The following is a 72,089-nucleotide window of genomic DNA, read 5'->3' as shown; positions in this document are numbered from 1 at the left end:
AAAGAATAGAAGGGAAAGTTGAGCATTCAGGGAGAGAAATGAAAGCCATTCTGGGGAATGGAGGCTGCAGAATGGAAGACTCATAGCAGCGGGGAAGAGATTTGTCTAAAGGGACAGGCAATAAAACCACATCAGAAAAGTGTGGGGAGTGGGGCAGAAGAAGAAATGGACAAAAGCAACTGTAAATTGATTCCTTGGCTTCCTGGAGATGTGCAATCCAAATGATTAACTGCAAAATCTGTGATTTGATAGATCTGGTACGATAGAAGATCACGTCCTACTAATGAAGCAATGCATAGTTTGATTAATCCTTTTTTTTCCCTTTTAAGTTTTGATTTTTGTCTAAATACGTCACTGCCAAACTCAGTGTTTGCAGGACTAGGTCATTCTAGGTGTGAAATCCTTGCCATTGTATGGTGCTGGAAGGCACAGTGTCTTTCTAGTAATAATGTTCCCTTTTGTCAGTATGTTTCTGAATGGCTAATGTGATTGCATCAACTGTGCAAGAACGGTTGAACTTGATTTTTAAATATATCAAGAAGGAGTATTTGTTTAGAATTAGATGATGTGATCAAAATACTGCAGGAATAGCAAGGATGAACTGTTTATGTTCTAGGCCTTTATAACAAGCATATGCTCCATCATATTGTAGAAGTGGAGCACACTAGGGTATTTTCGAACCTTGCAACAGCAGCCAGGATTTCTGCCTTCCCTGGGAGGTGAAGTAGAAAATGTATTTCTGTTCTCCCTGGTGAGAAATGGGTGGCTATTCAGTTGGAGAAGTGCTATTACCTTCCTCCTGTTTTTCCCAAGGAAACTGAGTATTTAATAATTGTCTTCATACAAACACTGACTCTGGTAGGAGGAAACATGGTTACTACTTCACGTGAGCCCTGCCTCAGCATGCTGCTTAAACTCAAGACAATTTCTGGGTTGGGTTTCACATGAGTTTCCATTTGATGCTCATCACCAGCATAATTGAGCACCTCCCAGCAATGTACTAAGCCACATGTTCAGCATTTCTTCCTGAGGGAGAGAACAGATGATATGAAAAATAGTCACAGAGTCACAATAGTGTGGTTCACTTCTGGTTTGGGTTTTTCTTTATTTGTTTGTTTGCGGAAATCAGCGAAATTTGCTCTCACTTTTTAAGGGCGCTTATTCCCTGAGGAGCACCAGGGAATGAGAGCCTTGTATTTATCATGGAAGGTCTTGCTTGCACCAGATAAGATCTTAACTGAAGAAGTCATCCTTGATATTTTGTCCTACGTAAATATTTTGTCCTGTCCTATGTCTTTGGTGCCCTGTGCTCAGGGCAGCACGTGCGTTGGTGATAAGCACCGTGACCCGTAAAACCCAGTGGTCCATGAGAGTAGCAAGAAACAAGGCTGCTTGGGTGGACTCTCCAAATCAGCATTTCTGACTTGGTATTGTGGTTTATTTCACTAACTGGCCTTTCCAGAATGTTTAAGGCACCTTGTCTTTGTGTTACTGTGAAATCAGTGTCTCAACTATTTATAAATTCACCCTAATTCCTCCTACCTCTGTCCTGCTCAAAGGATATAAGGAAGCTTTACATTTTCTGTTTTGCAGAAGAGAACTTCATGGGGATAAACTTACCTGAATTGCTGGAGTGACACAGTAGCTTGTATCCATAATGGAAATACAAAACAATTTTTGGCAGTCTGATGCTTAACTTCCTGACCTTCGGCTTCAAATTAATTTGTACTCAGCTTGTCATACAGTTGTGGTTTTCAGTTCAAACTATGATTTGAGTGACTCCCCTCCCCCAGCCTTTACTGAAGATGTTTACCTGAGTTACATCTGTGTGGTGTGACTTGCAGTCTTGGCTTAGTGGAGGAAGGCCCAAGGCTGGACTGCCAGAGGTGGGATAAATTGGGACTGAAATCCCCCAGGAGAGCCTGAGGTGTGAAAGCTGTTTTGCTGTGACTAGCTCTCATCAGTAATGATAACCCCTCAATTTTGTGCCACCTAAATTCACCCAAAATTATATGCTAAATATAAATATTCATTTTATAAATATGCATGTTAATTAAATATACATTTATTTTAAATGCATGTGTTAATTATACATGTTACATCAGATCACAATTAAGTCAATAGAAATTGGAGATTTGCATATAATCATGCTTGTATACTAATCAGTTGTCAGTCTAGAAAGCCATTTTCTGCATCTAGACAGAATATAGACCTTGGTCCAGTGATCAGTTCAAAGATTGAGTAGCAGCATCAGTTCTTTTGTTTTTGTGGATTTTCTTCCTAGAAAAGAAAAGGAAGAAATGCGATGACTCCTTTTCAATGCATAGAGGATGCCAAATAGTTCTTTCATGTTTTATTCTACTTCTTCCAGGAGCCCTGTAAAATCCAGATTTTGGCCAAATGAGGTTATTCCTCTATGTCAAAACTGTGGTAAACCTGCCTTAGCAATTTCGTCTGATGTGGGATTCAAATTCTCTTTGAGCGATGCATGTTGCTCTTCTGGTGTGCTGCTTAAATGTAGCTTTGCCAGACCCCAGATCTGCTGGGAAAAATATGAGCAATTCCATGTGATGTACTGGATAGTTATGGTCATATTGCCTTGTCTGTCTGTTGATTTCTGTAAGTTGTGAGAGTTTGGGGTGCTTATTGTAGTTTTGTTCTGGGTTCAATTTAAATACAGGGTTGGAGCCTGTATTTACTGTATTAAAAGCCATTTGAAATGACCATGACTTTGGTTCTGTATCAGTGTAGGTGAAATTGTGGTTTTGCTCTGTTCTGATACAAATATACAAGCGTCCCTGAGAAAATACTTGAGGGCTGCCCTGTTCAGAAAGCAGTGTTACTTGGAGAGTTCTGTTTATCTGAAGTGTTTCTCTAATGGAAGCAGGTGACCTTTAGGGCTTGGTTTTGCTCAGATGTATGCACTGGTGCTGAGACTTAACCACAGCAGTTAGTGTGTAACCAAGGCCATCCTTGTTTGGCAGTGCACTTCAGCACGCTGTAAAGTGCCATCCAAGCCCAAGGAATCGAGTGCACATGTAAGTGCTCTGGTGAAGGAGATTCCTTCCTGAACTGGGATCCAGGGATCAAAGAGGAGATGAGCATTTGGCTCCTGTTGCCTTTGGCAGTGGGATGCTATGTTATTTGGGAGCAAGGACCACTCCAGAGAAGCAGTTAAAGACTTGTTATGAGCACTGCCAAGGAATTTGATTCATGGAAAGGAGAGTATCCTTAAGTTAAGGCTGCTTTTGTGTCAGAACAGTCTTGTAATTCCTTTTGGGGGGGAATATGAGAAATTGTTGGGGTACTTGTTCCCCCAACATTCTTCCTACATGCTCAAAACCTTGGTTCAGTGTCACAAACAGCACTGTAGTCAGTGCAGTGTCTCTCAGCGCGCTTTTGCTATTTCTTGTTGACTTTTCCTCTGCAGCTTTAAAATAACTTTTCCTCAGAATCATTATCATTATAGAGTGCTATTCACCCTGAATAGTTTGCAGGTTAAAACTCATAAGGTATTAAAACAAACCCTGTGAAAAGTACCTATTTCATCAGTCATTTTAATCTTTAAAATATTTGCTTCAGGTATCCAGGACACTGTTGATTGCTTGCTGTATTATGTAAATCTACAGAAGAAAACAGGTCACTCTTCAAATTGTCTTCTTGTAAAGATGTGATTAAGCTGCATTAAGACAATTACTGTATTTTAAGTATCTACTGATTTTTAAAAAACAATGTAGTTTTAGGTTTTGACAGGGATATATTTTCCTATTTATTATGTTTTAATTAAAAACACCAGTAAATAGAATTAAAGCCAATTGTATGGTAATTTGACATAACTGTTGCAACTCTGAAGTGATATAGTTAGTCTACAGTACATTAGTAATAGAGGGGGGATGGGGAAAGAAAAACCCTGCTGATTATTCAAATCAAGAGTTCTGGTAAATAGGAACCCTGAACCAGACCTCTGGATTCTGTTCATGTTTGGGGCTGCGTCTCTTACCCATTAAAGCAATGGTGTGTTTGGTCTTAACTTTAAGGATCCCAGAGGTTTTGTAGATGTTGGGAAGATTGACTGTAGTTTTGGTGCCAGTGTTGTGATTTTGGCTCAGTGTGTCCTAAAAGTCTGTATTTTTGATTTTTGCAAATGTAAGAAGTGAGGTGAACTGAAAAGCTCAAGGACTAGGAGATGAAATGGATTTCAAGAAGATTCCAAAACGTTCAAAAAGCATCTGGAACTTATACCCATCTCTCAAAAAGGGAAAGAGCTTGTAGAAAGCATCTGCCTTGCCATGTCCAAAAGGTTAGCAAGAATAAGAGGAAAATCAAGAAAGCATGCATGTGTGTGGGAAACATTGTTCAGCATAGACATCAGCACTGTGGCAATAGAAAGTTTAGGAACAAATAGAAAATTTGCAAAAAATCAAATCAATTTTGGCCTTTCAAGAGTCTGTCAAAGCTATGGTCTTCTGCTGTGTGATGACAGGAAAATGAAGTTCCCAGTCAGTCTGATCCACTCTCAAATTCTCAATACCATTATAAGGTTTTTTAATGTCTAATTTAAGACCACTGTTTCTCTGTCCCAAGACCAGCAGCTGTGGAGAGGTAGTCCTCAGGGATGGAATTTTGGAGTTGGTCATGTTTAATGTTTTCTTCAGAAATTATGGGGCACAAACTGCAGAAACTCACTTTTGAAATTCACAAATGATGCAAAGATAGAAGATGTACACCTTATCATAAAGAGCTGGACAACCTTGTCATTGAGGAGGGAGAGAAATGGGATAATATTGTTGCACTAAATTTTAAGTCACAAGTGTAAGAAATAAAAAGAATTTCTGCCACAAGCACGAAATTATGCAATTGGACATAATGGTGGAATCAGAGCTACATCTGTTAAGTGATCAGAAATGTATGGTCATTGTTAATGACCGGGGTTAACACAAGCCTGGGACATGTCATGTGAAATTTTTGCAGTGGGAGAAACATGGGTGAAAACTGTTCAAAATTTTGGTCATCCATGTTCCAAGAAGGAAGAATTCACACAGGAACATATGCAGAAAGGTGAAGGAATAGAAACTTTGTTTTATAAAGGGAAGGCTACAACAGTCCAGGTAAAATCAAGGACATCTGGCCTTTTCATAACAAATAAGAAAAAGATTTGGGATAGGGAAAGAACTGTTTATGATAAAGGATAATAAGTATTAAAAATAAATAGCTGTTAATAGGCCAGGAGTATGGTTTTTGCCTCCATAATCCTCCATGAATTCTTCATGACACATTTGCTTTCCATGGGGCTCCAATAGGTGAAATGTCTTCTGAAATTTCCCAGCTCCTCAGGGCTGCTCTGAGGAGTCAGCACAGTCCTCTGCATCCACTTCTAGGGACTAGGCTTGTGGATTGGGGAGGGTCCACTTGGAGTCCATTACCCTCTATAGAAACACCTGCAAAGGGATTAATTCACACATATAACTGAAAGCAGCACCTGGAATGGAGTCTGGCATTACAACAGGGAAGGCCCCCCCACCCCCCTCACCCATTCTGCCACCTAGCATGAGGACAGGCATAGTCTAACCTAACCAGGTCACTGTAATGACCACTAGAACAGCACCTGAATTCCTCTTCTGAGAAAGGCACCTCCTAAAGCATTTGCAGGATGAGCAGTCAAGATGGAATTTAAGGGAAGCAAAAGGAGTGTTTCAAATTACAGGTTTGTAGCTGACTACTGCTAGTCAGTCAATTTTACCCAATTTGCACTCATGAATACAGATTTTTTCCCCCTTTTCTTCTTGATGCACAGGTGCACCCCTGCTGCACCAGGCATATTATTTCAGGCTGCTGTGAAGATGTGGCTGCCAGGATAAGTTGTTACAGTTAAATTGTATATCTATATTATACAAGTTACATAATACTTATATCTGCAAATATTCACTTATAATAATTGTATGCATAATTACCCATATGTATGTACATTAAAAAAAAATAATCATGCTAACCAACTGCCCACTACATGTTTTGCCATTTCTATCCTCTCCTCTCCCCCATTCCAAACATCCTCAGGAGTCCAAGATAACATTTTTACATAAACACTTGGGCATTTAAGTAAAACTCTTCTCTGTGCAAGAATATTGTGACTCTTACAGCCTTGACAGTAATCACTCATTGGTCCTTCCTGGAACAGAAACTAAATTTGTTTATTAATCTCAAACAAACAGCTGTAACATCTCTGGCACCATTGAAAAAAGATAAACACTGCACACTTTATTTTAAATGTAGCTAGTGGAAATGTTACTGTTGATGCTTACCTAAACCCAAATCAGGTGAATAATTAAGGGATGAAGATGTGTTAGTTGGTGGGGGTTTTTCCCCATCTTGATTTTACTTAATGGATATGGCTCATAATTTTTATCCAGATATGGAGTGAGCTACATTTTGTTTAAACTTGTATTCCGGGTATGTCCTTGGAGGTACTGAACACCTCAAAATCATCTGACATCTGTGGGACCTGCAAGAGTTCAGCGCTGAGCAGAAAATCAGGCCCTTTATGTTTTGAGAATGCTAATCCATTGTTATGGTTTCCTTTTAAACTGAAAATAAACACAATGTGTGTGCTGTTAACTTAGACAGGTGTTAGAGCTGACAGCTCGAGGTTTAAGGGCAGGGGTCAAGCAATCAAAAGTGGTCTTCTCTTGCATAGATCATCAAACAGGGAGTGCATCAGTGGGCTCAGTGGTGAAGGCTGGAAATTAATCAGCTCAGCCGTCGGTGTTTAGCCATGCTCATTATATACTGGTAAAGTGAGCATGAGATGACAGGCCAGAGGAGCTAACGTAATAGGAGTTCATTCCTAACAAAGGCAAGGAAGAAAGATCAATTTGCAATATTCTTTTCTGTACCCATGCAACAAAGCAGAAACATGAAAGCAGAACATTAAGGGATGCTCCCTATGAACTGGACAAATCAATAAACATCAGTGGTGAGGGGAAAAAAAAAAGTTTCTCATTCTGTTGTGTACCCTGAGGCCTTTTCTGTCTTTGTGAAGTGCTGAGTAGCAGTGGCCTCTGTCATGTTTCCTTTCACCTACATGGTGTCATCTGCTTCAGTCTCAAGGTGAATGCTGGTTTGCACCATCTGAGCAAGTGTTTAAGGAAATTATTCCATGTCTTTAGGAAGAGAAGGTAGGAAATGACAGGCTCTATAGAAGCTGCAGTGGCAGCTCAATGCATAGCTCCATTTCTGCATCAGAGTTGGGGCTAGAAACTGGGATTTGGCATTTGCACCAGCTGAAAGGTTTCAATGATTTCAAAGATTTTAGCGCAGAACTCTTGAATAAGTGCCAGTTGCTTTCATAGGGAACACCAGATACAAAACCTGATTTGATGTATAGGAGTTTAACTTTTCTTGGAAAATTAATTCCCACAAGCAGTAGTTGGGATAACGTTAGAAATCCAGTGAAGAAATAGAGATGGATCCAGTTTGGGGAGACTAATATTGAGTTCTAGCAGCATTTGGCAAAGGGGACTACAGCTGAAAAGAGAAATGTTTTGTGCAGCCACTGCCAAATCTACTTGGTCTCAGGCCAGTTATGTTATCATCTTAAATATTTAGCTGTGAGAGCCAGGCCTGTAAATGAAAGTATTTCCAGCAGTGTTACAGCTTTGCACTGACCATTTTCACCTGTATGTGAAATACCTTCTAGATGCATATCCAGTGTGTTCTGTCGGTGAAAGAATAGTTTTCTTTTGGCTTTCTAGTAGCTTTGGTGGAGGAGTCCTCTCTGTCTTGGCATTTTTTTAGAAATCAAATTGTGTAGAGTGCTAAAGCACGCATTCAAGCATGTGGTTACTCTCTGCGACAAAGCGTGTGCTTTACAAGGCACATTGTATGAATAGGCTGTTACCTGCTGGCAGGGAACTGGTGATGACTGTGGGCAGATGGGGACCTTGTCAACCTGGGCACAGTCTCCCTGTACCCAAGCAGGGTGGCAGAGCTGGTCTGAGGATAGCACCCATCATGGGATGCAGTCTGGGCCTCGGTGCTGGTGATGGCAGTGGTAGTTGCAAAGTACTTTTCTGGTGAATGAAAATAAACTATGAGACACTTTGGACTTGAAAAGATATTTGTGTTTGTCAGCAATTTTATGAAGTTATTCTGTTATTTAGGAACTGTTTTCCCCAGTTGCCAAATAGGGTAAGTTGGCCTGGCACATCCAGCCAGGAGGAATGCAGAACATGCTAAAAAGAAACAAAACTTAGCAGATGCTAAAATGGAACATTGACACCTCCTGCAAACAGGCTGTTTACCTGCAGAGCCAAAACAGGTCATCACGAAGTTATATGTGAAATATGTGATGTTACATATCATGGCTAAGGCATGGGTGGGAAGGAGATGGTTTTTGGCTGACTACTTTCTGGCAGATTCACGGGGTGAATAAATTCAGAAAAGGTTATGAGAAATGAGTAATTTCTTTCTCTTACTCATGATCAAGAAGCCCAGCAAAGGGGATGAGGGAGGAGTGAGAACAGTTGCAGAAGCCAAACTTGTGCCTTGGATTAGTGTCTGGTGAAGTACTAGAGAGTCAAGGGGAGATGCCTGTTACTTGGGAAAAGTAAATTGATGCAAGTCTTGTAGAATAGATCATTGTCATGTAAGCAATGCAGCCATGTACCAAACTCAAATCTCTGATATCCTGGTAAACAAGACAAAAGTTGTCTGCTTGCTGTGTTAGCAGAGAGCTAAACTGCTCCCTCAGGGGACCCCTAGGCCACGTGGCCTTCCTGGATGTTATTGGGGAAGACTGAGAAGAAACCATGAACTAGGAAATGTAGTGAGTCTGGAAAATGATAAGTAAATCAATAAATGTTGGGGAAGGGGTTACTGAGAGAGGTGCAGGAGTTGGTGGTGTCCCTTTGTCATGCTGCTTATCTGTTTATCATCAACAATGCTTAATCACAATGCTCTAGGGCTTGTTAGTCTTTTAAAAGATTTGAGCTAAACAAGTTACTTTTGCACTATTCACCGACTACACTGGGGTTCACATGGACTTCATACACAGAAAAATCCTTGTTTGTAACCTTTTCTGTTTCTCTGTGATAAGACTGCATGAACCTGAGGGTTCTGAAGCAATCAGAGGACTAGTGACCACTTAAAATATTTAAATCTTTCTAACTGCAAAATTTGTTTTAAAAATATTGTATTATATTAGGATGTAAGAAATCACACAAAATATGCATTTCCCAGGAAAAAAATCTGTCTCGGGAACTAATTCTGGTTAGAGAATTGAAGACTGGAATTTGTTATTTATTTCACTTTAGCATTCCATTTTGTGGCACCTCACTTAGTGCGTGTGCTGATTATTTTTGTCTGGATAGCATGCAGCTATAGTTTTTTGGCAATTGTTAAGGGAGCATGTGAAGTGTTTAACCTAGGTTAGATGGGACAGCTGATATCCCACCTATGTGAGCAAGAAGCTTGCTTGAGGCTTATGGTAGAAGGATATTCCTGCTAAAATAACCAGCAATGGAATAGTTAAAATTGAGATTTTTAAATATATTGTCATCTTCAAGGTTTTAAGTTTTAAGTGAGGGAAAAGGGACCAAAAATCAGGTCTCTTCTACCTGAGGTCATCGTGCCCAATCCTTCCTTCCTTTCCCAGATTAGCATCCTTCCTGCTTAATTTCTCCTAAATTAAGATATGGAAAATAAATAATTGCAGGAGGAAATGCCTCAAAGGGCATGGAGGGCCATCTGCCTCCTCCAAAGGTCAGAGCTGGTGCTGGGGATTCTGCCACCCCCTGTACACAGATGCTGCTCCTCACTTTTTTTGGGTGGTCACACTGACAAGCTGTAGAATACCTGGTCTGAAATTTCTGCTGGGTTTTTTCTACTTTTTGTTCTCTAGTGTAGACTTAAAATGTGCCATGTGTTTTGAAAATCCTATGGAACATCAGAAACTTCCTGGTGAACACCCCTGATTTTTTTTAAGTTGTGTTTGGGGTTTGTTGTTGTTGTGGGTGTGGTGTATTGGGGTTTTTTGGTTGAGTTTTTTAGCCTCTTGGAGTTAAAGTTGGATATATCTTGGTCTTTGAGTTCTGAAGAACACTGCAAGGTTGGCATTTGGTCATCAGGGAATGCTTTGTTCCTGTTTTGTTAAGTCTTTGTTCCAGGTCTTCTGAATTAAACCAATGCTAAATGCTGAAATACCAAAAAAGGTTGGAAAGCAAACCTGGTCTAGCTGATGTTAAATGACAGGCTCTTTGTTCTCCAAATTGTCTTAATTGCTTGTAGTTGATCTTATAGGTATCCTGTCTTTTATGACTCTTAGTTTTGAGGATTGTTGCAACTGCCTTTCAGCATTGCATCCCACTGTTAGGACTATCTAATTTTCACACTGTTCCAGTCAGTACTTCGTCTCTGAAATGCCTGGAACAGACTTTGTCTTCACGTGAGCATTCCCCAAAAGTTGTTCTAGTTTTCGGAATCCCTTGTTGTCTAATGTTGCAGGAGGTACTTTGTGGTATATCTGAGATCTGCTTGCGTTCTGCTCCTCTCTGCTATTATATCTGGTTAGGATTTTTAAGGAAAGTTGCGGCTAGTTTGTGGTATGATAGGCACAGTTTACATATGATTATAATGGCTTTTCTAACCTCAGGAATGTGAGGACTCTGGACAGTCAGGTCTGACGATTTTTCTGTTTAGTTTGTAGTAAGCAAAACTGTGACTCAGAGCTCATTAAAAAAAAATAATCAAATTCTTAGAAATTATCATTTTTGTTCTGCATGTGAATGAAAATACATTTGGAAAGAGAAAGGAGATTTATTGGAAAAACTTGAATTATTTCTTAAAATGGAAAGTTGAATCAAAACATTTTTAGATTAGTGAAATCCAGCATTTTGACATCACAGAAAAATTGTAAAAGAATTAGATTCCCCCCCCCCCCCCCGCCACCGAAAACATAATCAAAGTCAACAGCTTTGCATGGTAGTGTTTAAAAGCTGACAAAATTGCATTTTGTCAGTGGGTGCTGGACTTTGGGATTTGGTTTTCTTGGGGGTGCTCTGTGGTATGGCTCCTTCTGCCCTTGTTATTCTGATCTCTGCCCTTGGAAATTGCTCAGAGGTAGTAGTTACTTGCCCTGTCACTATTGCCAGACCTTATCAGTCCTGTTAGCTAGCAGCTTATCACTGAAATAAGCAGAAGTTTGTTTTGTCGTCTACTAGCTGCCAAGTATCATTCACAAGCATTTTTCCTATTGGAAGATGGACATGAAACACCTGCTAATGTCAGACTGGGTAGTAAATCCTTTTGGACCCTTTACAGGAGGCTACACACAGGCTGTTCCTTCAGTCCCCAGTAAAAACGTGTGAGTGTTTTCAAAAGTAGATGTTGATTTCTCTATGACCTGCATCCAGACTTAGTTGCCCAACTTAGGGGACTGCAAAGGGAACCTCACTTTCAGGGATCTCTTTGGATCCCTCTCTGAAACTCATCTCTGTTATCGTGTCATGTCCTACACTGTGTTTAAAAATAATTATATATTAAGCAATGAATATCCTAGGTTGGCACACTTTTAAAAATGAAAGCAGACTGTTTTTTAAGTAGCATGGCAATTATTGTGCAGTTGTTGCTGATGGTTCAAAATATCTCCCTCCAAGTTTGAGGAGTCTTGTCTGTTGTTAATGCTCCTGATGAGGCTACAGTGCCTATCTGCTCTGATTCACTGGTACAACCAATATCTGTGAACTCTCTGAGGACATTCTTGGCAGCTGCAGGACATAATTACCACATTTGAGAATATCTTTTAGGCATTTGGATCTATGGCTGGCTTTTTAGATTGCTCCCCTGCTAACTAATACGTTACTGGTTTGACACAATTGACAGCTGGCAGTGCTGGTGGCTAAAGAACTGCCTCTGGGGCTGTCTCAGAATGAGGTTAATGATGGTCTAGATGAGTTCCCTTCTTTCCTATACATCATTTACCTGGAATTGTGCTCTCTGCTAGGCTCTTCCATGATGACAAGGGATCTGACCAAATGGCTTTATGTACTAAATGGTGCATCTACTCCACTGGGCCAAATTTGGGCTTATTTAGTGTTTTCCTTGAAGTAGTGACAACAGGAGCAAAAAATGTCTGCTCTGAAAATGCACCATTTTAATAAAGGGAAGGTCTGTTGAACATCCATTTGGGGCTGGATTCGTCCTTGTTAACTGTCTGAGAGTCCCTTATCTCGCTCACATTGTTATGATCCGAAAATGAGTGTTTGTACTTAGCTGTGCTGTTGGTTTTCTTGCTTCCTCCCTACAGGACTTCTGGAGACCATGACTAATGATGAATTTGTGAAGCTTCTATGTAGATCCCATGTCTATAAGTGCCTCGCACATAGCTATTTTTGTTGTGAAACTTCATTTGTGGTCAGCTGTGCAAGGTGAAGAGCAATCATAATGTTGATAGGCAGTGCTGATGTTTCAAATAGAGCCACAGGAAAATAATTATCGGGGGGGGGGAGGCGGCACTAAAGGGATTTTTTTTTCCCTTAAAGCTTTTCCTTCTTTCTGAGATGGATGAAACAGTTAAGTCATTTTAAAAACAAATTCCCATTGTCCCTGATTTAAGATCTATTCCTGCAGTATGTATGGCACAGGGGAGATACTGTAGCATTTTTATGAGGAGATAAAATATTGGCTTAATGATAATTTGGCAAAGTTTCAAGATATCTGAGAAGACTTCCTGGAAATTAAAAACAACTCAGATGTAAGAGAAAATTAAGCTATTGACCCCAAGTACAAAAGGGGAAGAGCTCAGACATCCATTCTTCCCTGCTCCTTGCTTTATTGTGTCTGTCTGTCTCTCTCTTTTTTTTTAATCCCCTCTTGTTAATCATCTCTCCTTGGCCCTGGCTGCTCTCATTACAAGGTGGAAGAACAGTTTGGTGTAAATTTGCTATTGCTATAGGTGTACATGTATAATTTACCAGGGATTTTATTTTTTGAGGATGGCAAAACTTAATGTGAAACTTTCCAAATCAAGTACATGTATCTGATTGGGCTCACTGAGGCCAAAACGCCTTTCTGCTTGCAGTCTGAGGGCTGAGGAGAGACACTTGGTTCTTTGGAGAAATTAAATTCTTCCCTGTGCTTGAGCCATTTACACCATTTTTCTACAGGAAAATGTGTAAATATCTGGAGGCATGTGCAGGATGTCCTAGAGGCTGTTTTGGTCTTCCTATTGCTACTGCCTGTATGACTGCGTCTGAGCAGACTTTCTCGTGCTACTCCCTCTTAGAGACCTGGGCTGGTCCTTCTGGCCATCCTCAGATGAAGACCTTGTTTTTGTGATCTGTATGAGCTTTTACTCAGATGGAAAATACAGAATCAGGCCCACTAGACCTCTTGTAGCATGAGGAGTAATTCCTTCTTATCTATTGAGCTTTTGACCTGATTGCTGGGAAGAGTGGAAGGTGTGTTAATTAGAGACAAGTTTCTTGGTTTGTTTTTTTCAGGAGGTTGGAAAGAGGTTTTGACATTTGCACATGCAGAGCCAGACACACCGTCAACATGTTTCATTTAATCACTTCACATCAGTCAGATAGTGATAACATTTGCTACCTGAACAGCAGACATACCATGAGAACTGGTTGTGCAGAGGCTGCATATCTTATTTTAATCCCTTGTGTTATTTAGCCTTTCAAAAAATTGCCACTTTTTAAACTTCTGTTAACACCTCCTTTCTGTTCTCTTCCCCATATTTCTGGGAAAGGCTGGATTGGGATGGAGCATATGAAACAGAAGTTTGTAAAAGCTGAGAAAGCAAGGGAAGGGATATCAAGAAGTGGGAATCAGAGTAGTGTTTGGTGGTGATGTTGCAATGTGTGTATGGGAAAAGCTTCCAGCCTTTATAGCTACAGGACACTGGATGTCACCTAAATGTAATGGATGCCTGAGTCTGCAGGCAACCTGAAACATAGCTGTTAGGGGTCTGACCCACTGCTTTTGTTTTAACTCTGAAACCCACTGTTGCTCATTGAAGTGATTTGCTGAGGTATGGAGCATGGAGAGGGTTCATGGACCATGCTTGGAGCCTAGAATGGTTCTAATTTTGTTTTGGGAAAGGCCAACTGGTCCTAAGAAAAGCTCTGGAAATGCTAGTGCCTGCAGATCAGAGCTGTGTTGCTGTAATATATTAGCCTGGGGTCTACTGCCATCATTTCTCAGTCCCACAGATGTCAGCGGTTCAAGTACTGATGGAGTCCAGCCTTTTAGAGCTGTCATTCACAGCCTTGACCCTGGTCCCTGATAAAAGTCAGCACTGGCTTTCAGGTTTCTTTAATTAATTTATTTATTTCTTTTACACTCTAACCCCTTAAAAGCAGGGGTCCAAGCCTTGCACTCTGACCTGTTGTTACTTGCTGTCCCCATTCCTAGCCTCTTAGCTCATATTCTGCCTGTCATCTGGTGTGCTCCAGAACCTCTTTTGGAAACTGCTGTAATTACCTCACAGAGCCTGTGGAGTTGGTTTCTTGTCAAAGCTCAAGTAGTGAAACTCTTCCTTTTTTTAGACACAAATTAAAGAAACTTATATTTGAAACTACTCTTAGTCCTCCTCCCTTCTTCATTCCTCTTTCTTTGCCTTGGACACTTCCTCTTATGGCGCGCCTTTTAAAACAATTACATGTTCAACTGTCTGGTCAGGGTATGTCTACTACTCTGGCTTAAAGAACCAGAGTCACTGAGAAGAAGCTTAGGGAAGATCTTGCCAGTTGCTTTGACCCTATGCCAAAATGTTTCTGAGTAGGCCACCTGTGTATGCTCCAAGACTCTTTGAGTTGTTTCTGGAGGGCAATGGTAGGATAATGTTACTGGAAATCTTTAGGAATAAATAGGCTTTGGTCCAAGCTAGTTGAAATGTAAAGGAAGGTCAAGAAAATCTAGACTAGAGTTGGGCAAGAAAGATAAGATTTCATGGTGCATCTCCATAGATATCTGGGCATTAGTTTTGTCTAATGTTAGGAGAGAAGTCAAGAATTGGATGTGTCTGGACTCTCCCACTCAGTTGTTGGCATCAGCAAGATCCATGCAGAGGCTGTTTGAGAACTTTCCCCAGTAACTACTGTACTTGTTTTAGGGACAAACTGAGCTGATGGTTCAGGTGCCAAGATAAGCCACCTAACTTCGATTTTGTGCCTGATTTCTTACCACAAGTCCAACTCTGGGATCTTAAGATCTCTGTAAAGCTTTTTTGCTCCCTTTAAAGTAAGGATACCAGCATGCCCAGCCTCAAAAAGAGAATTTACATTCTGCCTTTGCATTCTCACGTTTAGAATTAATTAAAAATGGGGTGAACCGAGGAAGAGGAAGAAACTACAAAGACATGAGTGCAATTTCAAAGTCTGGTTGGCTGCCTGCTTTTTTTTTTCTCTTGCTCGAGGAAATTGTTCAGGGAACCAACTATATGTCTGTGAATTGGCAAGGTCTGTGAAATTTTGGATAAACTCTAAAAATATGTCAGCTACATAAAAAGATCTTGCTTGTGGGAGTCAAGTAATTAGGATATAAGTAATTAGTAATTAAGGAATTAAATAATATTGTGAGATTTCAGAAACTCTTTTGGGAGGCTGAATGAATGTTTCTCTGTGTATTTTGTTTGCTGCTACTCCTGTTTTACAGCATGTAGGTCAAACATTACTTGTGCCTGTTCAGGCGTGAACTTGGGGTGGGGGACAGAGGGCTTCTCCTAGGTGTGCTGAACATGTTCCCCATCAGCACTGGCTGGTGGATCTGTGTGCTTGTTTCACATGATGTATTTCCCTCTTGCAACACACAATCTTTTTAAGGCCGTTCTCTCCTTTAGGGGCAAGGGTAAAGCATTCATACATTCATTTCCTGCCCTTCACCTCATATTGCAAAAGGGCAATTTCTTTAAAAATCAAAAAGACTCAACTTCCTTGACCTAAGGAATCCCGTGGAGGTGTCAGGGAACCTCAAATGCCTAGCAACTTCTGAAAATTTGACTTTGTGTTTGCGTTGTTCTCTCTGAGTTGTGGGTCTTCAGGGAGCTGCTGTGCTGGTCCTGCTATGGATGTGAGCAGGCTGCCCCTGAAAGGTGACCAGAACTTCTTCTTGAAAAGTAGCAGGGAGGTGTGGGCATATACAGCCTTACAGACCTGAGCATCACCTGCTGACACTATTTAATTAAAAGGGAAAGGCATATGACTGGGTGTTGGTTTTTGGTTTTGGTTTTTTTTTTTTTTTTTTTTTTTTAATTGCAGCACTGTAGAAATTCAAGATATCTGTCAGGGATTTCATCAAAGGGCCAATGACTGGAGGAACAAAAAAAAGCTAGAAGAAGGAGGTAGTCTTTTTTTTGCTAGACTCCCTGTCAATTATTTTCTTGAGAGGAGTGTGTATTACAGATACATGCAGTATAGTTTTGCATCTAGAAAATGACACCAGGGTCTTCAAATAAACGTCCAAAGTGTTTGAAATCTTTTGTAAATGTAATTGTATCTAGAAGTAAATAAGACTCTGCAATTTATAGGCACTTTAATCTTGCACTATTTATGGACATAGAATTGCTTAGAATAATGCTGCCTTATTTTATACTGATGGCATTGTATTTTTACCACTGTCGTAAGGGTTATTTCAGCTGTGAACCTTTATCAGAGTCTGCTTGTTTCTAGAGGGTTATAAACTGGCTCATGTTGTCTCTGAAGCAACATGAACTCTTGAGCTTGGAGGAACATAGTTAAAAAACTAAGATCCATCAGTGTACCAAATGTTTATGCTTATGGATAAAAATAGAGGACTCATCCCAAACGCGGATGGGGTGTGCTTGTGTGAATGTTCTGAAGAGAGAGTTAAAATTAACAGCAGTTTATCTGATTATGCTTTTTGTTATGTAAGGAGAGAGAGTGTGCAGACAACCAAACAGAAATACTTCTACATTCAGAGAAAGTTACCTTAAACAGACAAAATCCTCTTCCTTCTTCTGGGAACTGGTCCATACTTAGTGCTATTCTCTCTCACCAGGGCAAGGTGGATGTGTTATTGCCCAGCTGGACAAATTTCTGAATTTCTGGCGTGCTGTGGGACTGCAGGAGAGCACCTGCAGGTGTAATATTTTAGTAAAAAGGAAGATTTAAATTTCTAGCACAGAACTGGGCTGGTGGAAGCTATGTTAACACAAGACAGAGTGTACCTCCTTTCTAATTCTAATTTGCTTGCTTTTAATCAGCAGTGCTTTGACGTCTCCTGATGAATAACACTGAAAGAAGAGAGTTGCAGAATCAGGGCCTGAGTTTCTTAGCTATTGTATCCTGGGACAAAAGAGACACATCAGGTCACTTTAGAGTAAACAGGGGGGGTGGAAAGTGAGGTGAAATAGAGAAAATGTTTTGGATCGTCATCAGCCCACAGAAATATCTGAGCTGTTGAGTCAGCAGTAGAGATGTTTGTACCTAACTTTAGCCCTTTTATTACCCTTCCTGCTGTGCTGGCACAACTGCATTTGGATGTACTATGGAGGCTTTTCTCAAATGCATGGTTTGTGCAAGTCTCTCAGATGTTTTTTTTTACCTACTTTCTTCTATTGCTGCCTCTGATTCCCTTAAACAATAACCTTCCCAAACTAACCACATATATATTACACAAACCAGCCCCCTATTTGCAAAGACAACACTCTGGTGTGCTGGTGTCTAGGCAGGTCAATTTATAATTGTCTCTAAGTGCTTACTTCTGCAAACAGGAACACTGTTTATCTGCTGCTTGGTGACAGTCGGAGATTCTTTCGAAGCATCATAGAAAATCAAATAAATTACTTCAAATTTTATCCTTACTGGAAGAATGTACATTGATCAGTGTAAGTGAGGAGCCAACACATCCCTATCAGCAAGTAATAGCCTCTGGGAAGTAATTTTTTGAACCAAATAGGTGAACAAACCCTATAAAGGGTGATCAGTAAACAACCAAATTCCACTGTACCTGAATGTCAACAAGGATACCATCAATTCTCCTGCTGTTCATTTTTACCATCTCTATTATTCTGTGTTATGCTGTCCTTGCCTGAGATGGTGGTAGTTCATTGTGTCAGATATTCTTGCTTTTCAGTAAAAGTAAATAGATTTTTGATTTAGGATGATTTTTGTTTAGCGATAGAAGGGAGTGTTTTATTTTCTCCTTCCCATTAGTTACAGTTTGTTAAGATATTTGCATTTGAACAAGAACTTTTTCCTCTCTTTTCACCTCCTCCTGCCTGTTCAGGCAATGAAGTTGCATCCTTCTCATTTGAAATAGCTTTTTTTTTTTTTTAAAAAAAAAAGGCTTAAAGGCTAATAATCTCCCAAATTACAATTATCAGTATTTATCAAAGTAAAACACGGTGTCATGCTGCATTTGATACAAAAGCATCCAGCTGAATATTCTATTAGACAGGTCCTGTGAAGTTAAAAAGAGGACTGGGTTGAGTTATCTCACCATGGGAGGAAAAAAGCATGCACAATCAGATATTTAACACTCCTTTGCAATTATGGGAATTTTTATTCTCTCCCTAGTAGGGAACATAGCATTTTACTGCAGTGTTTCAAGTTTGCCTCCAATGGTATCTGATAGAAGTGCTTTTATCCCCTGAAGATACAGTACAAAATACAAATCATCATTGGTTTTATCTCAGCTGGAGCTGCCTATTTTCTAAATGAGTTTACTCTGTGCTACTGCCCATCAGGCACATTTTTCATCCTTCATCCCCACTCTTTTACTATAGCTGGGTTTAAGTCCTTTCTTCTGTCCTTTGTTCCTTCAGCTCAGCGAAGTAAACAGCAGGATTGATCTTACACTGCATTTTGGTATTGTTCCAACTGCTCATCAATAGACATGGGCTGGGAATGCACTGACTGGAAAAGAAGGGCAAGATTGAAATTCACTTTTTGTTCTTTGTGCCTTTTAGTGTGCAGCGGAATGTCCCTAATCTGAAAGCTGCTACACTGACTGCCTATCAACATGCAAATTAATCATCAAGTGACGAGTCCCATATTTGCTCTAAGTAAAAGTCTTTAAAGGTATCTGTGCAAAAAAAAAAAAGGAGGGGGAGGGGGCGGAGGGAGGCAAAAAGCTTTTTTTTTTTTTTTTTTTTTTTTTTTTTTAAGTGCAGTTGCTGATAACTGGTATAGGGACCAAATACCACTGGGTTTGCATCTATTCCCTTGTTTAGTGATCAGCCTAATTCTTTGGAAGCACTGAGGTAGAGAGGGAATCTTTTGGTAACCTTGTAAGCAGAACAACTTAAACTGAAGATCAACTGCAGTTACCAGCAAAGCAAAGGAGGCATTGCAAACAAAAGCAACATCATGACTGCAAATTACTTGTACCTGCTTTCCTGAGAAAAGGCATTAGAAATAACTTTGCAGATGCCAAATGCGATCATTTCTCATTTTTTTTGAGCACACAATGTTTCCACTTGTAACTTTTCCCTGGGGTCTTGAAGGATTATAATTGAATTTGGGGCTATGGCAAGAATATACAGTACTACTCTTGTTTTAATACCCATTGACTTTTATATGGCAGTTTGATAAAATGTTTGAATGCAGCAAAAATGTATGCATTCTTTATGGAAGACCAAACAAGTGGCAGAGAGTAACTGAGGGCTGGAGAAGAGCTGGCTTTACACGTATGAGAGCTTTTATGGCACGCTCGTCTGGCTGTTGAAGAGCATTATTTCAGACCAGGTTCCACTTTGCATCACTGTTGAACTGTTACGCCTGTAAATACATTCCACAAGAAATGGCACCAACCTGTGTACCTAACTGAAGTAGTTTAATTTGTTATCATAGCACTGAATTAATTTAGTTTTCCTGTTCTTACTAGCTCTGCAGGACTTATTCTTCATCATTGCCTGTGTGATGAGACTCCCCACCAAAGGGCTTGTATGTATTCTGAAATCTTGAAAGCTTTATTTATTTATCTGCCTTGCCTGCTATATGATCTGAATATCTATCTGCATCTTAGAAATAGAAAGGAGGAAGAAATAAGAAAGGATTGCATCCCGGTCTCACACCAGAGACCTACCCACATCCAAAGTTGCTCATAATTTTTGTGTTAGCTTACATTTCTTTCAGCTTTCTTGTTATACACCCAGGGGTAAAGTATCCTTTGCTATGTAGATAGGGTTGTAATTTTCATTCTTTCTTGGAGGCAAAAATGCTTCCTCCTTGTCTATCTCTGGAGGAATCTTTCAGAAAAGGGGGGGAAAAAAACCCAAACCAGAGAGAGAGAAAAGCAGAGTGTTTTATGCTGAGCTGGGCCTGAGCTGTGGAGTACATGTACGGACTCAAACCTCCCTCAATTTGAGGGGTGAATGCTCTGCTTTGCACTGGGGTGCCTGGTGTCTGGCCTCAAGGGGAGCCCCAGGGGAGGGAGGAAGGAGCAGTGTGGTGTGTGAGATGGAGGTATGAGCAGGGAGGCCTCACCCAGCAAGGGGAATTGAGGTCCCAGCCTGGACATGGGTGTGAATGAAGGTGTGCATACGTCCCTATAAATAATCTGTTAATAGCTGGAGCTGTGCCTGCAGGCTCTCAACTCGTCATTGGCTTCCCATGGTTGCCTGGGCTTGCTGTAACCTTGCTGCATCGAGGCAGCTAGTGATGCAGTTGTGGAAGGGGTGGTGTCAGTGTAGAAGTGCATTTACACTTGGGCAGCAGGAAGAGCCATACAGTCAGCATTCCCATAACTAACCTACTCTTGGCACCTAATGAGAGTGACTTCAAAGCCAGCTGAGAGGCTGGCTGCAGGTGCTGGTGCTCTGCCTCTTAGCCCACTGCAGAGGCATCCTTGGCTTGGGGAGTGGATATCTGAGCATACCAAGTAGGGTCTTTGTGAGTCTTTTGGGCCAAAAGGATTAGTGCTTTTTAAAAATAAAAAAAGAGATTTCTTCTTACTCAGGAAAAGAATAAGAGCTCCATAAGTTTTTTCCACGGGAACAAATTCTAGTGATTGTAGTTTGGAAAGCAGTGGCATGTTATTCCTTTGTTCAATTTTAGGGCTCTTTTGGGGTTGGTTTTTTTTCTTAAGCAAAGGGGATTGGCTAGCTTTCTCTGACCAACCACTGGCTAAAGCCAGCAAAGTTTGCACAGTGTCCATTTTAAGCTGGAAGTGGCTATCTTCATCCTCTATATACCAGTGTTGTCCTTTGGCTGGGCTGCAGCTAAGCTGGGATCCCAGCCTCCTTACCAGCTGTTAGCAGGTGCTACAGGATCCATGATCCAATTACGAGAGCTCCTGTCCATACGTTGGCTGCACGTGTGACACATGGGCAGACCATCGCAGTGGAGTTGCAGTCCTGGCCCACCATGATTCACAGCCAGCATGCCGCTGCGAAAGGGCAGCCGGTTGCTGCCCAGGGAAACTGAAACCAAGCTAAGTTTTTCTCACCTGAAAGTCACCTTGTAGGCAAGACACTAGGGTCTTGACTCTCAGTATGAAAGGGCACGGGGTTTGTTTGCAAGCAGCCACCCCAGTTAATATCTCTACAGGGACAAACACAGGCATGTCCTGATTTTCATCTCGGGGCAGGAAGGTTGGGGTGGTGGTGGGGTGGTGTTTCAGGGGAGGCTCTGACTGTAGTAGCACATCTATAAACTGCTGACATGCCAGTGAAGAATGTGTAAGCAGTAGCATAACCAAGATCTGCATCTAGCCTTGTTGGAGTCAAACACTGCTTATAGCAAGACTTAAGGTTTGAAATGGACCTTAGTCAAGGCTCTGACTAGTGCCTCCCAATGAGGACAGTTGTCACAGGGAAATTGTCTCCTTCTGTTGAGAGAAAGCTTATTAAACCAGGTTGGCAGGATAACAGAGCGCTGACGTTTCCATTAAAATTAGTGAGATATCCTTCCCTCTGCTTTTGCTGCTGGACTGATCCTTGTGCACTGTCTTCATCACGAGTACCATAGGGATAGGCAAATCAGTGCTTGCGTATCAAGAAGGATGTCACATAAAGCCAGAAACCTTATCGGGTCATTGCCTCTGTGCCATTTCCTTTAAGCATTTGTTGGACTAGGAGAGAGGCAGGCATTACTAAATACATCCCCAGATAAAAGAGTGCTGGGAGAAATTAGCAGTAACTTTACTGTCTACCACTCTTTCCTTCATGTTTAAGTGGAACGATGAAGCTAGATGGCTTGTGGTATCTGGCCTCAGTGCACTGCCTCTAAGCCTGCCTGGATATATGATTTCTTAAACAACTACAGGCCTTTTTCATTTCTTTGTGCATGGTCCCTGTTTCTGTAACCTCTGCATTTTGTGCATGCAAGTGGCATGGAGCTTCTTGGCTTCTCTCTGAGGTGCATTAACCCGGGACTGCTCTCAGTTGTTACAGCTCAGCATGTGGTAGTGATTGCTGCCTCCTGTCCCTGAGCTAGTGTGGATGAAAGCTGGTTGAAGAGGATGGTATTGGTCTGCAAACAAATGTGGGTGAAGTCCTGGCTCTGTGGCAGTAGGTGATGTCTAGCACATAAAGCTTGTCTTGTAAGAAGCCATCTTGTCTCTAGCATGACTTTGTGAGTGTTGCCACACTACTTTTATGCAGAAAAATGGTGACTACAGGTATCTCTTCGCATGTTCCCTTCTCCCTGTGGTTGATTATGTGCTGAAGTACCATCACTTGCAGATATGTGTATATGTATGCATATGTGTATACACAGACATATAGGGGTAAGTGTGTTTCCTGGCCTGCAGAAGAGCTGAACTTGTGTGTGCTGGTGTATGGGTCCTGTGACTTTTCTTTTGCAATTCCACAGGTGAACAGGAACTTGTTTCCCTATTATCTGCCTGTGGCGCCCATCCCTTTTCCAGGGGAGTTCAGTGGTGATGGTGAGGGTTCAGCACCTCTGGATATAAGGTCGAAACCAGAATCTTCCCTGGTTGCTGGCTGGCTCAAGCTGGTCACATGCTGAGTCAATAAGTTTTGCTGCTCACCTTGACTGACTTCAAAGGTCAGTAACTTGGGGCTGTGCAATTGCCTGGGATGTCACATGCTGTTCCTCTAGCTCATGGAAAACTTAATTTGACAGTGGAAGCATTTCACTGATAATAGTACAACTTTTTTCAGTTAAACAGGGTGCTTTTACAAGAGAAGGGCTTTTTAAAGCAATGTAGCATTTTTTTCTTTGATTTTTAACAAGTGCCCACTGTGCAGGCTCAATGTTCATGGAGTAGGTTGGCCTGTTAAGTAAATGCAGTGTTTCAGGAGGTTGGGTGCTAATGGGGCCAGCTGGAGCTGCATGTGGGTCCACTGTGGCACGTGGTGCAGCCAATCTTTGAGAGGTATGTTGGAAGACCTTGTAGCAAGTGAGAATAACTGTGCTTAGACAGTGCAGGCAGATGAGCCCAGTGTCTGCAGTTTATGAGCAGTTGGGGGTTTTCCAGCAGAACAGTGTGTCAGGTCAAACAGCCTGCTGACATCAAAATGTTTCTGCAAAAATATGGCACTTTTTTGATGACCTTCCAAAGCTACAAGGGCTGTGAGGCCTCCTTGGTTGTCCTGCCTGGTTCCCAGCTTGGTCTCGTGCCAGCGCTGGGCTACGTTCACAGAGTCCAGGATGGGAGCTGAGCTGCCCTGGGAGCTTGGACATTAGGCATACAGTCTCTGTTTTTAACTGATGTTTTAAAAATGTGAGGGTTTTCATTTTTTTGGTTCCCCTAAATAAAGTTTTTTCAGATCATGAAAAGCATTGGAAGGAACCTATATTTTGTCTAGAAGTGGCAGTAAAATTACTCCAACTGTTGGTATATCCCTAAGGAGCAGGAAATCATGGCTTAGGAAGGAAAATGATACTGCCTTGTTCTTAAAGAGTCTTCATCCTCTCACCTGAGAACTGCTGTCCCAATCAGTCTGCATGGCAGACAGATGGTCTAATGCTTGTTAGTGCTACTGTTGCTGGTCCCTGTGAAGAAGATGCCACCATCATTCAAGGGACTGTAGATGATTTTTCCCGAGTTAGGTGTCCATTGCGTGCCTGATTTTTGTTTCAGATGAAATTAGGGACAAAGTGCTTGCTGGCATCCATGTGAGCAGAGGTCGACTGGGATTATTCTGCATGACCACTACCAAGCTCCGGTGTCTACTGCTCCCTTATTAGTGGTGGGGCAATCCAACAGCTCAGCGCAAATTAAAGCTGAAGGAATCTAGACAGAGGTCCTCTGACTCCTTTCTTCCATATTAGTATGAAAACTTTGGTTATATTTAACTTCTGCTCATGGAAGTTATCCCTGGAGAAGGCAGGAATAGGCCTGACCCTTATGGAGATCAGCCATTTAAAGGTCACTGTCTTCTGTAGCCTGTCACCTTTTCTAGTCCTCTAAGGCTGCTAGTTGTGTTGGAGCTTTGCAGCATGTCTGGGATGAGATGGTCACCAGCCCACCTTACAACCTTAAAGATGAGGACCAAACATTCAGCTACAGTGGTCTGCAATGGTGAATTTAAAAGGCAGAAAAAAGAAATCTTGTGGCAAAACTAGTTTTCTTCTAAAAGTGTCCATTACACTTACCCCCTCCTCCTCATTTTTATAATGGAATGCACACAACAGTACGCATATTGACTTATGTTTTCAGTCAATATCAAGATTTATTGTCCCTTGAGTTAAATGAATCACAATATTGACCTCATTGTAAGCCAATACCTGCTTAATGTATTTTTTTAAAGTATTTTGTATTCATTTTTAGTAATAGGGCCCATACGGTAGTCTATAATATTCATTTGTATTCCCCTTCTTGCACTTTCCCCCTTTTTTATTTCCTCGTCTGTCTTTGTTGATGGCTATCACAGCAGTAGACACTGGATTCATTTAATGAATGAGAAATAAAGATGTCCAATAGCTGGTATATCTCCATTATAGAGACTGAATGAGTCATTTCCACAATCAGCTCACCTTCTCTAGCTTGGGCCGGGGAAAACAAGGTGCAGCGCTTCTAGCACGCACTGCGATAGAAACAATAGCCAAGTGTTGCTCCTGTGTTTTCATGCCACTTCTTTTTTTTCTCTTCTTTTTCTTTCCTTTTCTTTCTGCATTTAAATTTTCCACAGGAGGGGAAAAAAACCCAGTATTTCTTTAATATTGAATTCCATTTATCTCCATAAATTGGTTATGGTATACGACCTAAAGGACTCAGCTGTTTTTAAAATAGGTTTATTCTTTTTCCTTTAAGATTATTTCAGATTATTTCCACACAGTATAGGCGAGTTATAAGAAGACTCATTTTGCAGACTTCAGTGAGAGCTGCACATTTGCAGTGCATCATTTCAGATGTGGAATGTTGAACAAAGAAATTAAATTTATATGTATCACCTAAATTATTTCAGATTCATGGTTCAGCAAAGAGTTCAGATCCTAATCAAATATGTAGTTTGCATGGGCACTACACCTTTTCTCAATAATAATATGGCAGTTCTATTTACAATGCTTGACTAGATTTTGTAATAATGCTTTTACTGAAATTTACCTTTTGTTTTTTCTGCTGCAGTCTTGGCTACCCATCAGATGTGTGCACCCTTAGAGGAAAGATAATGATTGCAAGTAACTTATAGAGAGAAAGGGTGAGAAAGAGAGAGAAATTGGGGGTCCTGTCAAATGTTCCTACCCCTCAGACTTTTCCAGGGACTATCAAAGTACCTGCTGATATATGGGCATCTAGATCTGTATTCTGTGTTGAAAGGAACAGTTTGGATATGGAGGTCATGAGAAATTATCTGAAAAGCTGCCTTGGTAGAATCGCACCCACTATTGCCTCATCAACATTCACTGTCTCTACTGTAGCATGAAGGAGAAAACCACCAACAGAAGATGTAGAGGAGAAGAAAGGAAAGAAGTGAGAAGAATAACATGTTATTGGAGCTGACCCCAGGGGAGGAAAAGGTGTAGGAGCAGCCTTCCCTCACCTGCTGCTCCTGGCCAAGGAGGGAGGAAGTCCTGAAGTGCTTTTTGCTCTGGCCTGTGCATCAGTCCATCAACAGATTTTACGATATTCTACAGAGACTTAAAAGGCAATACCCTATAAATTAAAAATGTAGTTAAGCAGCCTTTCCCTGCTCTGTTTCACAGTGGACCCCAGCTTCCCCACTTGCCCCTAAGCAGAGTACCAAGCAGAGCCTCAATCTGTGAGAATTTGGGTGGCTGTCATGACTAGTGGAATATAAGCAGCCCTGCTGCAGTGGTACTGCACTGGAGCTGGGCCACAGAAGACTGCAATTCAGTCTTGTCTGAGCATTACAGGCCACCCTTAACTGACACGCAGTACATTTTCTAGAACTGAGATTTTTGGACAGCAAGGGAAAATCAGTTCCCATATTCTTGAGGTGTTGCTATTGATGGATGCAGGCTTGGGCTTTTTCCTGTGTCCCAATATAAAATACATTTACAGCTGGGCATGTAAACATTTCAGCCTGTATGAGCAAATCAGCCAAGTTTGTTCAGGAGGATCACTGATGGGTCATGTGTATTCACAGATGTGTCATCTGATGCAACCCCAACTGGAGTCCCTCCATGGGCTTTGAAAGAGACCCCGATCTTCACTCGGTCCGTATTCAATACATGAGCCAAGGCTACCAGGATGGTATCTGTAGCATCCTTAGGATGGGGATTATGAAGGTGCATTGTTGGAATAGCCAGATCAAGAGCGTGGATGTGTGAGTGCATATGTTTGTGAGTGAAGAGGAGGTCTGAGATTTTTGAGAAACTCTAGGCAACATAAGAATTACTTTTGGTTTTGTTTTTCTGCACTGGGGATCACTGTCTGGTGCTGAATGGTTCTGTGCTGAACCCTGAAGCCAAATCCTGTAACTGATGTTTTGTTGCTGTTTTTTTTTTTGTTTGTGTTTGGTTTTTTAAAAGACAAAAGAAAAATTCCTGCTTACACCACTTTGAAAGGAGCGTTGTGCCTTATCTTGGTCCTTTACTTGAAATAGGTTCTGTGTTGTCCTGCTCAGTGATTTCCATCTGGTATTGCACACCTCCAAGCCTCCTTCATGCCCCGATGACTTTTTTTTTTCTTTTCTTTTTTTTAAAATGTGCTCTAATTTTGATTGTTATTTGGAACATGCTCTCTATGCCTATAGATCTGAAAAAAAAAAAGACAAAGTTGTTTCCTAAAATAGGAGTTTCCTCCTTTTTCAGTCCTTGTTGGGAGGAAATGGCAAACCCAGAGGGGAAAACATTCTCCCCCAAAGCAGTTTTTACGTTTCTCTCAGACTTTTATGCCTTGAACTTTTCCTTTTTTTCTGTAGAGTCACTTGTCTAAAATTTTTGTTCTAACACTGCGGGTACTGTAACACCACTGCTCCTGGGGAAATTTGATGCTGAAAATAGGAGGCTAGGGAACACATGAAAAATTGTTATTTGGAAGGCTAACTTATTCCTTGTTGAAAAAGTCTTGCCATCTTGCTGTTTCAATATCTTTTCCATTTGGAGAGCTCCGACTCCCTGGGCAGCTACTTTCTTTGGCACACATTCTTATTGGGAACCAAGTAATCCAGAAAGCCGAAGAATTATGTTTTTCCTTCTAAATCATTCCTCTCTTCCTTAAATACAGCTTCTCCATAGCTTCCTCTCTCCTTGGTTGAGTAAGTGAAGACTGTGAGAGGAAGTAGGTGCAAGGTGCAAATGAGACATGAAGTTCCTCTGTTTATTTCTAGTGTTTTCTTTTTTTCAGGAAAGAAAACCCAAACTCAATGTCTCATGAAAGAAGAAAATGGAATAGAGCAAGTTACATAGGAAGGAAAGAAAAGGAGTTGCTTAGAGATGGCTGCCCTCCACCTGACATATTGGGGATGAGATGCCAGCCATGTCATTTTTTTGGCTGAACCTCCTCATTTCAAAGATAGCAAGGAATTCTTCCTCTCTGTCACAGTTAACTTAAAAAGTGCAAGGTGAAAATACACATAAAAGTTTAGATCCCCCCCGCCCCCCACCCCAAATTTCCTTCTGAATCCTGAAATTCCTCAGATTGTGTTTTCAGGCAGCAGTTGAGCAGTGAAGGGTTTCCTTAAAGGAAGTTAAAAAACGCTAACAAACAGGTGAGAAGCTGGAGTACCTCAAAGTGCAGGTGCTTGTAGTATGAAGAAATCTATCCTATTTCCTAAAACTTCCAGTCCCATCCTGGTAAGGTCTTAATACCTAGATATATTTTTATATCACTGTAGGACATTCATCCTGGTGGACTTTCAGTATCAACACTGAAAGGGGCAGGCACAGTACTTTGCAGGTCTGTGCAGTCTGGGTCTTGGCCTACATTTCTCTAGTTCTGTTTGTCTCTCCTGTCTTGCCTCTGCCATGTATCCTGTGCCAGGAGATGGTGTGAGTGCTTTGTGCTAAAAACTGTTGTGATGGGTATCAAAAGGAGACCAGTGACTTATCACTGACAGCAAGATGGATGGCTCAGCTGGATGAGCTCTTCTGTGCTGTCTGAGCCCCTTTCTGGTAACACTCCCTCTTGATTTTTCACAGCTTTTGTGTCCTTTTCAAATTTTGCTGAAATTGGTAATAATCAAAGGGCTTGAATAACCTTTGTGGAGGAACTCGCTCAATTCACATGAACACGTACATCTGGTGTTGGTATAGATATGTATCTATTTCTACTGATAAGTTTAGACATGCTTTAATCCATAGGTGTGTTGGGCCTGATTCAGCAGGCCAATCCAGTTAAGCACTTTATTAAGACTTGCCTTATTTGTATGCCTGCATCCCACCTTGCCCGGGGAACCAAAATATTTGGCTGTTGGAAGATCTGAGATCCCAGGTGGCAGAGAGCAAGCTGTGATGATGCTAACAGAGATGCTGTGAAGAAACATACCATGGAGGGCATAAAGAATTTGGATCGTGTATCCTACAGCAAAAAGAGTAGAGATATCTGTTAGCTATACATCGATTGGTACAGGAATGCAATTAGGCACCAAAAAAGGCAAAATGCTGGGCTTGTAGATGGAGTGTTTTCAGTCCAGAGGTGCGTCTTTGAAAAATCCCTGGCTTCTTCAAACTTTGATCTCATTGATCAGATGTTAGCATCAGGTAATTAAATGATGAAATAGAAAGGGAAAGTCCAATAAAAGCTCCTTTTTTGTTAATGATGATGAACTTAACTTTCTCAGTGGCTGTTTTCAGGGAGAAGAATTACATTTGGTATCTGGTCAATAGTGCATTTGCTTATTAATAGAACAAATGATTTGAAAGTAAACAAATGACCCCTCATGTTTATTAGTAGGCATGAAAATGTCTGTAGTTCTAATATGATGCTTCACTTCTTTTGAAAAGTAACTTTCTTCTACTTTGTAATGATCCCAGTAATGGTTCCTGGCAGTTGTTGCTTTACTGGGAGGAGGAATGGCAAGGAAAGTAAAGGGGTCACAGCCTCATCCCCCTTATGCATTGCCTTCTTGGTTTGGCACAAAATGCCCTTTTCTTCATATACCATACCACTATCCCTGTATTAAGGGAAAAGAGCCCATTTTGAATCTTGGGAAGGGGTTTGTAGAGAGGAAGCCAGTAGGAGGCAAAACCAGCCAAAGTTCTTCTAGCTGTGGGGTTCAGAAGAAGAAAAATTCACATGTCTTCTGGGAATGCTGAACTGAAGTGAGTTCAGAAAGATAAATACCAGTCACTCACAGACTGACATAAGCTTTGGGGGGTTAATGGCACAGCTGATGACAAGCTGAGAGCTCAGGGCTGAGAGGGGAGGGGGCCCAAGGTGCTGGGCGGTGGTGCAAGGGCATACAAAGCTATTTTACAATTCTGAGAACCTTTAAACTCTTTTGCTCTTGTGTAGGTGCTCAGGGCAGTGCTGTATCATCACTGTTTCACTGGAGTTGGGAGGCTTGCTGGAAACATGCTCAGAAAGCACTTAGGAGTGTCCTGTGCCAGCAGAGGTAGGAGTGCAAAGCAGTAGAAGTAATACAGGGAAGTTAAGTGAAAAGCTTTTTAAGTGGAGATGCTAGCCTGAATGGACCTCTGACACAAGGTGGTGTGATTCTGTTAAAGGAGATAGTGCCATGGGAGCTGGGTTATACCAAAAAGCATGATTCTCTCCTTTGCATCCCCTGGTTGTGCTCTGGTTCCCCTTGGCGTTTCTGCTCTGACCCTTGGAAGCCCCAGGATGGGCTTTCTCCTCCTGCGGAATGGGATCAACCCTTTCAGTGAGTGCTGTGGAAGGAGTTAAGGATGCAAGTTCAGCCTGAAGCTCAGTTTCCTGGCTTATGTTGGTTGTTGCCAAAATCTTAATGTTGTTTTAATGCATTTTTGTGTGTGTGAATCCATTTTCCAGAGCTGCCGATTGCGCACACTAACCCTTTTTATGTGACTAAAAGCCAGCTGTAGTATCCTTGAAGAATCAAATGCTCTCATAGTTCTGGAAATTGCTCTGGGTGTGCATGCGTGTTTATTTGTGCGTCAGCTCTTTTAATCTTTCTACTGAAAACCTAATATACTGTAACTGGGACATTTTCAAAAATGAGAACACTTCAAAACAATTCTAAATATAAATGAAATCCATTTCCAAATGGCTTGTTAAAAAAATGCAGATGGTTTATATTTATTATATAATTTTTTTGTTTTATCACCTTGCAAAATTTTACAGCATAGAATCTTATTTAATGCGGGGGCATTTTAAGCAGCAATATTAGACAGCTGTATGTGCGTCATACTAAGATTTTTACAGGATATTAAAATTGGTTCTGATGTAACCTGGTGTTTTGAGAAGCATAGATTAGGCATTTTCCATGTTTGTAATTTTTTTGTTAAAAGTAGGCACTTTTTTTTCTCTCTCTTTTTTTTTTTTTTCCTAAATAGCCTTTTAATGTTTGATTCCAATTGTTCTCAAGGTGTAAGGAAATTCAGGCCAGACAGTTGAGAAACTGCTCTCTGAGAATATATGCATAACAAAGCATGGCCCAGATACTATCTTGGCTGAAATTAGGTATAATTAGACTCTATAGTAAATTATATATACATAGTTAAAATAAATAACAAAGCACAATGTTCATATTCTGGTGATTAATTCCCCCCCCCATTTCTGTTTGCCTTTACAATTTTCCATTGCAATCAACATGAGAATACGCTGGGTAGCAGCAGCTGAGTAAGTGCCAGCTTGATTTCTTTTTTCTCAGCCTCCAACAGGCACGGACAGGTTTAATGTTAACCTAACTCAACTACAGCTCCTCTGCTGGTTCTCACACCCTCCAGGTCAGAGCTAAATCCCCTATTAATTAAACAGAAATTATATCCGAAATAAATCACTTGGCACAAGAAACCCACTGTGGAATTTTTTTGAAAGATGTTTGCAATAATTAAACATTCTGTGACTGGTGACATTTTAAATAACTCTTAAAATGCCAACCTGTGTTGATATTTAAAATAGACTCTTCAGTGTAAAGGCAGTGATCCCATTGAGCAAATAATATAAACCAAGTCATCATACAAAAAGGGGGACCCCCCCACCCCCCCGAAACGTTCAATAGCAACAAAAAGCTCTGCTCCTGACTTTTCATATGGCAAGAGTCTTGAAAGTGCTTTGAAGGTACAGGTTGGGGGGTAGTTCTGCAGATGCTTGTGAAGGAAAAGCTGATAAACTTGCAATATCTGCTAACTCCATCCCAGGCTGTTGGGAGGGTGTGAAGCAGTCTCACTGGATCACAGGCATGGAAGTAGGAGCAGAAAGGATCATGAATTTTGGCTAATCTTTTAGGGTTTTGCTGTCTGTTTGTTGTATGCCACCTCCTGCACTGCACCTTTCCTCCTGACCCGGCAATTTCAAGGGCATTTTGCGCAGTTGAGCGGAAGCCCGACTATTTCGTCAGTGTCCCCAGGCAACGTGCCACTTGGGCTGACGGGAGCAGCAGTATTGCTGCATGCTTGCATGGGCTTGCCTCATCCTATGCCCACTGCTTTGTAAAAAATACCCCACCACTGCCACCAAAAAAAAAAAAAAGAAAACCACCACGGTTCCTTTCTCCCAGCATATGTGGGAGAAATAAATATTTAGTCTTGCCTGTGTGCAGGAGGAGTGGATGTGGGGGAACGGTGGTGTAGAAAAGAAACCGTGTATCTTGTGGGTGATGGATGGTCTTTTTGGCCAGGTGGGAACACCTCAGTGCTGTGGCTCTTGCAGGCTGGAGAGCAGGAGAGATTTGGGCAACTTGCAACAGCCAAGTTGGGGATCAGTGCACGTGAACTGGCTTTTGCACTTCTCTCTTGCGACCCTGTTAACACTGATGGCCTAAATGACCATGATTGCAACTGGGAGGAGGCAGAGGAGAGCAGCCATGCCCTCTGCCCTGAGAAGGCATTTTCTGCTGAGAGCTCACCCAGAGCTGGGCAGACTTAAGGACCCCTCTAGGCCTGTCCTTCCCCTGCCTCGGTCTTGGGGGAGCTCCTGCAGTGTTGCAGCTGGCAGGGGTGCCTTGAGGTTAAGGTGCAAAACCAGGATGGGAATGAGAACCCTCTTCATGTGGGAAGTGCAGTCATCTCATGTGGGTGTACTTTTAATACTTTCATTAAATATGTAACGAATTATGGAAATGGGTTGTATCTACACAGTGACTGAAGACTCACATAGCATAGCTGTGCTCCACTTTCTGCACAATGTCTCATGTCTGGCCTCTTTTCCAAGCAAAATGGCACCGTTGGGTGGTCTCCTAGCTCAGCTGCCATTGCGCCCCATCTAGGTGGACCATGCCCCTCACCTGCAATCTCTGCTTCACAAGGACCCTATGTGCAGCCTAACTCAGCACTGGCCAGGTTACTCAAGGAAAAGTTGGGAAATCCTGTTTGTCTTGGTTTAGTCTTTTTTTTAAACTGCGTTTTACGTTCCACCTGGATTTTATAGCAGGCAATTTCAGTGAGAGGCACAGGGAACCAGGAGACTTGGCATGTCTTTACTTGAGGAAAAATTGTCTTTTGTACTGCTGCAGCAGTCTGCTGGCTCCATGTCTGGAGCCTCCTTGCTTTTCGCTGGAGCTTCTCTCCTGGCTGGTCACAGTGAGTGCAGCTGGGGAGGGTGCATGGCCAAGTAACATGGGCAGCGTGGTGCTTGTTTGGAACAGTCGGGTGGCAGCTCAGATGAGTGGTTCATACCTATGGGTTGGATTTATATGCATTTGTGAAACCACAGCTATTCTACTTCTACCAAACCCAGGGCTTTGGCAGGCTAATCCCGTTTTTCTGCTTGGAGGCTTAGTTTCTAAGTTTGGGACAAATCCTTCTGGGGGAAGAAGAGGAGGAGTAAGCAGATACAACTGTCATTTGGAAGAAGAACTAAGAAGGTAAAATGCAAAGAAGTGGTGACCTAGACTGATCTAATCACCAAACTGTAGTTCAGGGACAGGGGCCACGAAGCTGAGACTGGACTGCAGAAACACATGGACAGGTAAAATACAGTGCTTCCTCTCTGTGCTGGTGAATGGGTGTCCTCCTGCTGGGGAGGCCCGAAGGCCTGGCTGTCAATGGCTAATAACTGAGGTTGCAATAAACATAATCCCCAATGGCTGTGGCACCATCGCTCTGAGCCACCAGGACTCTCACCTCCCATCCCCGGCCCAGCATTTGAGGGACAGGCTGGGAGGGTTTCCAGGCTCCATCTTTGCCACCAGGGCTGGATCCCAGTGGTGATGCTCCTCCTGCCAGGGGAGGTAGGCTGGGGACACTCAGCCTCCTGTGCCCATGAAGGTGTTTTCTTCTTGTTTGTTTAATTATTGGTGTTGGCAGCAGTAAATTATTGCTTGTTCCAGTCTCTTGATGCTTTTTGGTTTGGGTTTAGACCTGTAACCTGAGTGACAGTGTGGCCTCTTATTACTTTTTATAAATTATTCCAAAAGGATTGATTAGGCTGTGAGCACTACCGAAGGACCAGCTATGTGGTGGCAGGGCACGGCGGGGCGTGGGGGCAAGAAGGCGGGGGGGCCTCCCTCCCCCTCCTCCGTGGGCAGCGGGGCCTCCTGCCCCTCCGCGGGCAGCGGGGCCGGGACTCGAATCCGTGGCCCTCACTCCCGGCCGGCTGCGGCGGGCTGCCAGCAGAGGGCGCCGAGACCCCAGGCACGGCGGGGCGGGGCGGGGCGGCGGCACCACCCCTCCCGGGCCGCCCCTGAGGGAGCAGCACGGGCCTCCGGCGGGCAGCCGCGTCCCGCGGGTCCCCCGGGGTCCCCCGCCTTCGGGGCTCACGGCAGGGCCCGCGGGCTGCCCCCTGCCCCACAGCTGTAAGGCCCAGCTAGGGACACCATCCCTCCTCCTTGCCCTGTGCACCCGTACTGGCATGCTACAAAAAAGCAAAAAAAAAAATCCATATTTTAGTCAGACCGAACCGTCTTTCCCCCGTGGAAGCGTCACGCCCTGTGAGGATCAGTGTGGCGAGAGCTCCAGCGCGCGGCTTTGTGACTGCAGAGCTGGCTGCGTGGGCCGGAGGTGCATAAAAACAATCCTTGTTGCCGTTAAATACAGGAACACGCAGTAAGCACTCACGATTATATATATTTGTTGGACCAGGTTTTTGGCACATTGGAGCGCTTTAAACTTGAGCGGATTCATGTACAAATCAATTCGGAATTGGGAAACCATCACTTCCCTTATGTATACATCTCTCCTGCGTTACCAGTTTTCCAGCTGGGAAGGCTGGCAGGCAGACGGCTTCAGAGGCGGCTGCCAATGCTGATTCATGACCCAACCCACAAAGGATATTAATATGGTACCATAAGAACATTTTCCCCTCAAAGACAATGAATGTGTAATTTCTGTGATGCAAGTGGAGGTCAGTCTGATGCTGCTTTCTTGCCAGTAAGTTATACAATAAGTTTATAAGCGTACTTGCTGGACAGAGCCAAAACCTCAGAATCACTTTCAAAGCCAGGTTTTTACCCCATTTGGTTTACTGTGAGCCCATGGTTTTTGGCCAGCTATAGTCATACTATAAATTAATTTTATTGTGCAACTTTAGAAGGCACTGTAAGGTTTAAGAATATTTTTTCCAGTTGTCACGTTTCTAAATATGCTCTTTTTTTGCCATATCCAATGCCAAAAAGCACAGCTTAGGAATGTAGTAGGAACACAGGAATTGCCACAACAGTCCATCTTGTCAGTCTGCTGTCTCTGTCGGCTGCTGCTGCCAGATGCAAATTCTTGAAGCAACTACGTAAAAGAAGTTCTCCTAAAAAAAATACTGAGGCGTGGCAGGAGGGAAGGAAAAATAAGAGTGGCTGGAAAGGAGAGACTGGGCAGAAAGGCTTTTTATTTTATTTATTTATTTCAGATAGTTACAGATTTGTTTTATAGAACTTAAGGCTGATTTTCATTTTTCCTTCCCTTGCTGAGTAGCCCTCAACTGTGCCACATACAGGAAACAGCAAAAAAAGAGAAGGGAGCTTCTTACTTTCTGTTTCAGGAGAGGATGTAAAGGTCTTTAAAAGGTGAAAATGATTTGCCAAAGATCATGGGAAGATGCAGCAGATCATTTAGCAGCCGCAAGGGTGAGGATGCCTTGTGGAGCGCAGTGTCGGAAAGCAGTATATGCTGCATATCCTTACAGCAAGTTCATCTAGCCTGTCTAATGGCTAGTTATTGTTTGAAATGCTTGCATGAAAGCACAGCACCGTGTGAGCGCTACAAAATTCAATGGTACAAGGGAGTTATTTAGCTTATGCCCTTGAGATTAATCACAGACTCGGTAACTTAGCTCCAGAGTCATATCTTTCTGCTGTAATGTATCTTACTCAGATAGCAGCTGAGCAGCCAAGGACTGGGCAGTTTGCAAAAATCATGATGTCAAATGTTTAGATGTCAAACTATTTTGATGTCGAGCAGAATCCATGGTTTACAATGTGCAGCTTTGCAGCTGGCGGAGCAGCAGTACCCCCTCGCTGCATTGGTTAATCCCCTGGAAAGCTGTATTCGTTATCGCCCTTGGGAGCCCGTCTTGGTTCAGTGATGACGAAGCACAACAGGGAGAAAGCTGGAGCAGGTACAGATCTCAGGGGCACCGCTGTGAGTTGTGAATGTTCCTACTGATGTCTGTGGAATCATTTTCCATGGTGCAAATTAGAATGAAATATACTCCAGGTGTTTGGTGTTCAGGATTGTGATCTGATCTTTTAGTGGGTTCATTAGCTGGCTGAAGGGGACTCTCACTAACTGCATTTCCTGATGCTTTCGTGTGCAGGAAGCTTACTGTAGAGTTAAGAGGAGCATATTCAGTGTGAAAGCATACAGAAAATGCAGTAGATTAGAAGAAGCTTGTCTATAGAAGTTACAAACCCTATGATGGATCATATTCATAAAGGATTTTAGGGATCAACATATTCCTTGCTCAAGAATCTTTCCATCCTTGCTGATAAGCGTATTGGATGAAGGCCATCATTAATTTAAATGAATGCCTTGCGCTTATGTCTGAAGCTTATCCAACATGGACCTTGTTCACTGACAATGAAAATAAATGCTTTTTTCTTCTGTTCATTGCTGCTCTGTGTGGTGTGGGCCACCTACATACATGGAGAGATTTTTCCCATACGCATGTCCCTCCCAAAATGTCTCTATAAATGATCAAGAGGAGACCCCCCCCCCCGACATTTCACATACATAAAATATGTAATTAAAATGATGAATTATTGTAAGATAGAATATTAGCCTTTTGACATTTTAATCTGAGCAGGAGAGAGTGAGAGAGTGCATTCGGAGCTGCTCAATTAAATTTAGAATTTTTTCCCCTCCATTGTTATGAATAAATAGAAAGATTCTGTAGCAGTCTGCGGAATTATTAATTGCAAGTACTGTAGAAGGTGCATGCACCGTATCATGAAATGGAGTATCATTGTTAGTGACTATATTTCTTGGTAATTAAGGCCCAGACTAATGATGCAAGTTTTCTTCAGCATGATTTTCATCTGATTATGAGGCTGCTTCATTAAGAGCACTCAGACTAACGAGCTGTAGCTGTAATAAAGTAATTTTCTGTCTTGTGCTCTGATTGATAAAGAGTTTCTATAGCTAAAAGGAATTGAAAATATAATTATAATTAGAAATGGTTGAATAAAGTTATTACAGGATTGCTGAAGGGTAGTGCAATTGACACCATAATGTTTTTTGGAAGTGTGCATCTTAAAATTAGACTTTATAAAAGGAAGGGAAGGAAAAAAAAAAAAGCAACCCGCAACCCCAAACCCTCTATGCTAATAAATGGGCAGAATGTTGCTGCTTCCATAAAATGAACTGTTAGATTAAAGTAAAATGAGGTTTTCCCACATTGTTCAGAACAAGAAAAACATATGCAGGAAGAATGCTGTTGCCTTTCTTCCCAGCATTCCTCTTAAGTGAAGTAAAGCTTATGAAAGTGCTTTTTACTCCATTTATAAAAATTTTCATGCTGCCATATGTTGCAAAAAAGATCTTTTTGATTAAGCTGATGTGTTTTGAAGCATACAGTATAATTTTGGAGTTTTCCTTTAAAAATGTGCAAAGAGTTATATGAGTCTTTTCTATATATTTGCATATGTTAACTAGTGGCCTTTAAGTACATTTTTAGAACAGAGAGGTTTTCCCTTCTCTTTCTTTCTGTCTTTTTAAAATCTTCTTGTGTTGGCCAATATCAAAATATAACTGGGTCAAATACAAGGTCTCTCTTTTTTCTCAAGGGGAAGAAAATCAACTTTTTATCCCAGAAACCTTATTCTTTTTTATGATGTTCATATTATAAACAGCACAAACTCTGTTAGAGCAATCCTTTGTGCGTATGTCATAGGATATATATGCTGTATTGATATAAAAATCTATAATAAGGGTTTTATTTAGAATTAGCTGATGCACTTTAGTACTCAGAAGTTGTTTGACTTATTTAATTTGGAGGCTTTTTGTATTGCTGTATGTCCCTCTTTGGAAGTCATGCATATATTTTAAAGCTACAGTTATGCACATTTGGTTATGTAAATCTGTCTTATGCAGACTCAAAGGAACTTTATTGTATTGGACTGAACCAAACAGTAGATCATCTAGATGTATATTTATGCTAATTAACTTAAAGCCAGCATTTTGCATTGATTGCTCAGTCATAATGCTTTTTGGAAGATTTTTAGAATTTTTGAAAATCATTCTTAACACATTATATGGTGATAAAAGTGTGTTATTGGAATACCATTAGCAGGAATAAAAAAAGAGCAGAATTTTATTGGTTGTTCATTGAAAATGTTAGCTGTGATTAGTTACATAATCCTACATTAACCTGTAAATTAAAATTCCTTGGTGCAATTTGATGGCTGATTTAATTTTGTCTTTCTTTGTTTGCCGCAGGCTAATTCCATTATGAATTCTTTATACAGCCTTTTCCCTCAATGATTAGCAGCTTCTACTCAAGTTCTGATTACTATTGTACACTTAGCACTACATAAAGCTGGGGATTAATATTCCCCTGAAGAATTGTTGCTATGGATCTGCTCTATTCCTTCTAAGAGATGTTTCTGCAGCTTCAATTGTCCATAAATTATGATCTCTAGTGAATTATCAGTGGGAGTGAACTAAGCTTAACAAGCTGAAGAGAGCACTCTAGTTCTGAAAGAAAAAGGGAGAGAGAGATAAAAAAATTCTCAATTATTAATTGCAAGGTTTCCATAACACAGAAGTGGTGATATTTTCCCTATCTTCATTCCTGTGAGCATGTAAGAAATCAGGGTGAGTCAGAAACACTGAAGTCCTAATACCCTCCAGCACTTAGAGATAAAACCTACCAGAGGATCTTAATTATGGCTAGACAGAGGTGGAAAAACCAGCTCCATCATCCTGGTTTTAAGTTTGTATTTTACCTCTTCTAACTTCCATTTCACCATGTCTGTCGTCCTGGTATAGTTTTCAATCTGTCGATAGCACAATTAGTAGCCTGACTCGACTGCCCTTAAAATATAGTTCGGATTAATAGGGGGTTTAATTGCAGATGTCTGAGGATCTTTCATATTTGGAGAGGTTTTATTGAGAGACAGCTATTCCCGTTCAAGTTTGTGAGCACTTTGCTCTGCTCCCATCTGTTCCCCTTTGTTAGAGCTTTAAAGTTGTATTTCTCCTACTGATTCATGGCTGTTTCCTTCTTCTCCCTTGAAAAATCTGTTTTGTAGGCTGGACTGCAGCGTTATTCTTTCTTGCTGGGTATGTTAGATTTTCCTAATTGAAGTGATCATGTCCTTCTGCCTTCCAGCCCCAAGCCAAGCGAGCTCTTGTTCAAACTTTAGGCTGCAGAGTGTCAGGGATAAAATACTGCCACAGACGTGACTCTGCATGTACCTCCTTTTCAGGGAAGTCCTTGGGTGGCACAAAGCTGGCTTTGCAACAACTGTGCCTGGCTTCTGTGATGCAGGAGGGAAGGAGCCAATGAGGAGGTATTGACCTTGCATCACTGATGAGCAAATGCAGGGCTACCCTGAATTTACTCAAGGTACTGAATCAGAATGTCTTTGGCTATTAGATGCCAAAGGGAATATAAATCAGTTTGTTGCCTTGCTTTCAAACTCTGCAATGGCTGTAGTTCTGCTAGACCTGAGGTGTGTTTGAGGCTATCCTGAGACCCTTAGGTACTTTTTTAGATGTTCTGTAGATGTTTTTAGATGCTAAAGCACTGTCGGACTGCATCTGCTAAGCTACCTCATGCATTGTGGTGCATTATCTGTAGTGGTAGACCGTATTTAGTAACATACAAAGTTAGAAGGACTCTAACTCTAGGAGTTACTGTACTTTCTTGAGGGTTGGTAAGTAACCAGCCCTAGCTACAAGAGTTGTTTAGGTGCTGGAGCTGACAGTGTTCCAGACCTATTCCAAAAGAAACAAGTAACTTTTAAAGTGTGACTAATAGAAGGTGTTTTTTTCATCTCTCTTTCAAAGCCCTGCTTGATAATATTCAGTAAAATCTGTATATGCTTTAAATTAAAACCACCAGCCGAGTCCAACTGGTATTTTGTGCTTGGAGCTAGTGACAGAAAGAACAAAGGTGGGTTAGTTAAATTACTGGATCTGAATTCTCTGGTCTGCTCAGTCCACTTCGTGCTGCTTACTGAAACTGCTGGAGATTCCCATCAAACAATTCCCTGTGGAGCCACAGTGTTGCCTATTGTCTCAGCCCATAGCGCAACCAACAGAAGATGACGTATATGGAGCAGTCAGGACTTTGATTATCCCCAAATGCTAGATGTTGTGGCTGGGAAAATTGAGAAAATGTTCGAGTAGTCCCTGCAGAAGGGCAAACGAACTGGCTATTCATGATTTTTTTTCCCCCACCTATGTGTCCTCTGCAGTGCTCAGAAACTCAGTGTAATAAACAATTTGACCTTATAGTTTACATTTAAACTGTCATGTTGAATAACCACTAACACATTATTCTTGAAGAATCTGATCTTTTTTCTCCCAGCCCACTCTGTTGTCTTCATAGCATCCTTTCGCAGTGCTTTCCTCAATTTAGTTCAGAGCTGTTGAAATTTTACTCCTTTTGCTAGGATTTTAATCTGCCTAGTGTCTTTGGGTGTCCTGGAGCTCTGTTGTGAAAAATAGTGCCTTGCGTATTTGTCTCCTGTGTCCCCTTAATGATTTTAAAGGTCTCGTTGCTCTGTCTCCTTCAGATAGCTATTTTCTACCTTGAAGATTACTGCCTCCCTACCCTGAGTGTCTCCTCCTGTGATCAGAAACAGATCTCCCTTCATCATAGAATCATAGAATGGTTTGCATTGGAAGGGACCTTAAAGATCATCTAGTTCCAACCCCCCTGCCATGGGCAGGGACACCTTCCACTAGACCAGGTTGCTCAAAGTCCCATCCGACCTGGCCTTGAACACTTCCAGGGATGGGGCACCCACAACCTCTCTGGGCAACCTGTTCCAGTGCCTCACCACCTTCACAGTGAAGAACTTCCTTAAATCTAATTTAGATCTACCCTCTTTTAGTTTAAAGCCATTAGCCCTTGTCCTATCACTACATGGTCTTTAAAAAGTCCCCCTCTGCCTTTCTTGTAGGCCTCTTCTTTGTTCCTTCCCAGTTCTATTGTATTCTTTCCAGGTGCGGTGATGAGAACTACCCGCAGTACTCCAGACACAGATGTATTGTGAGTTTGTCATAATTACATTGTCTTTCATTTATTGACATTTTATTGCCCACTCACCTAATGCTGAACAAGTCCTCATGGGCTTTCGATGGGATAGTCCTAATGTTGGCTTTCACGTGCAGACAATGATCCTTCTGTTACTCCTGCTAAATTGACAGTGAAGGCAATAGGTTGAATGCAAAAATTCCTTCTTGTGAGTGTTTGTTACTCCTGTTAATTGATGCTAAGGTTGCTATACTACAGGTCTTAACTTATGCCCCAGGCAGAATCATGTCAATTGAATTATTTACTGACAATAGTGGCATACTAACTATAGTGTGATGGCCACTGTTTTGGGTTTGTTTGTTGGGGTTTTTTTTCCCCTTTCAATTGGGTGATGTTAATCATCATTTTCCTGACTTCTCTGTTGTCCAGCTAAGATCCTAGTTCTAGGATCAGCTCTAGCGTTCACCTTGGACATCACTGATCAAATCACCAGGGAAGTGAAACAGTAATTGCTCTTGCTCCTTTTTTGGGTTTGGGTCTAGCTGTGACTGAAGCTGGCTCTGCTCCAATTTGAGTTCAGTAGGACTTTTACCAAGATTCAGACCAGTAGAATAGAGGAAATTCTCGTCTGAGCTTGTTTTCAGTTCAAGTTTGGTTCTCTGGCAGAGATAAACCCTGTAAGCACTGGGTCTCTGATCAGTCCTCTCTAGCCATCTCCGTTTGAGTGCCTGATGTCTCTCCAGCGTTATTACTGCCTCTCTTCTCTCCCCGAAGTGCTGGCTTTTCTCTCTCTGCTCTGTCACATTAAGTGGACTAATTGGTGAAAGAGGGCAGCAGAGATCTTTTTTAATAGTGTATCTGCCTCAGCTATGAAGAGGAAAGCTTATAACTAGAGAGGTGTTTGTGAGCAGCCGAGTGCAGGGGTGTGGGGGGATGCCCATGCTAACTCCAAGGGAGGAAGTCTGGGGCTGAAGAATGGTGCAGCACAAGGCAGAGATGCTTGAGTGTGCCTGTGAAGCCATGTTAGCACAAAGCTAGATCAGTCCTTAATTACTCTGCTGTTTCTCAAATGTTTAAGGAAAGGCCTCAGAATCGTATTGATGATATAGATAATAACAAATGGGATGTAGCCGCAGGATGCATGAAACATTCAGGTCTAAAATGTGTGTACATATTCTGTATGTGTGCCAAGCCAGGCTCTGTACTTATGAAAACAATGTTCCGTGGCTGTTAGTGATCTTTCCAACCCAAAATGTTCCCTGAATGTGAAGCTGAGGATGACCTAAAAAGGAGCAAGTGTGAATTATGTTGGAGACAAAGCTGTGAATCCCCTTCCCTTGCTCCCAAGGGATTCCCCTCTAACTCCATTGAATACAGAATCCATTAAAAATTTGGCTGGAAGGTGTTGCTCCTGTGTGTGTGAAGTTACGGCAATCCAGGTAGGATGGATGATTCCTGTGGCATGTTTGCCCAACCCATTCTGAGGGGCAGTGATGGAGGTTACGTAGCTCCTCATGGCAGTTCTTTCTCGTGCTTCATGGTATTTGCTATAGTCCTTACCTTTTATAAATGAGTCTTGAACCTCCTAGAAACTTCATTCGATTTCTGCTCAGTTGCATCCACTCTGGACAAGAAGAAATGCTTCTCTTCTACTGCGCCATAGATGCCTACTATAAGAATGTGGGGTTTTAATTTTTTTTATTTTATTTTACTTTAGTCTGGCTTTTCTTCCATACACTAAACAGTACACTAACCAGATCTCATTATTTTAACCTTTCCTTGTAGGTCATGTCTTCTAGACTGACTGTTCTTGTTGCTCTCTGGGTTTCTTCTCACTAGCTCCACTTATTTCTTGAAATGGATACAGTGCTCATTTGAAACCTTATTGACGCTGCAGAGAGCAGGGGAGTTATTCTGCGTGTTTTGCAGGCTGTATACCCTGTTTATCTTCTCCACATTATGTTTTATTTTTTTCTCAATAGCAGAACCATGTTGACTCTGATCCAGTAAATGTGTTTCTGGAGGACTGCTATTTAGCCATATGCTTCCTGTGTTTGAGCAGTTAAATGCTCCAACATCACTTTATATTTCTCCCTGTTTAATTTTGCCCCATTCTTTTCTGTCTGTTTCTCTGATTTGCCAAGAGCATTTGAATCATCTTCCTTCAGGTCTCTGCTGCTGTGAAATGTGCTAAACTTTGTATAACCATTATGTTATGGTTTTGCTCTTCCGTGATTTTAAATTGGGCTGTCAGATCATAATTCCTCTTCTTACACCAGGAGCAACTGACACATATTGCTCTGTAGATCCCATTGTCCATGTAACCTTAAAGGAAATTTTTTCCTCCTTTGTTGGTGGATTTACTTCTTCCTGCTGGAAACAAACCTGGAATTTCAGGGCCAGAGGGCAATTTTTCACATTTAAGTTGTCTTGCTTTAATTTGCTGTTTGTTTCTAAGTCAGATCATGATGACAGTGTGGCATTTTTCCTTAAGGGTGTATCTTCTTGTCAGGAAATTCAGGTGACAGTGAAAAGTGGCTCCCTGGAAAACTTCATCTGCACCCTTGACTGACTTCCTCAGACATTTTTTGGTTTAGGGATTTACTTCACCTCCATTCCCCTCCTCTCCTCCTTTCTAGCAATGTCAATACTTTATGAGGTATCTAGATGTCAGAGGTACTCCTTGAAAATTTCTAGTTGAGTACCTAAAAATATTTAAGCAATATGACACAACAGGCAGTGCATTTCTGAGCAATCATTACACATCTCACATAGCAGTAAAGGGCATTAGCCGAAGGTCTGTAAGCAGCCACCAAATGTCTGAGTGCATGAGAAGGGCACAGACTTGCTATGAAGAACAGTAATAGAGACAAGAAAATGAGAGGATAGAGGCAGCCTAGACAAGAAGATTTACAGAGTGTCATAGAAATAAATACACTGCCAACAGCTCGTCACATGTTCCATTCACGCATTTACTGAACTCTGCAGAAATAGATGTGTTTAATCAAAGAAATGAACTTTTTAAGATCAGTTGGCAAGTGAACTTCTGCCAGATTTGTTTTCTGGACATAAAGTTATGCCTGTAGCAGGGTGGAAAATAGTCCTTGATTCAAAGATTTACGGCAGGGATTGAATTTACTGGTCAGGTAGGTATTACACCACATTTTCACACACATAGTCCAAAGACTATCTGTCTGAAAACAAAACTTCTAAACTTTGATTCTGAAGTTTTGTGGGCCATATAAATGATCTATTTGGCATAGAGATGTTTATCCCAGAGCACCTTTCTCAGAATAGTCCTATTGCATCTCTTTCCCCATACCTGCTTTAACCCAAAGGTGAGTACTTTTTGTGGAACAGTACTTTTAAAAGACAGTGGCTGATTTGGAGTGCATTAAGATATGATAATTCTCACATTAATGCTTCTCCAAGATTTGTAGATTCAGTAGCTCCCAAGCTTCTTTGCAGCAGTCCTGATGACAAAAGACCTAAATTCTGATTGCTGTGGACTCAGTGCTAACTCTCAGTGATTAAAATAGGCTTGGGGCCAAGAGTCCTATGTGAATATTTGCAATTCCTGTTAACCTCAGCAGTGCATAGCACACATTAAAATTACTTCTGGGACCCTCACCATCTTTTCAATTAAATTACTTACCTGTAATGGCTCCATATTAAATGTTAATGTCCTCTGCTCCTTTTTATTGGGTGTCTTTCTCCAGTTTTCAGCTTTCTGTCACTGTATTTTCATATTTAAAGATAAACAAAGTAATGATCAGAATCTCAACAGAATTAGCAACAGAATAAAAGCCACTGTACTGCTGCAGACCAAAGGTTCAGCAAACCCAGCATTCCATTCCCAATGATAGCTCTAAATGGATGCTTGGATAAGATCAAGCATGTATGGTACTTCCTTTCCAGTATTCTCCTAGTCTTCTAGTATTTTCCAACCAAAGAATTTCCTGAACCTTGTATGGTATGTCTAGTCATTAGCCCCCAGCATACCTCTCTTCTAGGTACTTGTGTAGTTTTCATCTTGAACCCTTGTAAATATTTTGTAGTGTCAGCATCATTTGCAAAGGAGTTCTCCAGGTGGCTCTTCATACCACAGAGGTGTTAGACTCCCTTTGGTTTGTTTTGAATGTTGCCCCCACAAGTTTCATTTGATGACCCTTTGCTCTAGTATTGGAAGATGCGGTTAACAGTCCCTCCCTTCTGTCCTCTTGAGGCTACGTGCAGTTGTTTAGGCTCTTATCACATCCATTTCCCTTGCCAGATTGAAGAGTCACAGCCTGTTCTGTTTTCAATAGAAATACCGTTCCACCTGCAAGTTTGTGTGTATGAAATCTAACTTTCTGGCTGTGGTGGATGGCAGATGATTGAGCCTTGTATTGAATACGTGGCTGTTGCAAAGGAGGTGGCTGAATCCAAGTTTCATTCATCCTCCTGTGCGTGTCCACTCCAAGCAACTTATTTCTGGAATTAGTCAAGTATTTGCTGTTCTTTCCCTTAACTTCATCACAGGGGTTGTTGTTGACCGGTTCTCCAGCACAGAAGCTGAATATTTTATTTCTGCTGTGTTCCTACTTTGTGCTGGTGTAAAGTAATGAATCATGGACAGTTAGCTCTTGGGTTGATAAAAATCAGCGTAACCCTGTTGGTTTCAGAAAAGCAGTACAACTGGGTTAGCCAAGTCTTTTGATATGTATGGGAGCTGCTTAGTTTCCTATCATAGAAGTGGTTGTGTGCCTGACTTTAAGCATCTTCCAAAGAATTGTGCTGAATGGGAGTTGATACAATAAACCTTCTCCACAACACAATATTCCTTCTCCAGTGTTTCAGTATATGCAGTAGTCAAAATGTTTACACGTGCGTTATTATTATTATAACCCCCAGTGAACTTGTCTCCCCAGTTGGAGCTCAGATATACAAGATAAAGTTAATTGGGCTCTCTTTCAACTGGAGAATTTAGACCTCCTGACTTCTCAGGTAAAGGAATGTGTTTTGGACTTGTTATCTCTCACTCCTCCCTTGAGCTATGCTAAGTCAAATACTGTAAACTGATAAACATTATTCTAACATTGGTAACACTTGTATAAACTCTAGTGCTGTTCCCTTCTTAACACCTCCCACTTCCTTGCATCCGTGTAAATTCTTTGTCCCAGCATGGTGCAAAAAGGTCTTACACGGATCATGTAACATTCCCAATACAATGAAGGCTTTCTTTCCGTCTTTGCTGGACTCTGGAACTCTTTTGCTTTACTTCTGCTCAACGCTGAAACCCAGGCCAGCTTGCCAGTGATTTATTGCGTATTCAGGGTTGCCAGTGATTTACATTTTCCATCTTCCCTCAAAGGCATTCATGTTGCTTCAGAAGGATGTGATGGTTGGCTTTAATAATGTAAAATATTATTTGCAGTGATTTGACTTCTGAATTCAATAAATAGTCTCACCTTCTTCGTAAGAATTTTAAAAGTAGTACTAGCTGGATTTGGGCTTTAGAAACAATAAGAGGAAAGTTTCTGTTTGAAAGCATATTTAAAACTTAATGGTTCTGATTTGTTTTTTCTTTGCTCTGGAAAGAGAAAAATCTTGGTTTGACTGACCCTGATGAATTCATTGGCAATATATAATGAAGTACGCTTTTTCCTGGTTACTCATCTAATTGGAAGATGCTCTTTCCCTTCTGCTCAAGGTCTAGGCAATAAGTGAGAACCCACTCTTCCCTTCCATACATAAACATTAATGAAGGATCAGCCTTTATTTTTAGGAGCACTTCTGGGAATATTTATGAAGAGATTGCATCCTTAGGTTAAAAAGCAAGACCTACCTATTCCCTTCTCTCCTCCTGCCCCCCATTAATTTCCAGTTTAGTTTAATGAAAGTTGTCATTTAGCCTTTGGTTGAGGGAACTCCAATATATTTGTTTTAAGGGATTCCCCAGCAACCTGTAAGTCTTGTCTTTCTAAATCTGCCCATAATATGGAGAGGGGGTCTCTGTGTGCTTCAGGCAGTCAACTGCCAGAAGTGAAATACCCATCCTAAGAAGTACTAGCTTCTTAGAAACATAAATTAGAGCTTCCTGCTGTTGCAATTAAAATAATTTCAGTTCTCCGGCTAGCTGGGTGTCTGCAGGGCACACCCACTATTTGTCTGGAAAGTCCAGCTGACCATTTGTTTGTATATGCTGGGGAAGTGATGTGCACTGCAGGATACGTGCTTAAGGCTATACTTCCCTTTCCCCTCCGCTGAGGTGCATCTTGCCTACAGGCACTGCATGCACAGTTGGAGAATGATTTATACATTCACTGGGAGAATAAGAGAGCAAAATGGCAGCCACGGCACAAGATTTCAACCCTCCTGAGATGCTGGCAGCCTCATAGGACTGGCTGTCCTCCTGGGCTTTCTCCTTTTGTGTTTGAAATCTCCCAAACACAGATTGGTTAGGCTCTGCTCCAGACACAAATTACAAAGTACCTTTCAAGGGTGACAACTACTGCCCTAGCTAAGACTGTAAGGTCAAGTCAGCTGCTGGTGGATTTGATCTTGCAGTCCAGAGTGGTTCAGCCTCTTATTATATTGTCAATAGACTTCTGAGCATGGAGGAGAGGAGAAGAAGAAGGAAGAAAGGGAGAAGGTGGGAGTTAGTACTGTGGAGTAGTGCTGTTCCACAGTGGTATTTGTTTTCATTGTGAATCCAACAGCACTGAAATGAAACCACATAAGAACATGATTCTTCCTCTGTGATGGTCCACCAAGTGTAGTTACAGTAGCTTTCTCCAGCCTCATGTCTCAAGCAAATGAAAAGATCTCTTAGGGAGTAATGTCAGTTTGTTTTATTTTGCTCTAACATACTGTGGCCCAAAGTGAGTATCTAAAATCCATCAGACAGTATCACTTGTAATATTTTTTAACAAAGCTGTTGAACTCAAGCTCCTGTAAAACCTTTAGAGCAGTTTGTCTTTCTTTTAATGTCATGGTTGCATGCTATCATTTTAATTGTAATAGTCTTTCTTGCAAGGCTTTTAAGGATTGCTTCCTGAAAAGTGTTGGAAAGGTGAGAATGATAATTAAATCTTATCTGAAGTGTAGTTTTATGGTTACATTGTACTATTCCCCAGAAGTATGTTTTTGAAATTGTTGTGGGCTGTGAGCGAATCTCTGGGGCATAACTGAGAAGAAAGTGCTAAAACATGACTCTTTAGCCCAATTATTTTTATGTCTGCATTGGAATGAATTTCCAGCTTCTGGAACTTCTTTGATCGTTTCACTAGTGTCATTAAGTAATTATATTAAAAGAAATATTCCTATCCTTAAATATTGCTATGTTTGTCAAATTGTTGCAAGCTAGGGAGCTGAAAGGATGCTGTCTGAATTCCCAGAACCAAAACGTACGTGTGTGCACAAATACGTACTCACAAAGGCAACTGAAATGTCCCATGCAGTGACTTCAGTCCTGAGCACGACTTATTCTTTCTTGGTATTCCAGTTATAATTATTTTATTTTTTCAGACATGATTATTCTCAACTATCCCAAAAGAGAAATGGTAATTCAGTTTTGTGGTTATTGAAATTATTTGCAAGTCTGGATGAAATTCAGATGGTAGTTTGGGCTGAGTAGAAGGACAAAATCTCAGGGAAGTTTAAAGGAAATGTTTTAATATTTATCTAAAGGAAACTTTCTTTCTTTACTTTTAATAAATTTTTTCATTCTTAAATAATATATTGTTTTTAAAACACTTTTGGCACAATGTGACACTTTCATTCTACCCCAGAAAGATTTTCTTACTTCCTCATTTTTGCTGAGAAAAGGAAATGTGATTTCTGGTCATCCTGAACCTTTCTATTCTAAAACTTACTTTCATATTCGTGTAGCTGTAGTTAAATCTGCAAGGTTAGATCATGGAGATAATTGAATGAAGGGGAGAATCAGAGGACATTGCCTGTGCAGAGGCTTCTCACAGCATGGAGCTTGCTTCAGATAATTTCGTTTGTTAGTTCATGCCTGTGCCCAGTTGGTTCTTGAGCCAAATCTACCTTGAAGCCTATCCACCCCATGGTACTGGCAGTGTCACTTCTCTGTGGGTGTCCTCTTCAAGCTGGAGTCAACATTCATGACGAACCTTGAGCACCTTCCTGTGTGCAATCTGCAGGGCAACTTCAAAGCTGAGATTAAAAGAATAACCCGAGCCCAGCAAATGCATATGCATCTCTTCAGCGGAGTGGTACTTTTGTAGAGGGGTTACCAATGGGAGAACCTCTGTCTTGCTGCGAAGCAACTGTCCAGGAACTGGCAAAGATGTATGGTAAATCTCAGATCCTGATCCTAGAAATAATAGCCTGTCAGAGGCTTACTGGTTTCAGACAAACACCCACACAGGCTTGGCCCTGGGTGTCATCCCTCTGAAAGCAGGGGGAAACATTGCATTTTGGGTAGATTCTGGCTGCACACTTTTGAAGGGTGTAGTGTATGTACCTGCCTGTGAGCTGGCCTGATCTGGTCCCAGGTAGAAGTATTTTTGGAGAGGCCAAAAACCAGGAATTATTCCTACACTGCCCCCATGCATGCTTTGCACAGAGAAGAGGAAACAAACTGAATGTTTCAGCAAATCCCATTTAAACCTGCATAATATTACATTTTCATCAAATGCTCATGTTGAATGTAATTTCTTTTATTATAACTTTTTCCTTTAGACACTTATATGATTATACTTGCTGTCAAAGTGCTTTACAAATCTAGGGGTTTTAAATTTTTTTTCTAAAGAGATTTTTAAAATTTTGTGTGGCGAACTCATACCTTTTAAAACTTCCTAATGAAATATAGGTCTAGCCAGAGGTTGGTTTTGTAGATATTGGGCCATATTTCTTCTTTTCTTTCAACGTTTGCAACCTCATAATTGCATGACTTCTCCCTGACATTAACAGGAGTTACACATTCATAAGGAGAAAAGAGCACATTCCCACCCTCTTGCTTTAAGATGTATCCAGTAGATAATATGAAAGGCTTTCTAGTCCTAATGATTTTTTTTTCCTAATGTTTGTTTTAAAAAGTGTTCCTCTGCAGGGGGTTGATCCAAAGCCCATTGAAGTCAGTGGGAATTTTTCCATAGAATTCAATGAAGTTTGGATCTGGTCCTTAGATAGCTCCGGGAGGTAGCCTTCTCATTTTTGCAGCTGTCCTTGGGGGCATTGGAGGAGAGCTGCTGCACTGTCAAGTCTATACAGTGCGGAGCATGCTATTGATTATAAAGCAGAACTCCTGCAAAATTTCAGCTGGAAGGGAGTGGGAGGTTCTGCCTAATAATCAATAGCACAATATGGCACTATATCAAGGAATTGGCTTTTTAACAAACATTTTTAAAGCAACAAAAGAGACGAGATGGTTTTCATTTAAAGGGCGAACTCCCCTTTATTCTTGGGATTCCAGGCAGATTAGCCCTGGTATGTCCTCAAACGCTGTACTGAACATATTAATGATACTTTCTGTTCTTTTTGCAAAAGCAGCATGCAGAGTACCTGCCTTTTTAAATGCAGCAGTCGAGTCGCAGTTTGCTTGTAAAGCATAATGGTGCACTGTTCAGCAGCTTGCAAGTGAGAAATCTTGCAGAAGTTAGAAACAAGACAGTTTTGAGGGAAGCAAATTGAGGAAAGTGCTGATCCTGTATAGTAACTGCTTCTTCCAGTTCAACATTTTCACATCATCTAGTGGCATGAAAGTCCTCTGTCACTCCCATTTCATGTCTATACCACTGCTGTGTGTTATGAAGGTAGATTCATAAGGACAGGCAGTCCATGTGTACCCTTAGAGGATGTTAAGGTAAAAATCCTAATTTGGACCCTACTTTAATCTTGACAGATGCTTGGGCCCATTCTGTTCTTGGCAGTTCCTGTACACATTCCTGTCAAGGCAAATCTCTTGCAAAGTTTGCATGGAGCGGCTGGCTGCAGAGGTTTACCCGTTGCATGTAGCCAGATCTCTGTGCTTACAAGGAGGCCCATTGATTTTTGCCTTGTAGGTGTTGCTCAGGTTCAGTGCCAGTTATGTAGCCAAGGGCAGAATACGTCTTTGTAGAAATGTGTACTTGCATCTTATTCCAAATGTTAAATGCATATTTTGGTTGTGATGTTGTTGGTAGTAACACTATAATTAGTTAGGCACAGGGATGATTTCATCCAACACAGGGTGAAAAACCCCTTGTTTCTTACTGCACTAGTTGATTGGTAATGAATGCAATCGCATAGGGCCATGGATTTTTCCTTTATTCACTACTCATGAAAATATGTAATGAAGGCCCCCAAACCTCTGGTTCCTGATGCTAAGGTGATATGGGAGTCTAAGGCTAAACAGTAGTTAGAAGGCAAATGCTCAATAGTGATAATTTTCTACAAGTCAATTATACAAAACATAATAGTCGGAGAAGGCCATAATTCAATTCCTCCTAGTGCAGTCTCTTGTCTCAGGCAGTGACGATAGTGTATGGCAGGGCAGAGTATAAGCACTGGGTGAGCAGGTATTTCCTGTAAAAGTTCTCTTAGTCTACAGAAGTTTGTTGCAATGGGGCTTCCTGAAGTGCTGGCTTCTACTTAAAACTTGCCAGTGGGAAGGTTTTGTCCCTTCATGTCCCCTCCCATAACTTTTCTATGTCTTTTTTGGCTGTTAGTGTTGATGGTGTCCTGGGACAGGACCACCAAGGTGAGCGTCTCCCTTTCATCTTATACCACTCCCTTTGAAGTTCATTTGGCATCCCTCAGTTCAGGCTTTTCCAAGCCTGACCATCCCGGTCACTGTCTTCATGACAAAACTTCATCTCTTTCCAAATCTCTAAATGTCAGGAAAGTAGGAATTGGAAGAATGCAGTTGAACACTTTTACATTTGTATGGAGGCTTGTTCTACAACAAAGCTATTATTCTGAAATATTAGTGATTCTGTTTACAGAAATCAGTAATACCTGTTTATTATTAACTTGTACTAAAGAAGTTTCCTGTAACTTAAAAGCACATTTCTTTTTAAAATTTAGCCCTTGGAGTTTATTTAGTTTTGACTGAGAAACTCTAGGTGCCTTATTATTGTCATTTTGTTCTCATCTGATAGAAAGATTGTCCTATTTTATTAGTGTTCTTATTTGTCACAGTGACATTATATACAATAGATTTGTTTGTATCTGTTTTGTATTTCTGTTTCTTAGGTCACCCAGCCTTCCATAAAAAATGTCAAATTCCTCTAAATGTTCAAAATATTTCTCCTCCTCCTCTTTTTCTTTATCTGGCTTGGGTAGAAATTGAATGGAGCTGATTAATGGGTTGGGGGGGCGGGGGGAGAATAGGAGAAGGTACCGTGTGAAGCTTCTAATTACTTTAATCCCTTTTCACATAAAATTGGAAAAAATGAAACTAATTCCCAAATGTAAAATGAAGAAAGCCGCTGGTTTAGAAACAGAAAAGCTGCCTGTAGGGCTCTGGGTGGATGGATGCAGGAGGCTGGCTTGTCCTGGTGCTCCACCAGTGGTGTGGTGGGGTGGTCCCAGGTGGTAAAATACATGAGTAAGCTCTTTCAGTGGGTTGGTGGTGTTCCTCCTGATCATTTACTGATTGATATTTAATTATTAGAGATGGGTTTGATACTTGGGGCAGGGGAATACTGATAGATAAGCACAGGTTCTGTGCTGCATCCTAGGTTGAAGGTTACCTGAGAAGCTGCAGCAATGGTCGAAACAATCCTTCCCACTGCTGCATGCGTGCTGTGAGTCCCAGTGATGATACACCTGTGCAGATGTTGAGGAATAGATGTTGGTCAGTGGGGGTGAAGAGAGGATAGGGTGCTACAGTACTTCTGAAGGCCCTGTGCACCTTCTACACCTGTCCACTGCAGCTGAGAGTGCATGTTTGTTGTGCTTCCTTGATGTTGCTTGGTTTTAACACCTATATTGTCAGTATGACCTATGTGTGTATGATATACCGTATTTAATGTATGCATGCACGTGTATATACAGATATAGTGTATATATGTATAATAGCGAGACATATAGTATGTTTTTGGTTTAGCCTTTCCTTTAATTTGTGTCTTTACCATATGTAACTCTGTTCTTTTATGTGCTTGGCACAGTTGACCATGGTTTTATTCCCAATAGATGAGTCTTTTTCACCATCATTGTGAGGTATGAAGGATCAGTGTCTCTGGGTTTTGTTTAAATGGATTTAGGGAGCCAGTTGGCATTGCCAGTTCTTGAAATGTGATACATATGTACTTGCACCTATAGATACATTTAAATCTTACTCCTAAGACCTTTTTTCCCCTCTGTTGAAGACATAAATGCTTTCTCTTTTTTCATCAATAGCTCTACAAAAGAAGGAAATTTATATTTAATGAGGGCCTGTCTCCTGGTGTTTACAAATTCCTCCGTGACAAGCCTACAGCACTAGCACATGGAGACATTTATACTCTAATAGGATTTACCTTTACAAATATCTGAAAACCTTTTAAAGCAGAGATTAAATTGTTTAGCTCAATATTTAATCTGTTACTTCCTCTTTAAAGATGCCCAGTGGAATTTGTCATACACTGAGCTGATAACACATAATATTGATCAGTCATAAACATAAAACAGAGAAATCTCAGGAAGTCTTCTGCAATCCTTTTCTTTTTAATTAAATTTTGATCTGAACTGCTTTTGATTAATTTTCTTATTTGTAAGTATGTGAATTCTGGGGGCCAGCAAGTTTCTTAAGTTGCCTGGCATTGGTCTCTGGTGAGTGGCTTAGCTCAGGAGCAGTATGATTGCATTTTTATGGTTTTCAGATATTTAATAGCTTCTTCCTGTCATTTTCTGAATGAGTGAATAAGGTTTAGCCCTCTGGGAGCCAGCGCAGCATTGGAGAGTGGAGAAAATGACTCGGATCTGTGTACTTGACTGATTGCCTTAGTCTTAATTGTTCTCTTAATTAGCTGCAGTAGCAACTGCATCTGGGGAGAGATCACGGTATTGGTAAACAGCTCCACCTTGGAGCCCTGTGTAATGCCTTTTGGAAACATGACAATGAGCTCTGTATCTCCGCTGAGACACAAACCTGCCAAATCTTCAGCCCCTGAAGTCTTTGGTCTCCTCATGTGATCTGTCACTCTCATCTGTGAGATGCAGGCCCCCAACTGTTTGTTCTTAAACAAATTAAGCTTTAATATGCCAAAAGCCAGCTTTATTGAGCAGAAGGAGGGAAGGGGAAAACAAAAGAGTGTTGGTGGAGGGCTGTTCAGACAACTTGAGGGTGTTTCCCAATTAGAATTGGGAGAGAGAGATGTGCTTTGGGGAGTCAAGGCAGGCTTGAAATGTTTTATGGTGGGAAACCCAGGCAAACCGAGGTCAGAGAAGATGCTGCATGTCAGAGCAACCTTCTTGCTGTGGGTGTCAGTTCAAGTCATCAGCGCAAGCTGCCGATGCAACCCAGCCATGGCCTCCAAAGGGATTTCTTTGGCATGTCTGTTGAATGCAAAACCATTGTGTGGTAGTTGAATTGACTACCAGTCCAGCTTCATTTCCCATCCACTAATCAACTCTCTCTGAACAAAGCTCTGGGACTTGCAATGAGGGGTGCGAGTTTAAGGTTGTGTTAGAATTGTGAAATTTAAGCTCTACTTCAGCTTTGCAGCCTAGTCTTGCTACAGTACAGACAGAGCAAAATTAGACATGATGGCAGGTTGCTGAAGCTGGTGGTTTTTAAGAATATCCGCTAATTTTTGGCACTGCTTAATACTTGGCCCAAGATAAAGCCATCCTTTTACATAGTGAGATTAAACTGAGGTTTTATTTGTCACTGCATCCACACTGTGAGTACCTATGGCATTCAATGCAACATGGCCCTGGCAGTAGAAAGTGTGAATTAATGTGACTTCTGACTGAGGCAGATTTGGTTCTGGAGAAAATGACCAAAAATAGTTATTTTTAATTAATTATTCTTTTTTTTCTTTAATCCTGCAAGCATATAGACCTACTGTAATATTACAATATTTCCTTTTCAATAAACAACATATTCCTTTTTATGTGCTTACCCAAAAGAAGAGAATACGGGTGGATTGGTTTTGTTGCTGTCAAAAAGAAATGCATGGGAAGGTGTGAAAAGATTTGTTGCTGTGTCTCACGTGGCTTTCAAAAGACCTATTTGTAGACTAGTAAGTATCCTTTCTTAAGTGCCATCAGTGCCAGAAATTAGGTGTTTTCTACCTCTCACAGAGGTTTAGTTTATAGCATTGACTGTTATGTTAATGTAGTATAACTGAAAACTGTTTATTAGCAAGATTACTCTTAGTCTACATAGTTAATCTTATCTCTGTTTAGCAAGAATTTGTGGTTATTTTGCATTACGACAGGACTGGATTTGCAACACTCCTCCTGTGGGAATCATTTAGATATCCTTCCTCCCAAAGCTTTTCTGTGCTGAAGTACCCTTCGTAGCCAGTACTGAATTGTGCTTGCTCCAAAACTTCTATTGAACCCCTTGCTGAACTTTTAGCTGTGGAAGGAAGGCAGGTTCACACGAATAATGATCAGATAATGCATATGGGATAAAAAAGGCCATTTAGTCAGGTTTGTAGTAGTTAAATCTGAAATTAGTAGTGATGGTTAAACTACATTTTATTATATTAAGGGCAATAAAATTCTGTAGGGAACTATGTATGCTGGAATCCGGTATTAGCAGTGGTTAAAGTTTTATGGCACATTAACCCATCCTATGAAACAAGCAGAAATTAAATCTGGATAGCAAATTAAAGCTATTTATTCTAAGCTTGGCTTTACTAGTTTTAAGTTCCTGTGAAAAACTGCAAGGGCAAATCAGGTTTAAAAAAAATTATTATTGGGGTGAAAAAAATGAATGCATTCACTACAACTGTACCAAGTATCCTTTTTGCTGTTCTGTGAGCAACATAAGCATGAAAACCCTTTGCAGCTGCAACAAAGAGATGTGAGGTAAGAGGACATTCAACAGGGTACTCGAGTTTGGGGGAAGGTGGCTCCAAACAAGGTTGTCCTTTCCTTGATTCTGCTTAGCCCATCTGATAAAACCTATGACAGATGTAGAGGTGAAACGGTAGGCATTGAAAGAATAAATGAAGTGTATTCTGTATGTAATCTGAGATTAAGATTAGTTATGAAGTGTAGAATAATAGAGATGAATAAAACATTGAATTCTGGTTTGGTTTGGTTTTGTTTTTAATAAAAAAATAAATTACTTAAGTGCTCCAAGTTAGCCTTCCTCCTAACACACTCAGTGACGTGAAAGCTTTAAACAAGGTGACAGCAAATACGTGTTTGTGCACAGCGCTGCTCCCAGGTGATGCTGAAATCCTGGAGGTTGGCTGTTGGCTGCAGAAGAGCTGATGCTGGTGCAGCTACTGAGAGCACCCACCAGCAGTGAATTGTTGGAGTAGGACTCTGCCTTGCCAAGGGGCCCATTGGCCCTGTGCCAGGCAGCAAGCGGCACCTGCTGCTGGTTTTTGGAGGGGGCTGCCCTCATAAGGTTTTGCGTCAGCCAACTGAGAAGCCTCGTGAGCGGGGTACCAGCTTCTTTGCGGAACTGTATGACAAATATGACCAAATGGGTTTCATGGGACATCTCTACTCCTTGTATCCTCAGCATGATGTGGTTGAGTGGATTATTCTGAGGTGCCAGCAATTACAATGAACCTTAAATTGCTGGATGCCTAGTGTCTTCCCAGCGCTATAGATACATATCAATATATGATTTTTATCTAATGATGTTAGATGAAGCTAGTGAAATAAAGGTATATGACAAGGAACTCGTGAGTGTTTGCAAATCAGTGCAGGAAGTTTTTTTGTATATATTCTCACATATATTGTACTGCATTTCCCAGATTTATAGCATACTTACTTGTATGTGTACTCACTCTTGGAAGACACTTATGTGAGCTCATTCTCTCATGATGACTAATGAAAATATTCATACTCTACTGTTTAAACCAAACCAAAACCCTGAAAGCCAGTGAGCAGACTATTACCACAACTGTACTAGTATAAATCCAGAGTTACCTCCCTGACTTCAGTAAAATTAATAGTTCTTGGGGAAACTTGTGGCAAGATCATAATATGATCTAATGTAAATACTACTTTAAAAAGCCTTAGTTAAAAATCATGGGTTATTGAGTAATATGTTCTAAGGGCCAAACAGAGTTAGCAGCAATATAGCTAAAACTCTGTTTTCTAGTTTCTGTTCTCATACTGAGTTTACATTTGCCCTATAATATATTTAAGCTAATTTGGACAAATAATGCTTTAAATGTATTTGTCTAGGTGGGTCAAGAAAACTTTTGTTGGAAATAGACACTTGTGCTTTTGAGAACAGACATCACTGATTAATGAATTGGAGAACAGCAATACTGTCCCTATCCTGGGACTGGAGGGCGCCTTGTGCAGGAACAGCATGGCTAGCCCTGAGAGTTCATAAATGCAGAGGTGGTATCTAAGACAAGTAATCAGATTTGGGTTGTAGGGTGGTTTGCTTGTTTGTTTGTTTGTTGAAAGAAATAGTGTGCTGGAAACTTCTTGTTGGTTGCCACCTGCCTGCGAAGTTTTATGATTTAAGACCTAACTTCAAGATTTCCTCTGCTGTTGATTTGTATCAGCTGACAAGGGGTGCATGTCCAGAGCTTTAAGGAAGATGCGCAGCCATGAGAGCTGGGCCTAAACACAGGCACCATGGTGGGCAGCTGTCTGCCTGTGGCGGTGTACCGCAGCTTACCACTCTGCATGTGTGCAGTTGGAGGTTGGGAGGGCAGAGCCACAGCACGGACGGGTGCCCCTACCCTCTGCTTTCCCCTGGCTGGGCCATGACCACCCTGCAGGTGCTACTTTAGCCCTGGCATAGCCTTTGCTTCATTAGCTGTGTGTCTTTCTCACATCTCTACCTCAAGATGCCCCTTTGTGTAAAAGAGGATGATTCAGAGGAGGTTTGTCTTGCTATATGAAGCAAGAAAAAGCAATGGCATGGCACTGTCTGTGCCTGCCTAGTTTCCTGGTTTCCCAAAACTTCTTTTGGGTGTTCTTGTCTGTGGTGCTGATGGGGAATTATGTTATTAAACCCCACAGTGTTCAGAAACCTCAAGGGCCAAAATCATCCTCCAGCCTCAAGGGACGCTGGAGCACTGCCTCATGCTTACTTATAGATAGTACAACAGACGAAAGGGTACCGTTGTTTTCCTCTGCTCAACCAATGGGCCAGCATAAACATTGCATCCAGAAAAGACGAACAACAGCATCAGGGTAATAACATAAGGAATTTTGTCCTTTTTCCAAGCTTACAGTATGGGGAGGGAAACTGAGGCTTTGAAATAAAAATTTGCACTGCCACCTGGTGCAGGAGTTTAGGAGAGGGAGACATAAGTGTGTTTGTCTTTAAATGGAAGGGGTTTGCGCAGCTGAATTTCACATTCACTTGTTGTTTGTTTAAATGTTACCATTAATATGGTAACGGGATTTGGCATTATGTGTCTAAACTGCGTGACCCATGTAGTTGACATTGTAAGCACATGCTCTCTTTTGTACATGGCTGAGCATGCTGTTGTGCAATAAATAATAAATTATTATCAACATCATTAAACTCCTTCCTCTGATTACTAAAATAATCTGGAAATATAAAGGAAATTACTTTGTGTATCAGTTCCTGTGTCTTGCTGGTGTCAGAAATGTCGCTTATTAGTAGCTGACTGCCTTTAGCACTTCTGAAAATGCTACTCTTTGTTAGAAGTTTTGCACTATATACCTGTGGCAAAAATGCAACTCCTGACTGCAGCCTTTTCTCCTGACTGCAGCCTTCTCTGGCTGCTCTGAGGAGGGTAGATGCAGGTTGCGGTCTCCTGGAGCAGCTAGAAATGGACAAATGCTTCTTGGGCAAATGCTGTACATTGGAAAGTGTGATTTCCATATAAATGGTATTGACTACATATTTGGCTTTGGAGATTAAGGAGAAGATGGGGGGGGGAAGAGCAGAGAGGATGCAATGATGCCAAAAGCAAAGAAGGAAGGAAAGAGGAGGCTAAAAAAGCATGAAGGGGGAGAGAAGGAGGAGAGCAGAAAAATAGGAAGAGGGGTGGGAAAACCCAGTGGGGCAAAAATACACCCCAAATCTCTGTGTCAGTTTAGGTTTTGAAAGCTCTCTTTTTGGTAATGTTTATTGCACAAACTTCACTATAGCTGGAAAATAATGTTAAATTTTACCAACTCAGGATAGGATGCGTGTGTGTGTATAGCCACTGGATTTGAATTGTAAGAAAATACTATCTTCAAATATATGGTCTGTAAATTTTAAGCACTGGCTTTTTGTGGCATTCAGAATAGTACTGGGTTTCTGGGAGGGTGCTCATCAGAAAGTATTGTTTAGGTTAGCAAATGGAAAAAATGTTCCTTTAGAGAGGAATTCTTGCAGAGTTTGATACTCTGCTTATGTTTGTAAAACATTTTCTTGCTGAGTGAGAAATGGCTGTACTGGGAAACAGCCACACTAAATACACTGGTTTGTTATTAAAAAAATTTAAAAAAGGCAGTTAACCCTTGATTATTAGGAATGCCAGTTATGTTACGAGCACAGACATAGGTTCTTTCCCTGACCGTGGTCTGGAAGCAGCAGAGCCATGTTTTGCGGGTTGCTGTGCTCCCTGGTGTGGGTTTGGTGTGTGTTCAGGGATCTCCGTGCTCCATAGTCAGCAGCATTACAGATGTTCTTTCTCTGTTGCGTGCTTGTTGTATGTCCCAAATAAGGGATCATGCAGTTAACCCTGTTCTTCTTTCTCTGGATTATTCCACTGTATCCAACATACTGAGTTCACTGTAGTTTAAAGTGGTATTTCTAAACCAGTGCAGTAATCATAAATGTTAGCTGCAAATCCAGAAGGTGTAGGTTTATCAACAAGGGGAGTTAAAAGCTGCTATTTGTGATCCTGTTTTATAAACCTGCTGCTCATTCCTAGAAGTCAAAGTCCCTTACCCTGGCTTTCAAGCTTACTACTTGCTGTCCATCTTAAGCCCTGAGCAGCCTACTGTGTTTTTTCTCCATCCCAGAGAAGTTACCTTCCTTACAAACCTGGGAAACTGAGGCAAAAAGAGAACAAATAGGCCCTAAGTGGCCAAGTTCGCACAGAAAGTCTTGGAGGGGAGGGCATGCCTTGTAGGGCCTCCTAAACAAAATAATACAAAACATCTCTTTCTTATCCCAGCTTTTAAAGAGAATAAAAAGCTGATTTTGTTCTCAAAGCTGTTTTGCATTTGTTTTCACAAGTAAGTGTTGTAAATATACACAGTTATAGTTAGGTTTTCTGAGGCAGTCCATTAACTGCAGGTATCCAAAATCCCTCTCATATCACTGTGATTCTAAAGTCCCCCAAATTTCACTTTACGGTAAAAAAAACTTGGATTGGATTATGGTTCAAATGACCTCAATCTCTTTCTGTCCTGTGCTTGACTACTTCTAATAAAACTATAGTTAACTGATACATTTTAATTTACGCTGTGGTAATAAAATTAGGCAGAGGTTAGTCTTCATAGTGATTAACCAAAAGAGAAACCTAAAGTGGAAGATCCAGATCTGAGTGAACAGTTGATTCACAGTGAATAATTTATTCAATAAATTGTTTGTGCAGATTGCAGAATTCTCTGATTTATTTTCTATAGGAAGTTACTCACAAAGTTCTTCAATTAATAATTCATTGTTTGAAGATTGTTCTAAGTACTTGGTTTTGGCACTTGTGATTTGCAATTTATATTTTATCATTGTTAGTCTTTTTTAGCCTGCTGCCTGGTTAGACAATCTGGTCTCCTAACTAATAAATATAACCTATGAACATTGCAATTCTATTTTCAGGTGGAAATAGACATGATATTTTAAATTTTTTTTACGTAAAATATAATACCTTCAATATTTGATAACTTGTGTTATCTATGTCCAAGGATCAAAATTTGAGTGTATGAGTAGGCATTCAAATCAAATTTCCATTTGTGTATTACATTAAGGATGGATGATACAAAAGGTCAGTCAAATCAAAACCCAAAATGACAGCAAAGGCAGCCAAAAAAAAAAAATATCTGCGTTTCTGCATTTAAATGCATGGTCATGGACAGGTTCCCCCACCTGCCACTGTCCATTCAGCTCTACAAGAATCATCCTCAGGTCAGTGTAAAAGTCTTTATTTGTCATTAATTCACAGGATGGATAACAAAGGTGACCAAGGTTTTCCTCAGTGCTTAGGACTGAAGATGTACTTGGTAACATTTTGGTTTTGTAGTGACCTTTACGTGTCTGGAGATGAAAATCTGGTATCGTTGAAGGTAACAGCTATCATCATGCTTTTTTGTTTTCCTTTGGGTTTAAGTTTAAGAATAATGACTGATTATCAAGGTAGTGTAATAATTACATTTATGTAACCTGAGCAACCTGGATTCTGAAAATCCAAAGTGTTTTACTCAAATACTGATTAATACATTTTTTTTAAACTGTATGCTTACTGCTAGTATCTGGCAAAACTTTGTCATTCTGAGCTTTTGGAGATGAATTTCCTCTGTCTGTGACAGACCAAATCTCTTGGGTCTTTGAATATTTCCAAACCAAATCTCAGTTCTAGTGGTTTTGATCAGAAGCCAGAATGTTTTCCTGAGATTTGGTAGGAAGAGCAGGTGTACTAAAAGCTGTCCCAGGTGTTCGGAAAAGAGCTCAGTGGATGTGTGCATAAAAGACTTCACAGTGATTCTGATTAGCTTCCTACTAAACCAGAAGAAAAGGTGTTGCATCTTCTTTACATCCAGATTTGAATCCCTGGTTGAATACTATTAATTTTAGATAAGAATGACTTAACCTACTAACGTCAATCTTCTTTATTTTGTCAAGAACAGATTTAATCAGACATAATAATTATATAAACAAATGCCCACTCTGCGCCAAATTCCATCCCTGACTGAAGGCGCATTTGGGATATAATGGCCCAGAGCCATTCAGTGTAAATGTTCCTGCAATTCTGATTTATTTTTTTTCCCCCTTCCACTGAATCTCCATTGTATTATCTTTGGAAGGAAATTAATAATGTTGAAAGGCTTTTAAAAATATATGTATACTATTTTAGTGATTATGTTATCAAAACCCTCTGGGATACCCTTGCCTCTTTCTCCTTAACACACTACTTCCCCAGCTCCCCCTCCCTCTGCTCTCTGGTGTTTTCTCTGAGAAAGCAAAGTAAAAATTAAATAATAGTTGACATCATTTGGTTGGACTTGTGCTCAGATTCTCTCTATTATTCATGCAATCTTTCTTATTATTTTTCTTTTTCATTCACCATTATATTTTATTTACTTTAATGAACTAGATGCTGGGCTTCAGCCTGAGACTGTAGAGAGAGACCTGGCATGCTTTCAAACTATTGTTTTACTGTGGTTGAGATTAACGTCATCAGGATTTTCCTCTCTGTTATTTATTAAATCTTTTCTTTCCTCTCTCTTCCCTCCCTCTCTCATGTGTAAGGAGTACCTTAGAGATGGTAATGAAATAGAAGCTGCATAAAAATGGCAAATACAGGTTTGGGGTTTTTTATTCCCCCCTTTGCTTAAGGAGACAATATCAAGTGTAGCAGATCTACAATTTTACTTGTCTTTTCTAGTCTGGGTTGGCTTTTAGCAGAGACAATATGTACATATAAGATGGGCTTATGTGTAAATTTCCTAATTCTCATTTTCTACAGAAATTTCTGGTCACCAACACCACTGTGCAGAAGTAGCCCTAGCTAATGAAGCCAATATATATATCCAGTGTTAGTAAAATGGTGACAGAGGACAATTAAAGGCCTCTGTATCTCAGCTGCAAAGGCTAGAATGGAAATGGAATTGCCTTTGCAGATCCCAACTGCAGAGAAAGTATGTCTTTTTGTCAATTTATTGAGCTAAATGTGCAGTTAGGGCTGTAGTCAGCTGGCTTAAAGCCTACCCGCCTTTTGCTGGCTCTAGGCCACCAGAGGTGCCTATCCAGTAGGAAACGCTACTCAGATTTTTAGACAGAATTTAGGCTGTTTTGTTTTGTCCCAGCATGCATAATTTTGGAGAAGGGAGTATTTGGGCATAAAGTCCAGGGACAATTTTTGTCTGAAAGCAATGTTTTCAGTGTGTCTAGAAATGTGGAGTGTCTCATTTTTGGTTCATGGCCATGAAAATGAAGAGGATTTATACCTGGAACTTAAACAAATATTTCAGTTTTGCTAGGTCTGGAGATAGACTAGGCATTAACAGCAAAATGAGGCAGCTGGGTTGACTGCAATAGCTGGAACAAGGATTCTTGCCTCAAAGGGTCCTCAACCTGTACATTTGTCTTTTGAAATGTACCTGTCTGTGTTGGCTTTTTCTGTTTAGGAGGCAGGATTTACTGTATCAGAAGTCTTCGGTACTGGAACAAAAGGATGTGCTGAGAATGTACTGAAGTCCAGGGCACAGTTTCTCTCCAAATGAAAAAGTACTCCAAAGTTTTGGGGGTTTTAGGCTGTTTGTCAAATAAGAAAATATCAGATACTCAGTTGGGCTCCAGCACTCTCAAGCTGTTTAAATCAAGGTTGTCTTGTCTCTGTTTTCAAGGAACTTGGTTCCTAGTGAATATACTTCAGCACATTCAGAGGTGTTGATACACATCACCTTTTTATGTTGAACTACCTTGCTATCTGAAATTTTATTGTGGAAGAGTATTTTTTATTTTGTTTGTATTTTCTCAGTGTTAGTCTTTATTTTTACCCCCGAGCTGGGAAGACTTTTCTATTTGTCCCAACATGTGGATCTTAGACTGTGAAACTTAGGAGCTCAGAGCTGACCTTTGGACGTCTGTCTGGTGAATCCACCCTCATTTGTTTTAGCACAAATAGGGCCTTGGATGTCTGTTCTGATTTATTCTTTGGAATTACCCTTTTTCCCTAGCCACTGCGTCTGGGATAGATAATCTTAAATCTCTTCCATTCGGTGGAAGAACTCTCCATCTTTAGGTTTGCCAGCCCTGTGGAATAGAATGAATGCAGATCTTCCAGTTGGATATGGACTGAGCTGGGGATGCATTGTGAAGGCATCAACCCCAAAAGGACTTTAAGGCTTTAAGAAAATTCAGTCTAATCCCCAGACTTCTGAAAGCATCTCAGAAGAAATCTTCTGAGAGGTTGCTTTGAGAGGGATGACTCAGTGGAAGGTCTGTCAGTTGAGGCTTTCCTTTATGATAGCTTCTTTGCAACATGATTCCACAAATTTTGGTTCTGCTTGTAGCATTAGGAGGTATAGCATATCTCTCTCCAATTCTTCTGTGTGCCGCTACTGCGGAAGGCACTGTTCAGAGAAGTGTTTGATTTTTACAGCAGTTCCCTTTTGAGTTTTGCCATTTACAAGCTTTTCTTTGGTGCTTGCAATTGGAATTACAGATCACTTGGCCATAGTTGATCTGTACCAAAGCTGGACCAAACTCATTACTCGGGAAGAAACTCAAGATGTATCTCTGAAGCTTCTGCCTTCAAAAGGTACAGTTAAAGATAAAAGCATTGTAATTATGTTTGTGTTCTATTAAATAGACATTACCTTGGGCTTGGTACAAAGTAGGTTTCAGCTCTTAATGTCTTGGTTTGATTCTGAATACATTTGCAGGGGTATTATGGCCACCTTCACTAATGCCTTGAGCAAATCAGGACATGCACCAGGGTGGTCCATACCACTAGCACCTCAAGTTGTTAAGAGGGAGTTGTCCCAAATGCAGCCCTTGGGGTGAAGCATGTTACTGCCATGGCTCAGTGGATCCTGTAAGAGCTCATATGGCACTTTTGGCCTGGGCACGCAGTTGCAGCTGACATCCATCAGATGGCATAAAGCAATGGAACAACACACAATTACAAAAAAGTGCAATTTTTAGTCAGTAATGAATTTAATGTAAGTGGTGTGGGGGAATGACTGCAGAAGTTGTAGTATTATTTCTAGTAAATCAAAAATGCCATTTGCACATTGAGTCTGTTTGCAGATAACAACCTTCCATCCATATGTTTCTGGCTTATCCTTGCAGCTCATTTTCTAAATAAAGCTGAAACCTAACTAATATTGTATTGGGCCTCTTGCTGTTTCAGTTTGTCAGGCTTTCCAATAAAAAGGCCTATGTACGATGGCTTCATGCTTTTGGTATGTGTCAGAAATAGTTCTATGCATATACATTATGAAATTAGGATTTAATTTTTGTTGTGTAGCCATAAAAATTAGATTATATAATTATTATGTTTTCCTTTCTTATCTTTTTGTATTTTTAATATAATTTTTGAGGATGCCACAGGGCACTCCTGCTGTGAATTAGCTGCAATAAACTCTCTTATATAGATAAACATCAAAGAGAAGTAGTGTTTTAAAATGAAGCAACCTGCATTCAAAAGCCAATTGCTTTATGTTGTAGATCTTGAATGCTTCAGCTGCTAAAAGTGAATGGGGTTTCTCAAGGGCACAGAGGAGTTGCATCAGTGGGATATTAATGCAACAGGGATTATTCGAGTGAAGTTACTAGCAAAATCCATTGGTTTTCATAGGAGCAGGCTTTCTTCAATTTTTCTTATTCCTCATGGAGATTATCAAGATGTGAAGAGTTCTTCTATTACCATGAATCCTACAGTTGGATTTAGACTGTTGATATTGAAGGGGTTCATGAGACTTACACATACTGCGGACTTCGTGATGGCTTCTGGTGAAGAAATTGATGAACTGCAAACTTCAGTGGGAATTTTGACTAAGTTAGGAGTCAGAGATTTTCTTCTTTTTACTTAGTTTAGAGGATTTACAGTAGTCTGGCATGCACTTGAACTTAGAGCTGCCACCAAGAACTGAAGTACTAAGCCTAGCTTCTGTTCAAATGGTGTCAATGTTACAAAAGGTCCCACATTTGGATTATCTGCATTTTTGGACATCTGCTTTATATAGCTAAGATACTTTACCTCCTGGGGCTAAGGCTGGCTGCAAAAAACACCTCCTGATGGTACCGTGAATGCACTTTCAGAAAAGCAGGCAACCACATTGCCCAAAAAGTACTCCGTGGAGGTTAGCAAGACCTCACACATAGACTGGAGGATGTTCAGGATCTAACCATCAAGGGTTATGTTTGCACTGAGCTCCTCAAGAATTCTCCTCCAATTTTCAGCATGTCCTTGATAACAGTTGTGCTTTGCAGGTGCAAAGGTAAAAATATTTATATTTGGGCATGCAACTGCATTTGCTGGCTCTATATTTTTGATGTTGCTTTAGCTGTGCTGCCTCTTTCATATAGTTTTTTGATGATCTGAGCTCCTGAAACAATGGTTGGTAAATTGGTACATGCTGTTATTTTTTAGTTTTAACTTGAAACTAGATATGAGGCTGAGGCAGAAACAGAGTTGAATTAAATTTCCTGTTTCTTTTTTCTTAAAGCAAAACCTGTGTTGAAAGATCCAGCCTCTCCAATACAGTAATTATAGGGTGCTATCCTTAGTGATGTTAAATAGCTCCCTTTAGTGTATCTGTTTGATCTTGAGCTGTGAATTCCCTTTTTTTCATGGGTGTAACTGTAAACAAGAGGATTAACATTGCTTCAGTGATGTTTTGCTTAAGTGAATAAAAGTTGAAAGGGTGTCTTGAATATCTGTAGAAAGCTTTATGTGTTGCAGGGTTTCTGTTCTATATGTATGCACAGTGCAACTTTCATAGTAAACTCCAGTGATGCTTTAAAGTTCGAGAAGTTCACTTTAAGCTTTTTATATTTTGGATGCTTTTGTGAAGCATTGTGAGCAGGATGCTCTGTCTCTGTGGTGGTGGGGGACCACAAAGAGGCTGTGAAGTTCCACTTGATTATATCCATCCTTTTAGCTATGCCATTTTTTTCAAGACCTACAATGGAGAACAGGATTCTCACCATAAAATGTGTGCCAGATTTTAGGCTTTTTGATAGTGCATTGATGGCAAGTAGTTACCACACCAGGGACGTGGATGTCCACAGGAAAGTGGAAGTCATAAACCACTATCTTTCAGTGGTGCTTGGCATGCAAGCAGAGAAAGGATTATTTATTGAGGGGAAGGCCCACGTGTACGATGGCACTCTGCCATGACTTGATGCCTGTGTGTGCTGTGCATCTTGTCCATAAGGCTCCTCATATCTTGTTTGCTAGCCCAGTGCAGGTCTCTGAAACGGAAAAAGAAAACGGGAGAGAAGAGCATGAATACTTTCAGTGCAGTCCCCACCTGACGTGGAGAGGCTCCTGTGTCATGCCTTCAGCTGGGGAGAAAAGAGATGAAGGACCAGCTTACCTAGAAATTTGTCCTCCCTCTGCAGGGCTCCCACCTGCTGCTCATCCACCCTTCAGCAGACCAAATCTAATGTTAGAGCACCCTCTGTTTGCGCGTGCAGTTTTCTGTCGGGATTTTGTTTAACTAGAAAATATAGATGTCGTCTCCCCTCCCCCCCGCCCCAGTTATCCAAGGAAAAACCCAATGTCACGATTCCTTTTTTTTTAACCTTCAACCTTTTAAGCTTAACTCAGCCTAGATTCTTACTGCACATGGTGCCTTCTTTCTGTGACATGATTAATGTATAGAGGACTTCCCTGTTAACTCTTACCTTCATCTGATGTTACGCTCAGCACTTGTCAGTGTCAGAAGTTATATCTGCCTCTTTAGTTGTGGCAGGAGCCCAAAGCATGTCTCTTGTATGGGCCTCCTCTGTGATTCCTTTCCAGGTTGTCAATTAAGCCAGTCGTTTTCATTTCAGCACACCTGGTTCCTCTGATCTGAAGAGGATACTCTGCTCTGCTCTGAAGTGATACTTTCAGGAAGACAACAGCAGGTAAGATGCAGGCCCTATTTTCCTGTCGGAATCCTGCAGGGGAAGAAGTATTCACATGCTATTCATTGTTTTGAGATTATTTAAGAAACTACTGCTGTTGAACTAGCAGGGGATCTTTCCTTCTGTGACCTTTGCCAGAGCAGCTGATCAGTGTGCCCCAGCTGCGGGCCATAATTTTCTTGGGAAAGTTTTAAGGGTGTCTGAAAAGTGACCATGTTCTTTCCTAGCCCTTACTGATGTGTACAGGCTTTTCCTGGCCTTTCCAACTCCAATGTGGAAGGGGTTGTTTCTTTTCTTTTAGATGTTATCCTGCATTCCTCCTTTTTTAACGAAGCTGTATATACATGAAGACTTGCTACATATTCAGCACGGCACATGGATGGAGTGGCCACTTTGAACTGCTTTTGCAACAATGGATTCTGCTTGACTGATAATGAAACCATGGGATAGACCTCAGGGAGGTGAGTCATATGTTAATTTGTTCTTGAAGTTTCCTTGGTATGTTAAAAGCTGTGATCTTTCAGAAAAATATCTTTTTTTTCCCCATTTTTTTTAAAGCTACTTCCTGGGGCCATGGCAGATGCTGTTTTGGAATGGCACCCAATGAGTTGTTCTAATGTAGTCCAGTGCTTGGTTGGCATTCTGCTATTGTGCGAATATTTTTGGTACTTCTTTTACTGCAAAGATATTTTATTAAGAGCGACACATTGTTATACACATGTGGTGCTATGGAGCTCCAGAATATGCATGGTACATAATGTTGAGCTGCAGAAACACAATAGCAGTGAGTCACTGGAATCCCTTGTTGGTCACAAGAGTTTGAACAACTGCAGTGATAATCTTTTGAGACAATGTACAACTCTAGTGGTATTTGCTATCTGCTCCGTGGTCTCCCTCAGTTAGCTGCTTGATTGGCTTGGCTTTGTGGGTATTCTAATCGTGTTGGCACAGTCACTTTGATTAACAGCGACATGCAACTTGCAAATCTCTGGGCTTGCGCCGACCTCAATAAAGTTGTGTGCTTTTTCACTTTTCAAATTTCATCAGCTTACTGAGGGCACAAGAAATGTTTTGCACAGCTTTTCATGATGGTCAGTGAATATTGAAGTGTGGGGTTCAGAGGAATGCATCTGTTTCTCTGAGTCTTGGAGGCTGAGAAAACTAAAGAGTAAATTAAAAAAAGTGAGGAATGCAGGATTCTTAAATCTGTGGGTTTTTTTTTCATGGCCTTTCCAATAGGTCCCGGGTCAGTTTTAAGCATAAGCTTTAGTCCCTTCTGTGGTAAGACAAGAGAGTAGTCCCACCAACATGACTTCATTTATGTCTAATCTGACTAATCTTCACCTGTAATTTCTGAAATCCATGTAGTGGTTTTAGTAGTGGTTATTCCTCTGCAAGTTGGCTCTTGACCATATTTCCCAGTCCTCTGCTAATATTTTCTAAGGAAATACAATATTTTAAATGGCCATCACCTATCTTCCTCCACCACTGAAAGTAAGGGTGTCTTCTAAAGGATAGCTCAGTCAAGCCGGAAGGGTATTTAACTTGGATACTGTGAAAAACAGTGTCCAGTGCTGAAATTTAGAATAAGATGGGATTTTGGAGGGAGAGAGCCCCATCTATCCAAAGATATATTTTTTTATTTTTTTTTAATATGCTTTAGATGGTATAGTGCTCCCAGCTGTTGAAAGTGTTGTTTTAACAACAGGGAGTTTGTAAATCCCTGCAGTTAAATTTAAGGTAGTTTCCAGGACACATTTGACTAGTGTCCTTGTTTCTGAAAACCTGAAGCTTGTTTCTTGGAACTTTCTTTCCACTTTAACTCAGCTCTGCCTTGTCTTACAGGGGTTATGAGGTCAGATGCATGTTTCAGGAGTGTCATCCTTCAAACTTTAAAACCTTCCCATCCCTTCTCTGTCATGTTGTTGTTGGGGGTCAGCCTCATGCTTCTATTTTTCATTGAAGAAAATGTTACTTAAAATATATCACAACACCTGCTTCCTTGACCTACTTTGCCTTAGGCCCTTTTAATAAGATTTTTTTAATAGCAGTAGAGAAATGCGAGGTGCTGAGGTCACTGTGCCATGTGGGATATCAGGTGAATGTGCCGAAGAATGTGAACATGAGTCTGCTCACAAGTGAGGAGTTTCCTGGTGTTGAGATTTCACCTATTTGCAGTTGTCCTTGAATTCCTCAAACATTTTTTAAGTCTTTAAAAAAAATCATATTCTTTAATCAGGACTTGTAGTAATAATTTGTTCTTGTCCAAAGTAATTTTGTTTATTAGTGATTACTTTGAATATTCTAGCAATAGCATCTGCATTTTCAATCTTTTCAGGCAAAGGAAGAGAATCACCTTTTAACTTGTTTTGCCTCTTGGTAAAGACACCATTAGTTCATTTTTCCTCTCTTTCATTCTGTCTTTTTCTGTTCCCTCCTCCTTTTCTCTCTTCATTCACAAGAACATTTGGATTTATGTCTTAAATCATTTAAGTTTTTATTATCAAGTTATTGAAGCTGCTGTCTTGTCATACATATTAATTTGACATTGTTAATCCTATACAAACACATTTGTGGTACTGACTACTTAGGAATACAAGTCTTTAAGTATATTAATGCAAACAGAGTTTGTTAGCCTATTAGTGAATAAGTCATTATTTCACTTGACTCTCCTTAGTCACTACTTATTGTGTATGATACCCACTTTTGTGTTCTAAATTACTGGAATCAGTGAAAGTTAAGCACATGGTAGTTATGAAAATTGTCTTATTTTCAGCTGCAGTTGCCTTTATATCTTTAAGAAGGCAAATTCTTTGCTTGTCTCTGAGTACTCTAGCTGTAAAATGAGGTCTGTGCTTACTTTGAAGGGAACTTACACGTGTAGGTCTACAGAAGAATGTAAGACACTTGTATCTTTTCTTGCCATATTATCCATGAGTAGCTGTATCAGAAAATGATTGTTTCTCTAAGGAAAGATCAAAAAAAGGGGGAGAGGTGGAGTTTTCTTTTCCTTTGTTTTGTCTCTACATATTTTCAAAATGAACCCTAAAACAATATGAACCCTAAAAACAGTATTAGAGTTTGTTGTGGTGGTACTTAATGTCCTCTGCCTTCTCTGCCTGCTGCTTGGCCATACTCCCTTGCTTAAGTTAATGGACAATTTACCTTTGTAAGAAGAGTGTTGGAGGACTCCTCCTGAGGATGTTTCAGAGCAGAAAACCAATAAGAGTGCTCCCTTCTACTCTGTGCAGGAGTCTGTCTCATCCTGCAGAGTACAGAAAGAGCCCAGGGGCATCTACATGCATAAATTCAGAGGATGTATCCCCTAAAGTTTTGTTTCATTATGTGATGGTTAACAGATTTGCACGAGGTGGGGTGTGGCAGAGTTGAAGGTACTCTATCAGTTTTGCCACCTGTCTTTGCAGTACTTCAAAGAAGCTGAGTGGTTGATGTATGAAGGTGTGTCAGAGAGGGCACAGAAGTGTGAGCCGTTGCAGAGAAGCACTTGCAGAACCCTGGCATGATATAACGGAGAAGTGCCTGAAAGAGCAATTGGCTTTGATTTATTCTCTTCCCTTTTAAAAATGTTGGAGAAGAATGGTTTTCCAGTGAGAGGAGGGAAAAGTGAGGAAAACTTGGTTTGGTTCAAATTGACAAAAGCAGGGAAATGGAGAATAAAGGCTGTCACTATATCGCTAACTCTGTTGTGGCCTGGCATGTCCTAAGCTCATGTGTCACCCTTCTAAAATGAACAGTCATTTACCAGAACTTGAAACAGGCCAATGGCTTGTGAGTGAAGGCTGTGGGCAGCCTGACAGAGTGATCAAAAATAGAGGTTGCTTTTGTCAAGCTGTAATTGCACCTTATTTTAACAGAGGATATTTTCATATTACTTTACGTTGGCTGGAAGTTCAGTGTGCAGTTGCATCTCAGCACAGTGCTACTGCAGATGCTGGATGGGAAAAGAGGGCCTGGTGAGAAATGGAGTTGAAAATACTGCAACCAAAGCAGTGGATAGCTCGGGCTGCTGAAAGCCTTGTGCATGAAACCCTGGCTCCCTTGAATTGGCTGGCAATGCTCCCGTTGATTTCAGTACAGCCAGGATTTTGCCTTATGTATTTATTCTGATTTATGAAAAGATCAGTCATCACGGTATCTAAGCACTGAGATACGGTATTTAGTTACGAACAATCAT

This window comes from Accipiter gentilis, chromosome 5, assembly GCF_929443795.1.
Source record: "Accipiter gentilis chromosome 5, bAccGen1.1, whole genome shotgun sequence".
Classification (NCBI taxonomy): Eukaryota; Metazoa; Chordata; class Aves; order Accipitriformes; family Accipitridae; genus Astur; species Astur gentilis.
This window is presented reverse-complemented; position numbering follows the sequence as displayed.